The following is a 72,089-nucleotide window of genomic DNA, read 5'->3' as shown; positions in this document are numbered from 1 at the left end:
GCTAAACATACATTAAAAACATGCTAATTGTAACTTGTCTTTAACATATTAAGCTATCATGATAAACATTAGCATAATCCCACTCCCATCTCGTTTTTCCAATAGTCAAATGCTCGCCCACTGACCAATCACAGCGCACGCTGCATCTCACTGCACGTAATGCTGACGTAGCTGTAGGCCTGCAAGCCACTCTGGCACGTCTAAGAATCTCAAACTAAAGATCTGATTGGTTGAACACTATGCCAATCAACAATATCGTCCCCATTCACTTAAACATGGAGGCACTGGTGAGTCTGCAGGCCTCGGGCCTCTCTTCTACCTAGAGACACAGAGGTGAAATCTGATTGGATAAAAGCTCTACTTAAAACAAGCTGCACTGGAAGCAGAGCAACTGAGGAACACAGTAGCTGTGCAATGAGAAAATAATATTTTTGTAAATTCTGATACATGTAGTGTATTTAAGAAAAATTATTAAATTATAAAATAGCTATAACTTTGTGATTCTGTTTAGGCCAGCAGAGAAGGCTTTTCAGGCCCTGACGGCCCACCACTGAGTTTAGCATGTGGCTATCATAGCGTTAATGTCAAATCCGAAGCGGATAGAAATCCAGTCCTATTTTTTTCCTGTCAATATGGAAGGAATCCATTTCAATCCTTTCAATAGTGTAGATTGTTGTTTAGATATTTTGGAACAAAGTCAGTCAAATGCCAAACCAATGGACAGACATTGTCACACACACTGCTAAAATGGCTAAAGTTGAGGTTTAGGCAGTCCTTCCCACCTGGTTAACAACAGCATTTTAAAGAAAAACCCTGAGTACTTGGGTTTTTAACATGTAATTGTCCCCGACATGGAAGGAACTCCATCTTTCTTACAACGATGAGACTTAATATTGGGAGGAAGACAACAATCTCACAGTACGGTGCTCAGAGAATTACCTACTGCTCGACATCAACAAAACCAAAGAGGTGATTGTTGAGTTCAGAGAAAAAGGAGGTGAAGACACACAGCCGCTCCACTGGTGCAGACAAGGGTGTTTACAACACTGGAGTTAAACTGGAGCTAGTTTAGGTTCCTGGGAATCGGCATCACAGAAAACCTGAAAAATGTCATCTCACATCTCCACCCTGGTATAGAGTGCTCAAAAACAGCTGTATTTCTTATGGCAACTCGAGACAGACAAGTTGCAATAGAAAGCCTCCTGACTGGAAACATTACAACCTGCTGTGGTTTGGGCACGGCCCAGGAAAGGAGGGTTCTGCAGCGGGTGATTCAAACTCCCCAGAACAGCATTGGAACCCATTTACAGTCCATCACTGATATCAGTGAGGTGCCTGCGCAAAGCCCAAATAAAAGAACCCTGCACACACAAAGACAGTGAAAAAAACAGCACAAGATAACAGCAATTGGCAACTTCAGTCTAATAAAATCTATATTGGCCTTCAAGTACCCACATTAGTGAACGCCAAATACACTCTGCATAGCGGCAAAAACAACACACACTTAAAAATGATGTGTGATGAAGAATGTCTCCGACTTCAGAGCCAAGTCATTAAGTTTTTCCGGGGAAAAGCTGTCAACGACTGAAATATTCCTAATCCCGTATATCCTGATCGTTTTCTTGGCAGACAACAGGGGTGTGTGTGTGTGTTGGGGATATCTGATAGTGGGTGTTCTCCTGTGTGTGTGTGTGTGTGTGTGTTTACTGACAGCAGTGGCTGTTGGCGGGCAGATGGAAGTGTCTACCACACCGAGGTGACAGCACATGTCAGAGCGGCGGAGGAAATGCTCCCATAAAGCATTGCTGCTGACAGCTATGGCTCGGTCTGCCTGACACCCCTGACATGAAGCTCTGCGCCTGGCCCGGGTCATGTCTACCAACACACACACAGATCAAACCACTCCACCAGTAGTACCAACAAGCTCAGCTCAAAGTCTCTACAAATGCATCATGCTTGACATCAGCGGGCCAACAGTAACATCCTCATTTTCTCCGCTGACAACAAGAGGAGGCAGATTACACTTGCTGCTTGTTGTGCAAACAGCAGATCATTTCCAATAATGAAACCAATTTTCCGAGGCCAATCCGTCGCCGTGCACGCTCCACTTGAGCACAATTGCTCCGAAACAGAATGCGTGGGGCTAATCCATTTAAAATGAAATCACAAATTCTATGATAAATCTCAGGCGAACGTAATCAGAGCAGCCCAATTAGGTCCATTTGAAACCCCCCCCCGGCTAATCACCTCTCGGAGCAAACACAGAGCGGGTTTTGATTTCACTCGCAAGTTGTTATTAGGGGAAGGAATGCCCAGAGATAGCAAACCCAAAGCTGGACCCCCACCACCAGCAATTATGCTCACCCAAGCATACAAGTTGAAGCCCGCTGCCAAATGAGGTCGTTTTGCAGCAATTTCACTTCCTTGGGCAAATCTCCGAGGCACTTTTGAGAGAGGACAGACTGTTTACAAACAGTCTCTGATTGCATGTGTTAAGTCTATGAGGGAGAGGTGCAGCACACCTGTCAGACAGCTCTCACACACACACACAGAGAGAAACTGACCTGAAGGTATGCAGACTTTAATAAATGATCTCTACCGAGTGAATGACAGGGAATCTAGCCGTGTGACACTGAATGAAAAGGCAGCTTTATCCGCTCCGTCAGCTCCCTGGATGAAGGTGGTGGGTCCTTATTTGCTCCTGCCTCACATTGCTATTTGATGATTAACGTCTGCATAAATAATTAATCCCTGTTATAATATATGTGAAATAGGTAAATGAAGCCTCTTTTTTTCCCCCCAATTTGGCTAACATATTTATGTTAGGATTAAAGTGGTGGCGTTTAGCAGCGGCTGAAATACTGGCCCAGTGTGCTCTCCCTGCAGCTGCATGCTCCGGAGCCGGGCCCCGCTCGCTCTAATGCGCTCCGATAGTCCCACCAGAGGATTTCCTTACACCAACTCCCGGGCCGCCGCTCGCTTGATCAGGCCCAGGCCTCAGTGCGCTCATTCATCCCTGTGTGTGTGTGTGTGTGTGTGTGTGTGGGTCGGCGTGTGAGAGCTCACCTCGGTGGTAATGACAGCCCACTGAAAGGGGGACCTGTGGTGAGCCCGAGCCAGCCAGATCTTTTCAAGATGCCTGCAATCAGGGCGCTCGGGACCGTGTCATTGCTCTGCCTGCCGCCGTGCTCGGCACACACCGGCCGGTCCGGGGGCCCGCTGATGAGCGAGGTCTCCTCGGACTCCGAACTGTGTCCGTGGTGAAAAATATGCATGAGAGTGTGTGGCCTTGCTGACGGGGGATTCAAAGTGAACATGTCCTGGATGCTTTCTGGCCTCTTTGCAGAACTCCCACTTCGCTGTTCACATTCAGTTTAATCATAAGTGAGAGCTGCTGGATACTGCTTTTTCTTTTCTTTTTTTAAGCGTTCAAAGCTTCAAATACTAACAGTTGTAAACATCCAAACCGTTAAATGTGCTTTACATAATGCGACTCAGGGCAACGGTGAGGCATATGTCTCTGAAGTTTATTTCCTGTAACACATCATTTAAGACCGAGTGATCCCAACAGGTCATTAAAATCCCTATAAAGGGACAAAAGACTGCAAATGTTTGTGCCACGAGCTGGAAAACAGCGTCCAATCAAAGCACTTTAATTTTAATCATTCGTGTTTCCTTTGCAGTTTGGTGCCCACGCTTTGAAACCGAAGAAACAGAAAATAAACACGCCGCTCCTGGTAAAGAAAATACGGACGAATTTACCCCGCTTTGTCTTTCTGATCTGGGTTCGGCCCACGTTCAGCATAAACACAACACACACACACACGCATAGAGTTCAGGTGTGTATATCATTTACACATGTTTTTAAGATTGACATTTTAAATAAATAAGGTTACCTAAAAAGTAAAAAGTACCTTAATTACATTTGAACATTTTGTAAAACATATGTTAATAATATATGCACCATTTTCACTCTGTAGTCAGGTCTGCCATGGGAGGTGTTGCTGCCAGACTCTGGCCATGTGTGGACACTGTGCAGGCCGGTCTGTGGCCCCGGCCACTCTGCAGCCCGCTCTGTATTATTACAGCTGCAAGTGTGCCAGCCGGGGGAAATTTGTCTGCAATTCACCTGAATTAGAAGCGCTAACCCAGCTCTCCCGTGGCACGGCGTAATGGTTTGTTTATTTTTGAGGTTTTGCTTTTAGCAAATCATTCCTTATCTGTCATTTGCTTATTGTCGCATTGAGGAGCTCCAAAAACGGGTTGTGTGGAGGAGGAGGTTGCCGCCACATGGCTCTGGAAAGTCCCACCTTTACACTCTTTAAGTGAACCAAACCATTCAAAGAAAAATGTTAGCATTTTTTTTTCTGCAAACCACAAAGAATGGTGACGTTTCTCAACCCAAAATATGTTTCACTAATACGTTTCACAGCAGTCTTGTGACGCGCTTGCAGAAACTCACAACACGTGGTTAACAATGTGAAACCACTGGTTAGGTTAAGGCAACAAAACTACTTGATTGAGGTTTGAAAAAACCAACAAATCATGGTTTGTGTAGAGAGAATAATGTAACAAGGTATCCCTGTTAAGATAACTTGTTACACAGAAGGTAACCTAACAGGGTAGATTAACAAGGTAGATTAACAAGGTAGCCTAGCAAGGTAACTACTGTGAATAAATACCACCCGCCCTTAGCAGACTTTCTTACGTAATATTACGTACAAAGCCTAACAAGCATAACAACGTTACGTAACAAGCCTAAAGTCAACGTTTACTTTTGGTTTTACATGGTTGTCCCCGTCTCCTGGGTGAAGTCCCTCCCACCCACTTTCTCACTATTTATACTCTTCACTTTACTACACAACTCTCAATAAAGGCCTCTCCATATATTACGTCCCTTGCTCTGCAGGAATGCAAAAAGTCCACATTAACAAAAATACAAAATGTCCACACTGACTGTACCTGGTTTGCAGGAACATACAATGCGACAACTTTTGTTCTGCGAATGGGCTGGTTAAACCCAACTTTGTGCAGGTAACACATCCATCCAACTGCATGCATGATGTGTTCTCTGCTCCACTCGCTCACTGTCAATCTGTGTTGTTTAAGATTTCCAACAAAGACTTTGAACAAATGCCACAATTACTCTAAGATTCAAAATGCCTAAAAATAGCCCTTGATTATAAAGAGTTTCTCAGTGCTTGCGCTGACTACAGTACATTGTTTTAGCAGCGCAACTCTCTCTGTAATCAGCGAGGCGGGCTCTGCAAATCCTGCTCAGTAAGCCACATGAATGAGGCCAACAACAAGATGTAAATCATCACATGATTGTCTATAAATCATGTCATATGGTGCACAAATATGGTAATGTGGGGAGCATCTTGAGTCACCCGAATGCTACATTTTCTTCAGACCTCTCAAATGAGCGCAGGATAATGTTATGCTTGTCAATTTTCCATTACGCATTTCATTTCTTTTGCGCAGTCAGTCAGAATTTGTTTCCGTAAACAATTTTAAAGAAAGCCAGCGGAGACGTGGGCGAAGAAAAGAAAAGTGGAAGATGTTAAAAAAAACGCCCCTAGGTCATTAACAGACAAACAAATAGCCTTTTTTGGGGGGGGGGGGGGGGCAGGAGTGGCACAGCGGCCGAGCGCTCCTTGATGTGCAGCTAAGTGAGTGTAATGGCCCTGCAGATGTCTTTAGCGTTCCTCCCCATTGACATGTGGTCAGTGTGGGATGTGGAGTGGGCTTTTACATTTCTTTTGCTGTTGTTGTTGCTGGGGTTGAGGGTTTACACAGAGCCGGGCCGCCTTAGCGTTCTAAATCAGCCAGTCACACACCACTGCCTCCCTGTCAGAGGCTTATCTGCTACCACTTACTTAGAAATGCAACAAATTTACTTATAATTACTTAACATTTTGTCGTGCTTGTGAATACTTGTGCTCTGACAGTTCATTTATTTTCTTTGATTGCCGCCAACTATTTATAGTGGAGGGCCGCCTCTGTGCGTCCTCTCGATTCCGCAATGAGACAAAAGTGGCCGCGATGATTATCCACTAGTTTCGGGGTGTTTATTTACTCACTGAGGTTGGGGGAGAATGTGGCTGTAATTGTCGTGTGTTCAAGCTTAGGATGGCGGTCCCTCGGGCTCCGTATGGGAGCGTCCGGCGGCGGCGAGGGAGGCTCGTTATCTCACGTTCTCTGCAGAATGACTTCTTCCCTTTGTTTTCTGCTGCAGTTGGAATGTCTAATGTGTGCGAGGTGCATGAACCCAAACCAGTGGAACATTTCACACACACAGAGTAGGTGTTAATCGCTCGGCAGTGACCAACGGTGTCAAGATGGAAAGACTCTAGTCACGCTTTTGGAACCTGTCATCCTACGCTGTAGAAATATCTCAACAGCTCATCGAGTCCATTTGTTTCCATCATTTCTTTTCCTAGTAGAACCTTAGTACAAAGCCAGGTCTACAGCATAGACTGTGTGTTAGAAGTGGACGAAGTTGTGACATCACCCATTGGGAACGACGCTCTGGTAGGTCAAATACAAGGTAGGCCTGCCTTAAAGCATCCCCTGCTTTATGGTCTGTTTGACTCTAAATGGACCATCATTTACTAAATGAACATCATGCTGTATTGAAGAAGACTTGAAACTAGAGATTGAGACCATAAACTCATGTTTACAATGTTTACTGAGGTAATAAATCAAGAGAGAAGTAGAGTCATTTTCTCATAGACTTCTATACAACCAGAGGAGTCGCCCCCTGATGGACATTAGAGAGAATGCAGGTTGAAGGCACTTCAGCGTTGGCTTCACTTTTCAGAACCAGAGGTTGCTGTCTGGTCTACAGTAGACTTTCAACCAATTGTCACTTGTTGCATATGCATATCTATTCCGATACTAACAATGCGTCTAATGACTATGTATGATGTGATGGTTGTCCCTCGTAGTGATCAACCCTCAATTTCTCTCTAACTGACATTTGTGAGTTAAAAGAAAATAACTTCTTATCTTTTCGTCGGCTCTCCGACAACTTCTCATCCTCCCCTCACATGTCTCCTCCGGCAAACGGACGATTGAGCACAAAAGGGGCGACAATGTGGCTGCTGTCCGTCTCCATGAGAGCCTCGAGCGGCCGCCATGCTCCATTACAGCTCCACAAACACACAGCGATGTTTCACTGATTAAAGGCCTGATAGTGTGGCTGTGCGTGAACAGCTGGCAGTCAAACAGGACAGGATTGCCTCAGATAACTTCCAATTGAATAGCCACAATCAAACTATTAAAAGACGCTTCACTGATTGCAGGGACAATTTCCTTTTAACAAAGCATGCGTGTCCGAGAGGCTTCGACACCAGCTAGTTGTAATTTAGGCATGTGTACTCCAGTTTGGATCGCACGGGACCGCGCTGCCTTCTCTCACCACAATCTAATCATTTCCAGTTTCAACTCACGCAAACAATCTTTCAAAAATCATTTGAATATTTTATCGCTGATAGTTTTTGGAATACTTTGTGTGCGGAGGTTGCATGGTAAATGTAAATGTTTTCAACACGGTGGCCCTTTAAACTCCACCGTGTGTGCATTTGTCCCCCCATCAGGAGCCCATCTTAGCTGGGTTAAAGGAAAGCATTACAGCCAGCAGGCATGTGACCACATAATTTCAGCCAGAGAGGCCTACGCTTCCTCTGTTTGCTGTCATTATGCCCTCAGTAAGCCACATAAAGGCCCAGCCATCCTGTGGAGATCACTGCACTCCTCGCCGCTCCGCCTGATTGGCTATTATCTAAATGAACCAATGTTCTATATCAGGGCTTTTGACTACATAACTACCCTGTTAATATTCAGAGGAAGTACTGGGGGTCAGGGAGCTCTCAGCCGCTTGACCTCGGGGTCGCAGGAACCTGAGCCGCAGAGTGGCACATGGCAATGAATGAGCCCTAATGATTTAGGTGGTATCTGTTACACAGCCCGGAGAAAGGCAATCTCTCCGGGCAATCTGGCCGTGGAGAAAAGGCAGAGGCTCGAAAATAACCCCCCGCTTGTTTCAGAGAGGGGTAGCTCTGCCTCGCCAGCGCAGCACGTCATTGGAATTCCCATGCAGAACCAATAATCACACACAGATGACCGCGCGGCAGCTCTGGACGCGCCGCCGGGTAGATGCGTCGTGCGTGCAATTGTTTAGGGAACCGAGTCCAGGAAATGCAGCGAATGATTGTTTGTTTGTTTGCTCGGTGCTTTAAAGACTTCGGCACCTTGTTAAAGGGGCCTCGCTTGGTTCTCGGCGGCGGGACCCGCCACAGGAGCCTCTTCCAGAGGATTAGGTGAGCGTTTTTTGCCTCAGTCGGGCTGAAAACGGACCCTTTTGTGCAGCCATTTAAGACACTTGTTGATGCGTGGCGTGGCTTTCAGTTACCTTAAAACACTCGGGTAAACATTGGGCTTATATACAGCAACAAAAGCATGACCTTAAAGAGCGCTTTTAAAAGCAATTTCCCTCCCCTACTACTGCATGTAAACAGAGTAATTGTACTTGGGAGACTCCCAGTGCCAGCTGAGTGTCATTTATTTCCGCGTCATCCACAATGAAATCAGAGCCACAATGATAACTGTTATGACAGCAATACAAGAACCGTTTCTCACAAATATTCCTGCTAATATTACAACCCGACTGATGCTGAATTTGTAGACAAATATATTTTAACATTAAACATTTGATAATGATATATTTACAGTGATTTGTTTTTTGTTATTAGTAATACATAACATAAAACATTTTTGATAGGAATCCCTTGAATTTGGTTCTTAGAGTTTTGATGCAGCAAAATATTTTACAGTTGAAACATAGAAATACACAACACTGACCATGAATATAACAATAACTACACTAAAGTAAGATAATTGACAAACTATAGATGATAAAAAATATGACAATATCACAACTAAACTTTTGTGAAGTATAATAAACATTAAATGAAAGGATTTTTAAAAAAAGTTAAAGTAGTCTGGCTTGTAACAGTCACTGATTTACCAATCTACTGTATTCTGCTTGAGCTGGCTCTCATAAACAAAAATCCTCTAAAAATAACTGCTCAACTGTGCTAGCAGATGTTTGCGTTTGTGTGTTTGAAAGTTAAATGCATTGCATCTGTTGGTTGGCTCCTCTGTTTACAGAGCTCCAGCACAAAGTGCAGATCATAGATGTTTGTGTGACGAGGCCTCGGCACAATGACGGTGTACAACACTCCTGAGTAACACACGCTCGCTCAAAAGCTCTGAACACATTTATTTACGGCGTGCAGCTACATGTGTCCTGAGCTTGAGCCAGCGGTTGGAGTTGGATAGCAAAACACAAATAATGTGAAATGAAAAAATATGCAGGCGGTCCACTAATAAGAAAAGGAAATGAAGAGTCATTTGCAGCCGAGGTTCTGTAGAAAAAAGTTAATGTGCTGCAGCTATAAAAATATGTATTTCAAAACACATGCTGAGAGGAAGAAAACTGGACAATCTTCAGAGAATGCAATGTGCCTTTTGTACTAGTTTGTTTAACAAAATGTCATGTTGATTAAATGTATCTTTGTTTTGCTGTATCCGTCTGTCCATCTCCCATTTCTATTACGGACAATATACTGTGATAGATATAATAAAACAAGATTTATGTTAATAAGTTTAAATATGTAGTTTAAATTCCACAGGAGTCAAAAGATGAAGTGCAGTTCCTGCCACTGTGCTAAACTGATGTTTCGTTTTCCCTCCATCAAGATTGTATTTATTTAGCTACTAATTACATAGACTGTACATAAGAAGTGGACGTAGTCACGGTGACGTCACTCGTTGGTTTGTGGACTGCCGTTTTAAAGCCTCAAGCTCGGTGATTTCGCTGTCACCATCTTGGATTACGGCCGTCGCCATGTTGGTTCTTTTGCAGCCAAAGAACGGAAGTTACCATATTTGGAATGTGGAGGAGTGACATAGAGACGAGTAGCCCCGCCCTAAGGCATACCCTGCTTTATGGTCTGTTTGACTCTAAATGGACCATAATTTACTAAATGAACATCATGCTGTATTGAAGAAGACTTGAAACTAGAGATTGAGACCATAAACTCATGTTTACAATGTTTACTGAGGGAATAAATCAAGAGAGAAGTAGAGTCATTTTCTCATAGACTTCTATACAATCGCACTTCTTTTTTTAACCAGAGGAGTCGCCCCCTGCTGGTCAGTAGAGAGAACACAAGTTTTAAGATGTTTCTGCATTGGCTTCACTCGGCAGAACCGGTGACTGCCGTCTGACTAATTAGCCTAATTTAGCGGGGAAACCACACTGAATTAACAGCTCCGAAAAATACATGAAGTAACTTCAGCTAACGCTACCAGTCGGTATCTCGCAAGCCAGCTACCTTGCTGACTAGTCGGCTGTCTCCTAGTAGGGATTAGTAATTACATGCATGTGACTGGGGGAGAAAAAACTTTCATGTCCACCACTTGGTTGTCATTCCAAATTAAGTCTGCTCCCACAATAACCAGTCCACTCTGTCCGTCTGCTTCCACTATAACCAGTAGACTCTGTCCGTCTGCTTCCACTATAACCAGTCCACTCTGTCCGTCTGCTTCCACAATAACCAGTCCACTCTGTCCGTCTGCTTCCACTATAACCAGTAGACTCTGTCCGTCTGCTTCCACTATAACCAGTCCACTCTGTCCGTCTGCTTCCACTATAACCAGTCCACTCTGTCCGTCTGCTTCCACTATAACCAGTCCACTCTGTCCGTCTGCTCCCACTATAACCAGTCCACTCTGTCCGTCTGCTCCCACTATAACCAGTCCACTCTGTCCGTCTGCTCCCACTATAACCAGTCCACTCTGTCCGTCTGCTCCCACTATAACCAGTCCACTCTGTCCGTCTGCTTCCACTATAACCAGTCCACTCTGTCCATCTGCTCGCACTATAACCACTCCACTCTGTCCGTCTGCTTCCACTATAACCAGTCCACTCTGTCCGTCTGCTTCCACTATAACCAGTCCACTCTGTCCATCTGCTCGCACTATAACCACTCCACTCTGTCCGTCTGCTTCCACTATAACCAGTCCACTCTGTCCGTCTGCTTCCACTATAACCAGTCCACTCTGTCCGTCTGCTCCCACTATAACCACTCCACTCTGTCCGTCTGCTTCCACTATAACCAGTCCACTCTGTCCGTCTGCTTCCACTATAACCAGTCCACTCTGTCCGTCTGCTCCCACTATAACCAGTCCACTCTGTCCGTCTGCTCCCACTATAACCAGTCCACTCTGTCCGTCTGCTCCCACTATAACCAGTCCACTCTGTCCGTCTGCTCCCACTATAACCAGTCCACTCTGTCCGTCTGCTTCCACTATAACCAGTCCACTCTGTCCGTCTGCTTCCATTATAACCAGTCCACTCTGTCCGTCTGCTCCCACTATAACCACTCCACTCTGTCCCTCTGCTTCCACTATAACCAGTCCATTCTGTCCGTCTGCTTCCATTATAACCAGTCCACTCTGTCCGTCTGCTTCCATTATAACCAGTCCACTCTGTCCGTCTGCTTCCACTATAACCAGTCCACTCTGTCCGTCTGCTCCCACTATAACCAGTCCACTCTGTCCGTCTGCTCCCACTATAACCAGTCCACTAAGCTTCTCTTGTCCCACCCCGCTCCTCAAATTCAAAACATTGTGAGGTGAACGAGGATTATAAGTCTCAAAACCATCATGAACCTCACTTAAGGTAAGAGTTCTTCTTTTACCACCATCAGCACTTTAGCATTTATCATGTTAGCTAGACCCAACATGGCCCCACTAGCTAGCTAGGTCACAGGCATTGTCACTGTCACGCATTGTCAGCAGTTTGGTTTATAACAATATTTTTTCCTCAGAGGGAAGACTTTGAAATGTGTGCTTAGGAGATAATCCACATTGTTCACGGGTTACTATCTTCTTTAAAAGAAACGCTAGCTTCTGCCAGCTACGAGTAAAAATGACGACAACGGGACTTGGTAGATAGCCAATCAAATCGCAGCGGAGCAACAAGCAATCAGCCCCACCTGGCATCAAGTCTGCACTTGACATTGTGAGCGTGGGGCTTTGGCCTCTTGAGGCGGGAGCAGTCAAAACACCATTTTAAAAATATTCCATCCAATCACTGACCTTAAACTGTAGAATAATGATTAATAACAACACCATATGTGACACATTAATCCACAATTATATTCATTTCTAAAATACTCAGTACCACTAAAACTACACTTTCTTTCATGGTTTTCATGGAAATGATGCACCTCTATGGTTTGATATTTATTGTATGGTAAAAACAAATGTCAAATGTGCTTGGTCATGATCATGTATTTGAGTATGAATAAGTACACCATTCTAGTCTTTATTCCACCATAAAAACCACACGTGAACATCTAAACGTTTGATGAACACATAACAAAACCTTGTGCTGTTGGTTTATAAATGAATTCAAATATATACTGCTGTACTGTGACTGCTGCAGCTGTCCTTGTGAGCAGCCAGTGAATAAAACCACCTTTCCACGAGGCCTCGATCACGCTCACATCAGTAATACTCTCAGTTGGGTGGGCCCTCACTTCACTTGTGACACTCGTTTCCTTGACGGGCGTCAAAAAATTAACGGTGGAGTGTTGTTTTCCAGGTTCAAAAAAACTCGGGCCTGCCAAAGGTTAAGGAAACACGCCGCCATAAAAAACAGAGCCCCTGTGTTTGCCTTGAAACCGGGCAGCGTTCACTTGCACTCCTCAAGCTGTCGGACGTTCATTTTTACGCCGAGGCAACGCGGCGTTTTGTTTGACAACGCTATTTTTTAGCTCAAGCTTCCTCTCGCTCCATTACTGAAGGATCTTTAAGCCCTCAAAATGGAAAACTTACAGAAAATGAACCCTTGGTACACTCGTTGGAGCAGCAGTGTGTCTCGGAGGGCCAAACAGCCACCTGTCCCGTCCAGGCAACCTTTAAAATCCTACCTGCTGAATCAAATGTAAACGTGCACTATGATAACAACCTGCCAAGTTATATTATCAGTCATTTTAAGAGTGATTTCATTGATGCTTCTTTTTGGAAGCACACCAAAACACACAGCCAAACGTCCTCTCGGCACTGCAGCGTTCCCAGTGCAACACCAGCACAGGGGTTCCTGTTCATCCACGCAGAGCGGAGCAGCTCCAAAACAACTGCAGAGGGACAGCAGCTCCCGGGACGAGCCGCTTTTCAACAAGCGCCACACAAAAACAGGCAGCCTCTTTTTGAGGCCCGGCGCTCCCGGGGGCCGGCGCACAGTTTGCGGATCTCTGAAGCTTTACCGATCTGTTGGCAGAGGAATCACCGTGGCATTATTGCTAATGACAGCCCTGAACTCATGAGAATGGGATGGATAAAAGGCAGGGGGGGGGGGGGGGGGTCGTTGCATGGCCACACAAAGGCAAAGCTTAACCTGACATTCCTCTGTAATTAAGACATCTCTCACATGGCACGTTTCTCTTGACCACTGGGGACTCTCTCACACGGGACTGGGGGGGGGTTTCAAAGCAACCGAGGGCGGCCCGTTCACATCTGCCATCGCTACACCGGTGCAGCGTGGCCATGAATGCAGTTAGACTGTAACACTCCGCAGGCATTGTTTTTAATGCACTGACATTTAAATTGTGATCCCACTTGCCCTTTGGAGGGAACCAACTGCACAACTGACAAAGAAACGAGGACGGGGCGTTCAGGGACCAGACATTTGATAAGTAAAGAAGATTTGCAGTGCAATTTTTGGTTTTAGATGTGCTCCATTTTTCCAGTAAGAATGTTATTATTATTTTATTTGAACAGGGTTCTAACGCAATACAATTCGAATCAACTTGCTGCAGCAACGTTGCTGTGCAATTTTGTGAGAAAAAACTAATTTTTCATATTCATCCTCCAACCTCGAATGTTCTCTCAAATTAAAAGGGTAAATTTACAGAAAAGAAATTCACAAATTTACAAGAAAAAAAAGTGTATTCTCTGAGATTATAAAGTCGTACACAAATCTTAGACGTTCTCCAAATTAAAAAAAGGTTGCAAGGTTTGCAAGGTTGGATCACCACCGGCTTTGTTTATGCCTGCAGTGGATGACCTTAAACAATATACATTACATCACTGAAGAAAACAACATACTGATTTCAGGGTTTTCTCTTTTGAATTTGGGATTTTTTCTCTCCTAAATTTACCACTTAAATCTCAGAGAAAATCTGAGTTCTTTATATATATATTCATAAAGTTTACCATTTTAATCTCAGAGGATATCAGTTTTTTTAAATAATTTACCATTTTAATCTCAGAGATTGTCGGTTTATTCAATTTGTATTTACAACTTCAATCTTGGAAATTCTCAGTATTACCTGAATTAATTTTGTTCTACCTACAATCGTCCCAATAAGTATCAGTTTACTTCCTGCCAGTTTCAGATCTTTTGTTCCGAGGGAATCCGTCAGTGAGAGTCCGCTGGTAGAAGGATCCTGTAGGACGGGTGATGTGGTTGTTTCACGGAGCACTTCGCGTTCTTGTGTTAACAATTAGCGAACAATAACAGCTCACTCTGATGCTAACCAGGGTGGAAGCGGGGTCGCGACCTCTTGAACAGCCGCGCGCCTTCACCGCACGCCCACGTCTCATCACACACTCACGGATGCGACCTGAGGGATGAGAGGAGACGTGCATGCGGAGGAACGCGCACATTCCCATGAAGTTTCTTTTGTGTGTCCAGATGTGTCATTAGACCAAAACAAGCACGTGACTACCCTTTCTCTCTGTAATGACACACTTAATTGCCTTATTGTTGTTGAGGGCTCTCATTTAAAAACGTGTCTTATTGTCTCATGTATGTTCATAAAATGAGCCGTTCCTGTAATTATACATTGTGTTATATGAAGCTGATAGAGTCTAAACACACAGATACTGAAACACAGCTGAATAATTCAACATGAAGATGATTTGAAAACATGCATCTGTTTCTATATTCATATACTTATGGACTCCATCTAGTGGTGGAGACTTGCCATTGCCTCAGTATTTTATATATATATATAAATTGCAATATTCATATATATCTGGACTCCATGTAGTGACGTAGACTTGCCCTTGCTTAAGTGTATTTATTTAAAATAAATAATATAAATAATAATATATATATATATTATATATACTGTATATAAATCAAAATAAATAAATTGCTATATTCATATATTTCTGGACTCAATCTAGTGGCGTAGACTTGCCGTTGCTTCAGTAAAGATGTAAAACTAAATGACTTAATATGTGTAAATATATATATATATATATGTATTGAGCCACATGGCTCAGTAAAGAGTCCGACTACTTGAGAGCACTTTGAACGTTAATACATGTTGAATGCTGTTGACTTTGGCTTGGTTTTAATGAATGACTCGGCTGAAGCAGCTGCTTGAGAATCAAAGTCAAAGTGAGTCCAGTAGCAGAACGCTCGTGCTCATGTCTTTTGTAAATTAAAAACCTGTTTGTAATGAGTGTGATGGTGGATTAGATGCGACTTCAAAGCACGACACCATGTGAAACGGGAGGAAACAAGCAGACATGTTTAGTCGTCACACAGTGGGAGAGGAACACATTACACGGGAGGGCTGCTGTTTTCTCCACAGTCACTGTATTGCAAAAGTAAACAAGGCGGACAGTCATATCATCAACAATATGCTCGCTCCTCGGAATTTGACCATTTCTTCGATGTCTTTTAAAAAAAAGAAAAGGTGAGCCGTGACCTCGAACAGAATCGTCTAAATACAGAAAAATATAGATTCGGGTCAGAAAGGGTTTGTAAATACTTACTAGTACTGCGAATAACAGTGAGGGAAGACGGCTACGACAGGTCGCGTTCACTGCCCTGGCACAGGTCGGACATAGAAAAATAAACCACAACAAAGCAACACACGTATATTGTACAAAATAAAAACCTGAAAACTGACAGTTTGATCGGAGCGCATTTGACTGGGGAGAAGTGGACTAAATGTCCTGACCAAATAAAACGGTGTGATGGAGGCGTGAACGCAGCTGCTGGACTATAATATTAACAATAATAATAATAACACACTGGAAATGTTTCCCATGACATTGAGTGAACACAGAATGGAGATTAAAAAAAATAATTGCTAATGTCGATTCGAGTGTGTCAAATGTTCCAAACACACACACACACACACACATCCCAAGAAAAGAAAGAAAAAGGGTAATTTCACAAGTTGATGAAATATTCAAAAACAGAACAAAAAACTCTTTAAGAATTGTACAAGTATAAAAAAGCTACAAACATTAATAAATTACATCACTGACACATAAACACTTCACAAGGTGCTAGTAAAATAATTCCGAAAACCCTTCAGGATACTAGAGCTCGAACAAGAGGCTGGTCACAGAAACTTGAAGTGTTTTTTTTTTTCTTCTTTTTTCTTTTATATAATTTTTCCCCTCAAAGCTCCGTCTCTTGTTCAAACAGAATCACAATACAATTAGCTTTGCGTATGTAAGGCCATATGACAATAAAATGTATCATTTCTTCCGTTGTTTTCCAGGCAACACCGTTTAAATCTAACAGAAAATAAAAAGTTCTGAATGAATCTCTGCTGTCTGAAAAAAAAAAAACTAGAACAAAAGTTGAAAAATCAGGACTATACGGTAGATCCATATATATATTTGTATTAATTTGTTCATAATTATCAAAAAACGGTAAAAATGTAGAATTAAGCCTGAAGGAGAAAGGATAGAAAAAGGCTATGTACAAGCTACATTCTATATACTGTACTGTGTGAAGACGCGGAGACGCAGAGGTGAGTCGAGGTGGTCGGTGCTGCCTGTGAAAGCAAAGGAAGAGAGAAAGTATCCCCATGTAACTGCAGACCTGACATGGATGAGGCTTATCATTGGCCACAGGTCCCACGTAGTGTCACAAATCCTATGCTGTTTAAAACACACTCAGTCCCATGCTAGCCTATCTGCTGCGGTTCCATACGCAGCGCTACTACACTCCTCAGTCACTTTGTGCTTTACAGTTGTTCCTCCAAGTCTCACTTCCTATCTATGAACTGGACACGAATAAATAAACATGGCCGCTGATAGTGCTCTGAAACCCAAAGTGTTAACACAAAGAGAGAAAAGCTCAAGTTGACTCCAGTCAAAAAAAAAAAAGCGCGCCCAGCGACGCACAGATGATGTTGGCCGGAGTGGGAAGGAGTTTTTTTTAAATTTTTTTATTCCCATGTCAACTCGTTGATCATCCAGCGTGGCAATGATAAGCTGCATCCATATAGTAGGAACTAATGTGTAAAAATCCCCCCAACCCTGACCCAAGCGGAGCATGCAACTGAATACATGCAAGGGATACTTTCACAAATCTTGGAATGACTGCAACGTACTTCTACTTCATGTTTCAGCGACCCCTGATAAACTGACAGCTGTAGTAAAATGAGACATGTTCTCTTAAAAAATATTTATAGTAGGTTCTGTACACTTTAATATCTGAAAGTTATAAAGTATAAGTAGAGGCAAAAACCTATCTGAGTGATGTTCTTCTTAGAAATTGAAAAATGCATGATTTTCTTGATGTGTGTTTTTTTTTTTTTTTTTTCCATTGTTGGCTTTAATCAGTGAACAGGGGGTGAGGTTGGGATGGGACCCAGCTCATGAATTCCCAGTCCTACAGCGCTCTGCTGCATGCTACAGGAGGAGCTTTCCATTTCGATGGATCTTTAAAATCTTTCCAAGTCTCTGTTTGGCTGTCGCCATGCCTTTCTTTAGCCGCTTAGCTGCGAAGAGAACAAGAGAAGAGTGTTAGTGTTCCGCTGCAGTAGTAACTTACACCTTTTTATATTTGTTATATAAAGTCCTTCCTCCCTTATGAAGCCAAGTATTACATAAGTCAGCGTTGACCTTATGCGGGACATGAACAGCGGCCTCCTGGGTGAACGTCCTGTGTTTGTTTGCCCAACCCATCCACTCTGATCTCCTCCTGACACAGAGTATGATCAAACATGTGTTTGCGATACGTCCAAAACAAACGTGATCGGGGAGAAAATATGCTCCTTAAACGTCAATGACGGCGCTGTTTCGTTGAATGGGAATGTCATTTTGAGGAGCTTGCTAGCTCGGAGTCTTCTTCTTCCCCGCCTTCATACTGGAGCACGGGTTTGTTTATTAGCTCAAGAATGCAACCAACTGTCGGGTCAGTAGAATAACCTCAAAATTGGCAGGAATGCGTATGTGCTCTGAATAACATGGTTCCACAGCGCCTCTCCTGGTCAGAAAACACCACAGGGAACCTTTAAGCTAAAACACAACATTTGTGTTGCAATTGCTCTCTGTCGCCAGTAGAGGTCTGTCATTTTCAGATGAGTTCATGTTCCTTTTAATTAAGAGGAAGTTTGTTGTCATTTCATGTTTGATTATGAATACAGATGCATGTAATGTACAAATGCATTTATTAAACGCTTTAGCGGTCAGTCCATCAGGATCAGAGGCTGGAAAACAAGGTGCGTTTATCTGAAGGGTTGTGTTTCCTGCATCCAATCATTTACACATCTGCACTTCATATAGTAACTGTCTAACAAGATGAATTTGCTTTAGCAGCAGCTGTTTACTGAAATGGAATGAATAATAGTCTTTTACTGTACGAGCCTGTGATTCCCTGGAAGTTTCCTGAGAAGAATGTTCTATAGGGACAATAAGGGAAATAAATATTTTCCTTGAAAGAGCCGCTCCCTTTGATCCCAAGTAATACTTCATTATACTTTCGCAATAAATTTGAAACAAAACTAAATATTACATGTGGAAAAAGTGACGTAATGCTTTTGATTGTTCTGAACTTCAATAAAGCGCATGAAGGCATCAACCAATCATGTATTCAGAGCGTAGACCACAACTCAGAGGCTCCGCGGCTCGAAACCAAGACGACACGTTTGACTTCTCCTTTCAACCTCAGATCCAACCCGTCACAATAAAAGCCCTAGACCCAGGAGCAAATGCTCCTCGCTGCCGCTATGAGTATGTTTTGTCGTTTATTCGCCACGTCCCCGGTGTGTAAAGGTCTTGAGAGTCTACCGCCAAATATTTAACGATTAGTACTAAACACACAGTGTAGCTGAGGCTGATGGAAAAGCCATTAGTTACCAAAGACATTTGACCTAATGGTGGCCTAGATGACAAGTCAGGGCATCACCAGAGTTTTTACAAGTCATCATGTCGAGGACATTAACATCTAATGGCAACTCACCCAACAGGTGTTGAGATATTTCAGTCTGGACCAGAGTGGTGGGTCTACTGTCATAAGCATATCTGCCACTAGCGTTGTTAACGTGTCGCGTGTTGTTGTTGTTACTGCGTAGCGTAAATGAGCTGATGAATGCTATGATGACGTGGTATCGGCTCGACATGGACTCACGTACTCGCCAATACCCAATCCAGCATCGTCAGGCTGTATCGGAGGCATTTCCGACGCTGGTATTGGTACCAAAGCCACTCTAGTTAAGCATAAGTCTCCAGCTGATTGAAGGCAGTGGTTTAAAATTCTCTTCCGTCCCCAAAAAGGAAGCGGTCTAACCCGTTGCTTTCTTCACGACTCACCTTTGGCGTCTGCTGACACGGTGCGATCCCCCTTCGCCGCGCTGCTGCTGTTGGTGCTCGTTGTGTTGGTGCTGTTGTTGGGAGAAGACATCGACGGTCGCCTCGGGCTGAGAAAAACCCCCGGCGCCATGGGCTGCGGCCCCCCCGGCGACTTGACTGTTCCAGTGTTGAACTCGGGGTCCGTCAGGTTGCCATCTTGGGAGTCCAGATTGTGCTCCGGCGAGCTACTGTCCTGAGAGATTTTCGGGGGCTCCTCGACTACTATCGCCTTCTTTTTGGTGCTTTTCTTCTTCTTCTTAGATTTCTGCTGCTCCTCCTAAGGACATACACTTGTTTTAGTTGGGCACTGCTTACAGGTATACTCACTATTACGATGTGAAAATAGTGTCATGACATACCTGATGAGAGAGCTTTGCTGCGGCTGCAGCCAGACCCGTTTCTACGGAGGCCACTCGGGCTCCGTCTCTCGCCGGCCGCTCCTGTCGAGGAACCGAGGGTCCCACGCGAGCTGTGACGACATCCATATCGAAGGTTTAGAACACATTTACTCCCTAAAACTGAAAAGTGTAAAACTTACGGTACAAACCTGTCGGGCTGTACGGAGTGTCGTCATTGCTTTTCCGTTTTTTCGATCTGGATTTGAAAACGGGATTATCCTCTTCTGACTCCAGCGAGGGGTAAACTAAAACGAAAAGATGCAACCGATTACTAACACGTCCCGAGAAGAGGATGTAGGAAATTAAACATTACCGACCAATTACTGTCAGATATGTAAAGCATAGAATGTGACTCAAGTGCACTCCTTTCTAAAAGTTTCCAGTGACAGCATACGGGACAGCTGTGAGACAGCTGTGGACTGCTCACAGCCCAAATTCCCTCTAAGACGTTTAATATCGGATAATTGGATAATCCAAAAAAAAGAAGAAAAGAGTGCCATTGTGTGAGAAAAGCTCCACACTGGCCCAAAGATTTCAGCCCGGGAATGTTCGTGCTACGAACAACTAATTAGACGCTAATTAGAAGTTCTAAAAGCATGTACAATAACAATTCGCAACTCCTTAATAGCTTATTAACAAGCAGGGAGGAACCATTCAGCTGTGTTTGGACGGGGATCACAAAGAAAACGTTTGGAAGGGGAGTAGAAAAAAAATCTGAAATTGGAGCAACACGAAAGGGCAGATTTGGAAAAGGAGTCACGTAAAATAAGCACAAAGCCCATCGTCTCCTCCTGATGGAAAGTTCAAGGCCACATTTAGAGCTAAAGACCCGCATGTTGATCCATCAAGGGTCGGATCTGTTTTTAACTGCACCTGTTAGCAGCGGTGAGAATCGGGCGTGGCAGAATATTATTTTGTCATTCGTTCGCTTAAAGAAGTAACCCTGTGACACCGGCCTGATCCCAGCAAGCTCCAGTCATTTAAAACTCAAACAGAACCAAGAGGAAGGAGTGGGATTCTGGCGCTCACCGTAGTCGGAGTCCTTGAAGCACGCGTCCATGTGGTCCTGGTCGTCGTCGTAATCCAGACTCTCGATGCTGCTGCTCTTCTTGGGCTTCTTCGGGAGCCGCTTGGTGGGCCGCTTGCTGTTGCCGCCGCCGCCGCCCTTTTTGCCGGCCTGCGCGCCGTGCGAGTTGCTCTTGGACTGGCTATTGTTCTTGGACTGGCTGTTGCTCCACGGCTGCTGCAAGCTGTCTGAAGACGACAGGTTGGCCATGGACAGCATGCCCTGAATGGCCTCCTGTGTGCTGGGAGATGCAGGTGGCTGACTGTAAGTACGTCAATAAAGAATACACAACAACACAGCCATTACACAGCAGTCGGCACGCTGGCAAGAGGTGTAGAGAGAAAGAAAGGCTTTGAAGTCACCAGTTGTGCTATTGAGCGTCATTATTATTTGGAAATTGTAGAGCAAAGCTGTCAAATTGAAATGTCCTCCACGGACGCGTGATTATTTTAAGAGGCAGTTATGGAAATGTCTACACACCTATTAAGCTATTAGCTTCTGAGCTGCAACAAGGAGCAAAGCGCCTGTCAAACACCGCTATGATGAACCGCGGTTGCTTCACCACCACCGCTCCCTCTTCAAAGCCCCCCAAACAATTTGAGAAATGAGCATCATTTCAGCCGATGTTTCTGTCTTTCTTTCACTGCTCATTTGTAGCTTTCACTGTGGTGGAAACAGACCATCAAGAGCCGAACTTAACAACAAACAGCAGAAGGAGAAGGGAAGGGCCCGGGGCACCATAGCGGTTGATAGATTACGGCGTAATGAGACAAACGCTGACTTAACACAAACTGCTGACAGGACCTGCGTAAATTGTTGCGAGTTGATTTTTCGGCTCGAAGCGAAATTATGAAATTTAGCTTTTTCATCCAATTATATCGTCGTTGAGCGTGCCGCTTGTTTGTCAGTGGGCCGCGCCATTATGGACTCGAAAATGAATTTGCTGAGAGAGGGAAAAAAAAAAGGGGCCCCACGGGGGCCATTCAGAGAGTGACGCTGTGCATGTGGTGTGTGCTGAGGGAACAGAGTGACGTCATGGGGGGTCAGTCTACCTGTTGGCGCTGTAGTCAATCCCGCCCACTTGCTTGCTCGCCTGCAGCAGGTCCAGAATCCCTGCAGCGCTGCCGCTCTTCTTCTTGACCTTAGAGTTGCGACTCTTCGCCTCGGGCTTGGTCTCCGTGTCGATGTGCAGAGTCTCTTCGTCTGAGGAGTCCGCGCTCTGCTTTTGGGACAAAGTGGACAGAGTACAACAGAGTGGACATGAGGAGACATTTGCAGCCAACGTTCTTGTTTTGAATGGGATTTTGTCTAGATTGGATGGGATCTCTGTTGAAGGTCCGTGTGTATTAACGTCTAATGTTTTCCTCATAGACTGTATATAAGAAGTGGACGTAGTCACCGTGACGTCAACCACTGGTTTATGGACTTCGGTTTTGAAGCCTAGAGTTCGTCATTTTGGGTTAAAGGGTTAAAGTTCTAAGACAAAAACACGGATAACTCCCAGACCAGAAAACGTCGTGGTAGAGACCTGTCAATCACAGTAAGCATACCCTGCTTTATGGTCTGTTTGACTCTATATGGACCATCATTTACTAAATGAACATCATGCTGTATTGAAGAAGACTTGAAACTAGAGATTGAGACCATGAACTCATGTTTACAATGTTTACTGAGGGAATAAATCAAGAGAGAAGTAGAGTCACTTTCTCATAGACTTCTATGCAACCAGAGGAGTCGCCCCCTGATGGACATTAGAGAGAATGCAGGTTTAAATCATTTTTAAAGCCAAAATGACTCACTAGGGGGCCTCAGGGGCAAAACTTAGCAGTGGACCCCTACCGACCCCTTTTTAGTGGTTATTTAGTGTAACACCATTTCTTTTATTTGTACCATGTCAAATTTTTACAAATGTAGACAAAACAAGTCGAATTCCAGGTGCCACAGGACCTTGTGTCATTTGATATTCCCAAACTCATTCGCATTTAATAAAACGACCACAAAATATTAGATACACAATACATCTGGGGCTTCTGAGACCCCAGAGGATCTGAAGTGAACTATAAGACCGTTTTCAGTGACCTCTCACTAGTTAACACAATAGCATCTGGTCTGTTTCTTCTTCTTCCTCCGTAGATGCCACAGCTATTTCCTTCATCCGTGTGTGGTGGTCCACAGCTTCGGGAGCTTTTTATTCTGATTCACCTAGAATTCACTTTGTACAATCTTTTTTTTTCTTCTAAATCGGAGCTTTGAAGATGTATGTTCTTCTACATGAAATCCTCTGGGACACGATCGTTTATCACATAAGTTCAGATGTCAAATGTTCTTGATGGGCTCTTCATGTATAAAGAGTAGTATAATCGCAGTACACCTGCTCGAATATGAGCAACTTAGCGTCACAACGTTGGGTTGTATCATGTGGTACGTACCTTGGTCACCGAGGGTTGGAACTTTGGTTTCTTGGCTGGCTGAATGGGTTCTTTGATATCTGACAAAACTGCAAGAAAATGCATTCACCATTAAGCAATAGGTAAAACAAAAGTTGGTGATCAAAATGATATCTTTTCATTATTAATAGTCGGGCTGGGTATCAGTGTTAATACAATACCTGATCTTTGGTACTTATAACAAAGCAATACATAAAGGACCAGCGTGTAATTGGTTGCAGCCACACTACTCCATTAAAAGTTAGCCGTTTGGCAAAACCGGGGTGATGTTGTGTTTTTTTTTGGGGCCCTTCGCCTCGCTCAGGGGCCATCCTTTCCATAAAAACACTACTCCGGAAGCAATGAAATTCACCGCGGCTAGCGTTACCATGGTTTTACACTTTGTGGCTCATGTTACCACAGTTTGAGTTTGGCATTTTGGTCGCCACCATCTTGGTTTATAGCCGTCGCCATCTTGTTTATTTGCAACCAGAAGTGACACGAGAGGGTGGATCTAAGACATTTTTAGGTGACCAAAATGTTACAATTGTGAATAATGAAAACATAGTTATCATGTCATATTTCTGCTAATAGATCCCCCCAAATCTCACATTGGCCCTTTAAATCTACCAAAAATATATAGTAAATTTTTTTGTATTGCCCAATATCGCAAATCACATATATTTACAAATACATGTGTGTTGTGTGAAACTACGGTAGCTAATGCTAGGAGCTGCTTCATGCTGGTCAAGGATTCATGTTGATTTAGTTGCTGTTTCTATAACAACCTGTACGGCTGCAACGATCTTACACACACATCTTTCGTCTGCTATTTTTCTTGGGTGTAGCTACGTAGCTAGCTAGCTGTGTAGGAAGATGACGTCTCGACTCTTAATCCCGCCTACACAGCTTTGATTGGTCAATTTATTTATCTAACCAGGAAAATGAGCAATCAATAAGCACAACAGCAGACCTATTCAAATCACTGAACAGACTTTTAACCCTTTTTTAATATCCCAAATGTGCAAAAATGCTTGATACGACAGTAATAAAAAAATAAAATATACACTTAAGTTAAATAAATTCCCTAATTTAAAACAGGAAATATCAGATCAAAGAATGAATAAATCTATTAATCGGACCAATTATTTAATGCTGATATTTAACACTTTTCTAAACTCAATGCAACGGACACATTTCAGCCACCAATAATAAAAAGGGTTGAGGTTTCATACCCAGCCTGTACGATAGATTCAATAAACTGAAACACTACCCAGAATACTCACAGGACAGGTCTCTCTTGACGGTGTTTTTTTTCCGTCTGATGGGGAATTCGTCAATCTTCAGCTCCCCCTCATCGGAGACGTACTCGTACTCGTCTCTCACCGGCTTGGATTTGTCCTCTTTTAGGTTTTGTAATGATCCAAAAACACTTGAGTTGGTCTGAGGTTTCAGCGTCTTGGAGCTGAAAAGGAAAACCACAGGACAATGAGGGAGTTGATGCGAGGCTCAGCCGACCCGCTCGCCGTGAGAAGTCCTTGAATTGGTGCTGATAGCCACATAGCTCTATAATCACCATAACACACCACATGAGACGGTTAACAAGCTCTCCTCTCCAAAGACCTTTTTCGTGAAACGTTTATACGGCAAATCGCAGCCATTCCATACGTACCCGAGCGTTTTCTTGTGCGACATGGTGAAGCTGAATCGGTCTTTATTGCCTGACAGCGGTGTTCTGTCAAATTTGCTCTCTTCCTCCATTTTCAGCAGGGAATCTGGTTTACTATTCTGTAAATAGGAAGAGGAAATATATCAAATGGGCACATATGCAAATGAAATCGCAGAGGGGTTTGTTCACACATCATTCAGAGCCTATTTTACAAAACACTTTACTACTAAAAACATGGAGAATGGATTCATTTCTTAGTATAATTTGTCTAATGCCTCATTTCAAGAGCTAAACATACATTTTCAGAAAACGTATAGGACAACACATATTATCTTAATGAAAGTACTCGACTGGGGAAGTTTCATGGTGATATCTATTAGTTTTTACCCTATTCACTTTGTCCCTTTAACTGAAATAAGAAATTTAAGATATCAAGTAAACACACTAAGGTCATGTTAACGCCTGATATTTGACTCCAAAATGAAATGATCAAAAATGTATTATCAGTCACTTTCTAGTCAACTCATTTTAAAACACACAATACAAAGTAGGAGGGAGTCATTTAATCCAAATAAAATCATTTCTGTTAAAAAAGAAATCATCATGATGTAAACCTCCACGGGCGATATTCTCTCGTGACATTTTCTGACCCAGTTTAAACTGAACCAAATTCACGGAGAGGAATGCAACGCCGCTGCCATAAAAGAAAATCACCACTGAGCCGACTGTGTAATTAACTGAAACCCAAGAATATGCATTTTCAAATATTCACTCCCGCAACCAGTTTGACTCCCAAATTAAAGACATGTGACGACGCCGTGTAACCCGAAGCCAACAGTTCATTTTGTCTTGTGCGTTCTTTGTACCAGACGGTGACACGGGCCTTGAATGCCCTGCACACCACAGAGGAGCTGTGAACCTTTCACGAGAGATTCGACGGCGATCAGGAGCGACGATGTGGCCCCCGGTGACCTTGGTAAACACCTAACGGGGGTCTCTGGCTCCATCTGCGAATGCTTGGCCTGATGTGAAGGAGCATTCCACAGCAGTCTGGCATTTCCACAAAACCAAAGCCCTGCGATATCTTCTGTTTCACAGAAATTACACTTCTGCTCCGAAAAAGCCTCCCCTTGGTGTTCAGCAATACAACAAACCCTTTTTAAAAAAAATAAAGATGAGGGCATATGTAAATACTTAGCTGGAGGGCAGAGGATATGGACGTGGCCTAATTCCATTAGGTAAACTCTGGGATTGTGGATCTTTGTGGCGCAGCTCTTGATGAGCTGCAGGCCTCAAATGTGCCACTCGGGGGCCACATCATTATTTTTGCTGATTGCTTTGAAGTGAAGTGTGCAAATCACTTTTGGATGATCCAACCTTTTTTCTTCTTCTTTCTGCTCAGCCGCTGGGCTCGTAAGCTTCACCACTGTCTTCTTTACCAAAGGTTTATTTGAACATGTGAAGGATTGTGATATTATTTACTTCAGCCTGTAACAAGCAGCCATTCCACCGACTCGGCTGAAGCGCTCTTACCTTATACTTCCATTTAGCTTCAGTCTTGTTTTTATTCTGCTCTCTGATGTCAAACTTCTCCATGTTGTTCTGCTTTGACATTTCCTTCTCCGATATACTCAGGACGTTCTTCACCGCCTGAAGAAAGACACAGTTATGAACAAAATAAGAGCGACTTGTGGGCGGCATTTACAATTCTGCAAATGGTTGAATTTGACAAGCTGAAGGGGATGCAAAATGGCTCACGTAAAGTGATACAAATAACAAAATAAGAACGCTTTCATTTTCCGCTAACGTTGCCACCCTCACCTTTGTCTTCTTCGGCTGGTCCATTTTACTCAAGATGTCTTTCGCGTGGGACTCAAGTGCTGCGAAGCTGGAGGGTTTAGGAGGCGGCGACGACTCTTTCGCTTTCTTCGCTTTCTTCTTCCCCCCTTCCTTGACCTTGGGCACCTTCGGAGGCTTGGGGGCCTTCGGCATCTTTGGGGGTTTGGGAGGCTTGGGAGGCTTGGGGGGTTTGGAAGCTTTCTTTCTGGCCTTCTCTCTGCTGGGCGAGGGGACGTGGGCCGGGGAAACGGGCTCTTCAGGTTCGGAGTGGGTGGACGGGGGCTCCTCCACCGGCACCTTAATGCTGGGTTCACTCTTAATGGCTTTTGTTGCATTCTAGAAATAAAAGCACGGAATTGTGAAGTGAGCTGTAGTTTTATCGGCACTTAAACCCCAACTGAGACAATTGAAGCCCCATTGAACTACCACAGAAATTAGTAGTTAATTGATCAATTAGTTGAAAAATTAAAAATACATAAAAATAAAGGAGTAAATTAAGACATTATTTATTTATTATTTACAAGTAAATAATTAGATTAATCAATATTTAATTGACATCACAAAGACACCTGTTTTTATATATTTTTTGGTGTTAAATTGGTGTCCAGCAGCAGACCTCACGCCTGGCAACCTCGGCCTGTGAGCCGAGGCGCCCCGGTAGCTTGCGCCACTTTCGTGAACAACTTCATTGACTTGCAGAGGCGTTTGAAATAGTGAGGTTTAAGCAAAGATACATACAGTATATTTGGGAAGCAGTGAGCTCACAACTGGATAAATGAGACTTTATAGATCATACTGCACACGTTGTGTGAGCTTTTGTAAATGGACGCTTTCTTATAGTTTTGCTGTTTTTAAAACGCGGCCCCAATTTACTTCAATTCATCAAGACTCTTCTTGGTTTTTTTGATTCTTCATTCACAGTGACGGCATGCGGGAAGAAAGAATTCTCAGCGTGAGTAATTGACAACCAATCTTATTGTTTCACACCTTGCTAATGCTAAAATGCTAACGTTAGTTACAAGCATCTTTATTAAAGACTGATGATGAAGTTGTATTTGCCTCGTAGCACTTGAACTTTGCTCTTGCTGTGTGGCTTTCTTACCAAACGTTTTTTCATTTCACAGTAAACCTGATTGCTTTAATACTTGTTGCCTGTTGCCTGCGGACGCTACTCTGTTCCCATGGAACAAAATAAAGCTTGCAGTTTCTAAAGCTGCAAGCAAAGTGTCCTGTGGGTGACCAAAGATTAAAGCGATGGAGTCAGTCAAATAAAAAGGTTCATCCTCCGGGGAGCATGAATGTTCTTGCAAATTACATGGATTATGTGATATAAGTGACAAATCCTCCTTTAACTCCTGCAGGGACTAATATCAAGACATGTTTTTGACTTCACTTTGGTGCTACAACAAAAGGCAGGTGGACTCATCAGAATCATTAGGGACCATGAACATCCACAGTACATGGATGCAGTTATTGCAGTCTCAACAGTAGTGAGTGAGAAACTCTCACGTTGCACATCCGGACAACATCACCGCCTTGAAGTCAAAATTGAAACCGTCATCTCTTACTGCCACTCGGGGGTCCACCAAAGTGCGAAAACGACCTGGAACTTTTAGAGAGCAGTTGATCATGTTTACAAAAATGAAATCAGAATACCTCTGACAGTCTGATCTCTTTGGCAAGATCCTTGATGAGCTGTGATGGTTTCATGTTCTCTGGAAGCTCGTCTTCATGTTCCAAGAGGGCCTGTTACGAGAAAACAAACAAAACCGTCATTGCTTTTCACAGCAGCCTGGATGGACGACTGACACACACAAACACATCCCAACGTGTCCGTACCTGTTTTTTAGTCCAAGCTCTGAAGGCTCCATTGATGATTTTGGCACCATGTATCAGGTATGGGGCTGGCTGCTTATTTGCTTTGTGTAAACCTGCAGAAAAAGAAACGCAAACATTAACGTTGACTGAATCCATGACTGTTGAACTTTAAAAAAAGTCACAGCCATTAAGTTGTGTACATGCTCAGTGCACTCGAGAGATTTACAAGATGTAACTGAACGAGTCGCTGGCAAACACAAGAACAGAACAGCTGACGAAGAGACACCGTGTGAAGTTGTTGGATTCTGTCAGCTGGGTGACAAACTGTCCTGCTAGCAGAGTGAACCAGAGCTGAGCACCCAAACAGCCAAAGGACATGGAACAGTTCTAGAGGTACACAATCAACATCTCACTGCTCACTCTGGATCACTGTGCATCAGCACCGACACTAAAAGCTCAAATGGAACTACAATAAGTGAGTTTTCCTAAATAAAGCTTATCTAAAGGAATATACAGTCCTGTATACTCCTACTATAACAACACAATGATAATGTCACTTTGTTCATGTTCAGTGGGATGTATTGCACTGAAAGTGTAGGAAATATCTATTGGCTTAATGTTATCAATGTTATCAATAAATTGACTATTTTAACTGTAACTTTATGCAAATTAAGCTTTAATGCGGATGTGTATTTCCTCTTTAATTTCAGTTTAAAAGCACCAAACATCGAAGTAGCTCTTATCAACTGAAGTGGATTTACGACCAAAACAGGAAACTATTCATAACATCGAGGAACTAAGTGAGTATTTTTGTGTTCCTGCGCTGAAAGAGCTGACCTCGAAGCTAAAAGGAAATAACGTTATATTGTGGGTTCGTGTGCATCACACACAATAGCAATCTGGCTCTAACACGCACACACACACACACACACACACAGAAACTAGTGGAAACATAAACAGATTGGCCCGAGCCAGCCGAGGGGAGTTTAAACACAGGCCTGTAATGGAGCAAGTGATTCTAGCTGGGCCAAACCGTTTGAAGCTAATCATCTGTGAACTCGGCGATTTCACCGATTTAATGACTGAAATAATATTAAGAGCATCCAGCTCCTCATCTGTGCGGCAGACATGCAGCCGTGCTTCTAACGGGGATTTAGCTTTCTCTGCTTTCACGCATTCTTCTGGAGCAATGCGAGTTAAACAAGGATTTACGTTTACATTGAAATACCACAAATTAGAGCAAAAAGAGAAACAAATCTATAAATACAAGCAAGTGATTGAAGAGTTTACCTTTGAATCGCTCGAGGAGATGTCGTCCCACATACCAGCACGCCGTCTCGTAGTTGGGGAAGGGGGTGAGAGTTCTGACCTTTAGCCGCTTCTCGATTTCATACGCTCTGAGGAGGAATAAACCGAGATGTCTCAGCTAAACATCGTCATGCATTACCAACAGGTTTACAGCAACAGACGATGCAATTCACCAGCTATTTTCCAAACGCGGAGGATTCATAAACAGATCGGTGGAGTTTGGAGCTAAAGCTGAAGTCCTAAACGGAGAATCCAGCGGAAACTACTGTGTAAGATCAGCCGAGGACAAATACGCAACGTCTTCAAGTCACACTTCATCCCCCAAAACTAGGACACGGCTGTCTGCGGGAGGCATGGCGGATCACAGCAATACAGAGCAATCAAAAGAGCAACAGAAGGCAGCATAAAGGATGTGTGTGTGTTATCAGACAGGTGTCCAAACCTCATCTGCATCTCCACACTCAGGTTGTGGACGAAGTGTCCAGAGAACGCCAGGCAGTCGACCGGAGTCAGTATTGCATTTATCCAACCTGAGGAGACGAGCACAGTTCAACAACCACAATCAGCTCAAACCCAGTGACTGTGAATAACAGAGATATTCATTCATGCAACATTTTCTCATGAAATATGAAAGAAAGATCTGTATTATTAGCTTCTAGATGTTCTCTACCTTCACTTCCCTCCAGTGTTCTATACTCGCATTTATCATTTACCCGATCACTACTATTATACTATTATTATTGTACATATATTTATTGTTTTATACATTTAACATAATGTGCATAATTAACTGAACCTTCCCCCAAATTGAACATGAATAATATTAATAATAATATATATTATCACTTGGAAATAAGTAAATAGCCAAACATAAAGTTAAAAAGTAATTAAGTTAATAAATAATGAATTAAAAAACACAAACTCACGATCTGTTACTCAAGAGCCGAACTTGATGTTAAGTTGTTCAATCAGTGGCCAGAGAGGGGCAACCGACATTATGGAAGATTTGTATTCGCTGGTGTTTTGATTGATTCATTGATTTGTCATGATGTACATTATGGGATGGCTGCTCCCTCCAGCTCTCTCTTTAATACCTCTGGCTGTATTTATGGCGATGATGTCGCACTTTGATTCGTCAGACATTTCATTGGCCGCATGTTATTTGTTAGCGATATTTATTCGTCGTGCTATTTCATCCATAAACAAATCTCTCACTTCATTTTCACAACGTACAAGATATTATTACTGTGACATAAAATGACATATAATGTGATGGAGAATTACACCGTAACAGTTTCATAAATCTAAAAAGACAAGAAAAACCTGCATGTTATTTCCATTTTGTTAAGTATTAATAAATAATTGTAAAAATACACCATCTACACACTAGAGTAAAGTATTGGAATCTCTTTCACCCTGATTTCTCTTCACTTTAGCCGGTTTAAAGTAAAGGAATGTATCTGTCCGTACTGTTTTCAATGAATTGATTTGTCTCTAAAAGGTCAAAATATAGTGAATAAATGTCCAAAGTGGAGTCTTTAAAAATAATTAGCGTGCCTGAGCAGCAGATTTAAAGTGGATTAAAAAACTGAAAAGAAAGCTAGAAGTATGTTCAGCATTTTATTGCTAGAAAAACGACTTCAATGATGATTCAATTCTGAGAAATCAGCTTTTTTTCCCCAGAACTAAACATTCCCTCAAATCCAAAGGACATAATGTTAATGTTTTCTCTGCCATTTTATACACACATACCACACTATGTTTGGACTCTCTGGGATCTCTGCTACAATATCAAAGCGTCCCGATTGGTGGGTTATAACGGACGCAGCAGCATCGTCTACATTACTGGGTGTTCTCCTAAATCACGGGGCCGAGTGCAGCTCTGACCTGATGGGATGAACAGCGTCTGGCCTTGCTTCAGAGTGCATTTGTAACACTTGTCCACCTGGTCGGCGAAGAACATCTCGCTGTGATTGGACGATGACCTCCAGCGCTCGTACAGAGACAGGTTGGCGGAGGTGGGCTTGATGAGGAAGAAGATCTTTTCCCCCTATAAACACAGACACCGTCACGTTTTCTGACACCACCATCATCATCACCACCATCATCATCATCATCGTGATAGTATGAGAGATTCCACATTACGTCTTGAAATAAAACACTATTGATTTTTATTCAATAGTTTGTATTTACTTAATTTGTATACCTAAAGCACTTTTATTCTATTTCCTTTGATGGGCGATTGTTAATTGGGTTGTTGATGGTGCTATGATGATGGATGCTACAGGGACAGTAATACAATTTTTTGTAACTTCAGATTTCATGCTTCACATGGTGGCGTTTATACTATGACAGTTTTCCTAAATCAAATGTTTTTAAATCGCAACATATATGGCCTTGCTTACAGTATCGCGATGTATTGAATGGTAACCCTGGTATCATGATACGTATCGTATCGCCAGATTCTTCTCTACACATAGCTCTGATATGACCGGATGTTTCTCATCACGTCTAACAAGAAGTGTGACAGACCTTCAGGACGTGGTACCAGACCGAGGCGCCGCCGCACTCGATGTGGAAGTCTGTGTAGCTGTCTTTGACACAGATGAGACAGTATTTGGTGACCTTTGGCTTCCCGAGGAGAGCGTCGTCGGGCCAGTAGTTTTCAACCCAAGACAACCGCCGCACGATCTGCGGACTCTCCACGATGGAATTCATCCTGTCCCAGAGAAACAGAACAAGTAAATCAGTACCGGGGGATTCTCTCAGATTGCCATCTTCACACGGCAAAATCTGTCACCACCAGAGCGCCTACCTCGCGTCAGAGAACTCCAGGTTGATGACGTTTAACACTTTCTTTCTGTTTGTGCTGTAGTAATAGTCGACAAACTCCTTGAGCTTCATCTTGCCATCCGTCTGTTTGGGGACGTCCACGACGTCCACGCCGACGTCGGGCCCTGGGACAGAGACAGAGGGACACGGTTAAACACTAACCGCCTACAGGCTAAACACTTTCCTTCAGCAGGGAACTATGTCTGCAGCAGCAGTGTGCTGTTGATGTGTAACAGGTGATGTCATCACTGAGCACCAGTGCACAGGGAAAACATAGGACAGACGCGCCCCCTATTGATGAGACAATGGTATAGTTCATTTTTTTGTCTCGTGTTTATTTCCCTTCTTTCAAAGGTTTTTTTCATATTCTCAATCATGAATGAAACTGTAACTGTAGGAAAAGAAATGTTGGTCTGTCTGTGTCACAACACATCCATCTGCTCGGACAATCAAATCTAAATGATGGATTAATAATGTTAAAATTACAGAGAAAATATATAGTATACTTTATAGTAACAGAAAAAGTAGAAAACAGAAAATGAATAGTTCTGAATAGAATAAGATGATGTTCCCGCTTCTATTGCTCATGCTCTTATTTTGAAAGCACTGCCCAAATGAACTTTGACCTGCTTGTAAATGAAGACATTCTAATGGATATTTAGAGTAATAGTAGTATAGTAGCGATAGTTGTGTATTTATAGCAGTGATAGTTATACTGGAGGAGTAGTAAAGTAAAGTAGTACAAGTTGTTAATACATTAATACTGCACCTAATACTGTGACTACAGCAGTAATTGTAGTAGATGTAGAGTAATACTTCAGAAGACCAGTTGTAGTACTAGTACAGTGCTAGTACAACAGTTGTAGCAACAGTAGTAGTAGTAGTAGTAGTGTGATAGTACAGTAGTGTACAGCACTATTAGTGGCCACAGTAGTACTAGCTTCAGTGTTGCTGTACAAGTAACTCCAGCTTTAATAGCAGTGGCAGCAGCAGTAGTAGTAGTAGTAGAAATGGAATCCGTATTAGCAGTTATCACAGTATCAGTAGTATTGTTAGTAGTAGTATTAGTAGTAATAAAACCAATGATAGTTTTACTCATACCACTAGTTCCTGTAACATTAATAGTAACTGTTACTGTGGTAATAGTAGCAGTAGTAGCAGTGATAGTATTAGTGAACCCTCTGAACCCCACAACCAGCTGGCAGCTTTGAAAAGCATGTTGTTGTTTTTTTTAAATGCAAAAAAATGCATCATAGCCAGAGGCTGTAAATACAGAACCTATTGTCGAATATTCAAATTTCCAACGGCCCTTGAATGTATCATGTGTGACAAAACGCTTCATTCTGGAAAAGCAACCAAATATGAACTTAAAATAGTGATATTTCAATAAAGTGTCTAAAAATAAACCGTTTGCAAGAACCACATCCTGTAAAAAACATTTAGAGCTGAGCCCAACAGTCACGAGACCAACACTGTGAAATCTGACTGAACCGCAGGCTGTTGACCCCGAGTACAGACGACAAGAGAGTTCGTAAGTAAAGGAGTAAAATGTAAATAGTTCAGGTTTTTTAGTTTATAGTTTCTTTTTTTTCAAGTTTTGCTGAAGAAATTATCAAAGAAACTCAATTTGTGTTTTTTCTTTTTTTGTGCTATTATAACTGTGTTATACTGTATTAAAGACATGTTTGAGTTCTCTCTACTTCTAGCCATGTTTGTGACGCTTCCATAGAGGTACAGGACAGGAATACGAGGCCACAGGGAGTCAAATTACTCAATAAAGTAGTACCCCTAGTAGTAAACTAGAAAACTAGCTATTGGAAGTTTTTATTTTTATGGATATGTGGAGCCAAAACCAAGAGGAAGCAAGCGGACAGGCCGGGGTTAAATCACCTGGAGGTAGCTTGGTACAATTTGAACAAAAACACTTGATTTTCTTCTTTTTTATATTTCAGAAAACCGCTCAGAAGTGTGTCGTTGTTTTTTATTCATACTTCTGTGTGTTGTTTGTAAAGATGGACCACTAATCTTCTTTTTTTAAGTCGTTGCTGTGGCGTCCTCGGCGAGGATACAAGTTAGCTAGTTTGCTGCTTGTACACTAGCAGCAAAAGCGGAAACATTAGTGCTGATTACTGCAGTAACAGAGGCAGTAGAAGCAGTAGTTGAAGTAGTGCACTAGCAGCAGCAGCAGCAGTAGTAATAAAAGTAATAGCACTAGTAGTAGTTATAGTGCAGTAGTGGTAATACTGCAGTAATAGTAGTATCAGTCACAGCAGTGACAGTTGTTGTAGTAGCAGTAGTAGTACAAAGAAGAGTGATGGCAGCAGTAGGCGTGGTAACAGCAGTCCTTACCGACGTAGTTCTCCACGTCGCTGATGTAGAAGGTGGGAGCGGGCATGGACATGCCCAGCCCGTCCTTCTTCTGGATCAGGATCGGCTCGTTGAAGCCGCCCTCCTCCAGGTAGTCCATGGTCAGCTGACCGCCGCTCAGCTTCACCACCACATCGTCAGCGCTGGAACCCACAGAGGTGAGTGTGTTAAGTGTTTCCACCGGTGGAACCACTGGTTACAGCGCAACATGTGAGACTGCTGAAGGCACAACTTCAGAAGCTATCAGACAGTGCCCCCTAGTGGGATTATTAATAATGTGAGGAATAATGTTGACAGAGGCCAAATCATCAATGTGATTATAATTGGACCCATTAAAGGGGATCTTAATTAATTAAGTGTGACTATTTAAGGTTTACCACTTTATCTCACACGATTGATGGACAGTTCAACATAGAGTTGTACAAACACAGTGGCAGTGTCTTCATGTGTCTGGAGTGTCTCTACCTTGGAAAGGTCCGACTGCGCAGCTCCTTTATGAACACCTGACTGCCGTTCTGAACCGCTTTGATGTCCGTGCTCTGCCCCGTGTCATGTTTGTTCCAGTTCTTTTTCTTTTTCACTGAACAGCAGGAAAAAACAACAAACAAAATTAAAAAATTAGAAATCACTTAGAACGCAGTACGACACAGATAGAAAAAACAAACTAAACTAAAAACATCTCGTCGTCCTTAAAACGGTTTGATCTGTTCTGAGAGTTTTACATCACGTGACAGGAAGTTGAGAAACAGTGAAGTGTGTTTGTCTCCGTTGAGAGAAATAACATTTCAGTCACGACTCACGTGTGGATTTGCCGTGGGTCTTCTCGCAGTTTGGACAGTGATATACGTCAATATCTGGAGCGTCATCTTCATCCACCTCGACACAGCTGAAACAACAGGAGAAACACGCTTTAACGTCGAGGAATGTGACCTTAAGGAAGCATGAGGAGGTTTCCTTTGCTCTCCCTGCTCTCTCCTGCAGTGTGAGCTAGAAGTACCGCCTCGACCGTCCGGTCGAGTCTCCGTTCACACCCGTTCCTCACCGAGATGTCATCACCTCAGCATTTTATCCGATCAGATATTTGTGTGGAATCGTCGTAACTGTGCATTTGAATTTCTGAGTTATGGCCAACAAATGTGACCTTGACCTCAAAATTCCAAACACGTCATCCTTGCGTGGGTGTTTGTGCCAAATATGAAGAAGTTCACCCAAGGCGTTCTCGAGGCATCGAGGTATCAGTGACCTTTGACCTCCAACATCTGTCCAGGTGGAGGTTTGTGCCAAATTTGAGGAAATGAATATTCATCTGTGTGTTCCTGAGATAACGGACAGACGGATGCCTCTGAATAAAAATAAAAGATGCCTGAAAGAGACTTCAACAGTTCCATCAGTGACACCATGAATGCTTTTAATCTTGTTACAAAGTTACAGCGTCATCACTGCTTTATAAAATGAACTGTAAGCCAGAGACATGCACATAGACTGTAGGTGTAACCAGCAGAACGCCATAAACCAACCTCCACAATGCAGAGGAGGGATTGTAATGATCTGTAAACTCATTGTTTTTGTACAAGTCCTGTAAAGACTCAAGTCAAGTATTACATTAAGAAGAAACAAAGGTTGAATATCCTTTAAACTATTTCATTTGGCTGCAAAATATTTACTTGAATGAAGATATTTTACAAAAGTTACAAAAGTGTAGATGTGGAACCTTTGCAGACCATGCGCCAGCCGGGATTACCTCATATTCTGGCGCCAGCTTCACTTCACTGTGTGTCAACTAAACAGCGTTCAGCATCACTTCTACCTGGGGTGTGACGTTGTGACATCACACCTCACGGATGTCTTCACGGCTCCTTTAGAGGTTTCTGAACATGGGCTGTGTGTATTTCTCCATGGAATAAGCATAATCATACTTTCACAGTATTTATGGATCTGCTTTATAATGAATACATTAAAAAGACATGGAAATCTTTCTACAGTACGGGAACTTTAAGCGCTCCTAATTTGTACTAAAATGAGATATGGACTACGACAACACACAAGTCCTTTAAAATGAGTTCACAGCAGAAGGGCATCCGGTCCTCATATAGAGTGGGACAAAGGGGACAGCACAGTGGAGGACGGCACACAGCAGACTTCAAACAGCCCTCTTCACTGTGTATGCAGCATTCTATATCTGAACACCGTGTCACGGCTGCTGTGAAAGGAAGTGTCGGTTGAATTGGCGCGAGTCAGTTTGCCTCCGTCAGTGCCTGTGATGTAACAGTCCTCTCTACGTTTGACAGTTTACATCAGAAACATTTAATAAACGATTGATTTCTCACAAAGCTTTTTTTTGTAAAAGTCTCATTTTTTTTAAATGAAAACTGCACGAGAGATATAAAGTAAGGCAAACAGTCCAGTCGATTGACGTGAAATCAAGTGTTTGACGTGATGACAGTGAACGCACCGCTCGGTTCCAAACGGCAGCTGTCGTGCTCTTTTTTTTTGCACCAGCGAAGTCCTCCCATACGGAGCCGCTGCTCTCTGATGAGCTGGGAGTTTCCCCCTGAATGCTCCTCCCCACACGGCTTTACTTCAACCGCCTCCTGGCTTTCACTGTGCAAATACAGGAGTGGGCGGGGAGTGTGGAAATGCCTGCTCATGATCCTTGACTTGGTGGCCCCGAGGAGAACTACAACTCACACTAAATATGAAACGTACATAAAAACCAGATGTTGAGACTCTTTCAGTGACAGCTTCTTGTGGTATCAAAGAGAACACCACAAGAGAATTCAGAGAGGTGTGGTGACGTCACTGTTTCTGCTAAGTAGCAGGACAAAGTACATGTGTATTTTTAAGGAGTAAGTTTTGAGTTTGAGTAACACTGTGAGATCTATATAAACGTCTCACCTTGACTACAGTGGAGCTGTGGCTCAGCTCCAGACTCATTCTGCTGACACGTTTCTGGTTTGAGACCAGACGCACATCATAAGATCAGGTTACCTCCGCTTCACCTTCTCCACAGCGCTGCTGCTGCTGTGTTGGTTTCAGAATGGATTCATCGCTATAGGACTCATTTTTAAAACCGCATCTGAGTTCTTTCATCACTTCACTGCAGCGTCGTCCTTGAACACTTCTGAAACTGACTCTGACCTTTGACCTTCCTCTGTGGGGCGAAGAGAAATGACTTCTCCTCTGCAGAGACTGATGAAATGTCATATGATGCGTTTCTGCACTCTTTCAATGTGATCAAACATAATGTATGTGTATCACTGCTATGCCACTAATGTTGGTAGAGATCTACATGTGTTCACATACACTGCACTGAAGACTGTTTAAAGGGGCTCTTTACATTCTACACTAAGGACTCGTTAAGTCGTCGCGGTTAGTACTATTCAGTATGTGAAGATGGTTGTATAATAGCTTTCTAAAGTAGGAGAATACACACTGATGATGATGTCATCGGGGTTATGTGAATTTTGATTCTACATACAAACAAACCCAGGCGTATGGAATTCGAAAGATTTTAGTGTTTACCAGCCAGGGAGGGGATAAAAAAAACACACACACACAAATGAGATGCATTATGGGAAGTGTAGGTTTCAGTTGTTTTGGAGCTTGGTCCAAAGTAAAAGTCAGCAGCCTCTGCTGCTTTGATTTTGATCATTCTTTCAAAAAAGTCTGTCTCTCTCTCTCTCTCTCTCAAAGTGCAATACTAAGATAAACGAGGAGCCCTTTAACAGATTTACTGCCATATCTGCTGCTCAGGAAGTACTAAAGGTCAGGCTACATTACACACTGCAGGTCTGATCATAACGTGCTGGAGGAGGTGAAATCAAAGGCCTTCATCACACTGAGATGGACACGCTAGAAACGATAACACAAATCGAGCCATGGGGCCGTCATTACTACTGTCAAATCATTGCTGCTTCTGTACCTATAACCTATCCAATGAATCAAAGATCAATCAAATACTTTCGCTTCATTCTTGCTTTCAATTTTAATTCAATGCAAAATCTGATTCGGTCTCATGTTTTTGACTTTTGGTCAGACTAGGCAGGAGTTAAGAACTAGTCATGATGAATAATACATGCTATAAAATCCAAACATCATCGAACAAATTAAAGTCCAGGTAACACCAACTACAAACCATCAATACCATGATACCATCAATCAGGCAAGTGTTTTTGATTTGGGAGGCTTGTTTTACTAATAAACGCATATTTTGTGATTAATAATAATGCTATCACTATTAGTACTACTACTACTTCTACTAATATCACTGAGCCACAAACAAACAATGACTGTGTCCCACATGTACCCTTCATAATAGTTTGAAACGTATTTTGAGTATGCACCGTGTTTATACTCAAAAACACCAGCATGTCAAATCTAATTCAATGGAAGCTGATGCAAAACCCTGTGGACATCGGCTACTTGCCTGCTATTTGATTGTCAAATGTCTGACTACAAGTAAACACAATACAGGTAAATAGTGTGCAATTTGATTTTCTCTGGTAAATGACTGCACCGCTACGAGGTACAAGGTGAGGTTTATGTGACCAACGCAGGCAACCAAAGGCATTGGTTGGCTAGTTTTTGGTAGCCGTGCTAGCTCGTGAATCAGTAGAGAAACAAACAACACAATTGTTCATGTTTGTCTAACAGCCTGAGGTGTTTCTGTCCTTCTTCCTCTATATTGTTTTCTAAATCGTCAATCTAATTCTAAGCCACCTATTGAAATGTTGCAAGAAATAAATGTGACTGAACGTGCTTTCACACCAAAAGCGGCGTGAATTTGGTGTGAACGCGGCATTGGGCGTGTTTCCATCAACAAGTCGCCATGGCCTTCTAACTCATTTAGAAACATAGAGAGAGGTCTCCGGGAATCTGTTTCAGTTGGACAAGTTTTAATTGTTCTTTCATGTCAGCAAGTATCGGCCATGTTTCAAGCTGTCCAAAGACGAAGGCTAGCATTAGCATGTCGGCTAAATATTCGCTACATCAGAATTTATTCAGCAAAGGCACTTCCACGTCCCATTTAGTGCACCAAATCTATTTTGTAGGGTTGTTTGCTAGTGTTAGCCGCCTGTGCTGTTACAGAACAGCGTATGTTTCATGAGTGTGAATCCATGTAGTCATGTCCACGTCCATAAAGGAGATGCTGTTCAAAACTAGTCGTCTCCTTATCCTCCTTAGAGAGAAGCCAGATAGTAGTGCGACAATGCTGTCATTTGAGGCCCACCAGGTAATGTCTGCTATTATGCATTTTAGTCCGGTGGGCTCTAGACATGTCTGTACAAGAATAGGATCACTATTATCAGGACTGATATGTACAAGACACAGCTGACCTGTGATGTCCAATATGGAGAGCGCATCACACCACCCGGATCGTTCCCATTAAAGCTTGTTACTTGAAGCTGAAAGAATGACTGTTTTAAGGATGAGGAGAGAGAGTTATAGACAGCAGCTCCAATGGAGATCTGTTAACAGTGTTTCCACTTTTTCTGGAAAGATATATTAAACAGAAATGCTGTGAATGTAACCATTTACCTCCATTGTATTGATGTGGCAAGAGAAATCTAGCTTGTCTCCGAAAAGATATCAGATATAATGCAAATAAAAGAAAAACTAAGTAGCCTGACACCACTAAGCTGTAACCATGAACACTGCACGCTATCAATACAGTAGCTGAATAACAGCCAGAACCAAAACACTGCGATGTCAGTGTGGTGAAAGCCCAGAGCTAATCCACTGACAGGCAGGCTTTGTGGACTCCAAGTCAAGTCGAGACAGATTCATAAGTGCTTTTGACAAACAGGAATTAGAGTATAGAGTATTTTTATTGTGTATTTCCAGTATCTAGCAATCTCCAAGATGGTCGACACAGGTGAGTCACAGAGCTGCAGTGATGGGTGCAGGCTACTGTGTTTCCATATTGACTGATGTTGATGCAATTAGGGCTCCTCGTTTAGATTAAATTATTTGATTTGAATAAAACCTGGGAATTTATTGGTGTGTTTTTTTTTAATGGTTGAACATTTATATTTGAAAATGTGTATCTTCTTACTGTAGGTAACTTTTGGATGCATAGGGGACAAAAACCGTAACATATTAGAGCTATGTGTTATTATAGATCAATCTGGAAAAATGTATTTTTAAAAATGTTCAAAATATGTTCATCAGAAAGATATTTTTAAAGGTACGAAATTCCAAATGCAGAGCATGCCTCCACACAGCTCTCAACATGGCGACGGCTGAGCCGGCGGCTAGATGCTAACAGCGTTAAAAGCACTAACAGTGCAAACCACAGCAACGGTGCTGACAGAGCTAACAGCGTTAACCTGAGAGGGAAATGTAGGGCGGGTGCTAGCTCCTATATACAACATAGCGATTAATGTTGGTTTGGAACTGGCTTTCCAGTTTTTCCCTTCACTCACGGTTTCTTGTTCAGCAGTTCTGTTCTGGTCTTTCAGAGCTACAATGAAGTCGTAATGTTCTGCAATTGCACGCTCAGCTCTTCCTGTGGTTCCCTTTTTCCGGTGAACTACCAAAAGGCTTTTATTTTGAAGCAGCTGCAGGAAGTGTTGACTTATTTTATGCTGGACAGCTCTTCACTCTTTGACAATTGTTTCTCAACTGAAGATACTACTTCTGTCTACTGTGCACTGTTATGCTGCGGTTATACCTTAGTGACAGTAAGTGAAATGAAATTAGACTGAGCTGCATTAATCAATATTCTATAATAAATTAAAAGGGTCGCTCATAGTAACAAAACCACAGAGAATACGCAGTTTTAGCTCATTCTTTTGTATTTACAGTACATTTACTGTCACTGTGTCCCACACAGCGGCTAAGAAGACATCCCAATGGGCTCCTGCAGACCGGAACAGAGATAAAAGTAATGTGAATAGGGAAATTGCCTTTGTCTGGTAGCCAGAAACACAACGTCAGTGGGAGGATAATCTTGCTCCGTGTCTGCTGGAGGTGTAAGTGGGCCACTCTTGGCTAACAGGTTAACCTCTGCAGCTTTATAAGATGGAAATATAGTCAAAGTGCCACTATAGCTTCTGTGACTCAATGCAACCTCTTAGTGAGCATTTCTTTAATCTGTGTTGGGTGGAACTGGAACATGATTCTTGGGTTTATTATCCATATTCTAGAAGAGTAGAGTGTTGACTGCTGCACATGCTATTCTGATTTTAGCCTTTGTGTTATTGTTTTAAAATCCTCATAGGTAAAGGTGTAACTCCTTCTATATCCATGTTCCACACAACGTGATTGGTTGATGCTTTTATTGGTGGTGCAAAAATTCAGGAAAATCCACCTTGTTATGGAAAAAAATCCGCCGCCTTTTGGCCGCATAATAATCAAGTTCTGTGTGAAAGTACACATGACAAAAACAACAGTTTGAAAAAAATATATTGATGTGCGAGTTAATTTTGTTGATGTATTTATGTTAAAACTAACATAAAAAAACATGTACTGTTCTGTTATTACAGAATTGTGAATAACATATATACTTCGCTGGACATGTCACCAAATAAAACGTAACCATGACAGTGGTCGCACGTGTCTTTTGTCAACCGATCACGCCAGGACGCATGTCCAGTCTGTACGCTCTGAGATTGGATCTCGCGCGCATTGGATTCCGATCAGCCAGACCACATATGTGTCCTGGCTCTCATTGAGTTCTCATCTCATTGAGATGTGGACGAGATGTGGACAACATGTGGGCACAATCCAGACAAATCATCAAACGAAGGTCTCCACCATCTCCCCCCCACATGGGAGTTCTTCTCCAGAGGAGAGCAAAGGGAATAGTTTAAGAAAAACAGGACTGGAGCCCAGCTGAGACCTGCTGTCTGAGCCCTGTTAAGTTACTGCTGATGAAAACCAAACATTTCCTGATTTTGTTCCTTCAAAATAAAAGCTTTTAAATGTCAAATTCACAAGGGGACTTTTATTGTGAAGAACCAATAGGAAAATGTGTTCATCACTCAACTAGCAGAACTTTGTTGGCACCTATTCCTCAATAAAACAAGTCTACTAATACGGCAGGGAGGAAGAACAAGCAGAAAAGAAATAACGAGACCTTTATTGTGAAGAACTTATAGTAAATGAAATGTGTTCATCCACCGTTTTACAGCCGCTCCTTTGAACCAGGTCTCATTGAAGTGTCCACAGGACAGACACATGCAGACACATGCTGGGTTCCGATCTGGAGCATCCCGATCACAGAAGTGTTGAAAACACAAGAGCCACCCCGGCTGGACTGCTCACTCAAGACAGAAACGTACAGTAAAAACAAGTCACTGCGGTTTGAGGAGCAGTTAGAGTTTGAACTATTTCCTGATCAACAACAGATGGGCACAACAACTGCAAGCAGAATCTCGAAAAGAACCGCTCCTGAACACTGTTGTGACTCAAACCTGGTAGAAACCAAGATGACTCGTGAAGTTGTGGGAAAGTCTCTTTTTCCCCAGATTTCCCCCCGCTGTGTCTCTGATACCAGTCTTCTCATCCAACTCTCATCCAAAATAATGGACTTTTACATAACTGCTACACGCTCACAACCAAATACCCGTGTGCTATTACATCTTGTCATATTTCCACATATTTTCTATAACTTGACAATGTTATTACCAGTTATTACGTCAGATAACGGTCTACAATAAAGTCCTACCCCCGTAGCAAATACGGGTGCTGTGTCTCCATTACATCATCTAATCTCATCTAAGAACATAGTATCATGTAGGTACAGCATGTTTGTTTTTCTTCACTCTAAACTTACACAGCTATTATAGTTTTTTTTATTTTTATTATGATCATTTGGAATTTGAGTTAAATTACTGAGTCCATCCGTTATCTTTAACAACTTATCTCCAGGCTATGCAGGGCCATCGCACATAGACAAACCATTCACACCTACGGGCAATTAACCCATTCATTAATTGAATTAAATATGAATGAATTAATCCAAGCTGCATGTCTTTGGACTGTGGGAGGAAGCCGAAGAACCCGGAGGGAACCCACAGGGAGAACGTGCAAACTCTACACAGAGGGCCCGTCCAGCCCTGGAAATCGAACCCGGGGCCCATCTGAGGCATGTGAGGCAACAGTGCAGCCCAACATGACTTAATTTAACCCTTAATAGAGGTCAAACTGAGGATCCTGAATGATTGGATTATATAATAAGCAGGGATATAAGTCAGATGCATTGTAACACTTTTCTTAACAAAACACAGTATTTCGCTATTTATCAGGGGACTACTGACCACTGTATATAATAACAGTATAGTAAGCAGCATTAAGCTGATTTAGGGTCTACATTTAAAGATGGGTATTTTCTTAATTATACTGGCATGTTTGGTTTATGCTGACGCGTGACTGGAGGTGATGGTTCATTCATTACACGCTGTAATGTGATAAAGCGACCTGAACAGCCCGAGCAGCTGGGGGTGGGGGGGGGGGGCGGCATTAAAGGGTTAATGTTCGGGCGCGTAAATACTGTTCATTGCTCTGAAGGGCTCGTTCGCCGAACGAAAAAAAAAACTCGATTAACAAAACGACCCCCCCCCCCCCCCACCACCACCACCACCACCACCAAAAAAAGGAATGCAGAGTGCAGCGGAACAGCGTGAAACATTACAAACACAAAGACTGAGACTTGTGTAGCAACTAAACTGCGACGGCGGGAGGCAGACGTAGCGCGGTGATAACAGGGATCCGAGATCATTGCAGCTTATGAGCGGCGGGGAAAGTGATGAGCGGCGGCGGACGTAGATACGTCCCCCGTTTAAATCGCAGTGAAATTTGTTTCACTGCGATTTAAAATAGCAACACGCCGAAGCTGAAAGTACGGACAAAGCACGACTGAATGTTCATATTTGTGTCGTTTCTCCCCGCCGCCGAAGCTCAAAGGGCTTCCAGTACGGGCTATTGTCAGCCATAGCTGCCGCCTGGCAGGAAGGCTGGGACGGGGGGCTGAGCTCAGACTCGGGTCGTGATTTCCAGCCTCGCTCTATAAAAATAAAAAAAACACTCGGCGAAAGCTCGGAGAACGGTTGGAATGTGACATTTTACAGACAATATACTAGAAATGTCGGCCCTGAAAGCGGCTATGGAGAGAGTAAACGGGAGACAAACGAGCGGCGAGTCCGCCGAGGCTTCCCGTGCTGCCTCTGCCGCCCGCCCGCTACAGCGCGAGAGGATTAGTTCGGGGCTATGCGGGGATGTTAAATACCCGCTAAGTGCAATTAATACACGAAACCCGGGCCGACATCTCTCAATAAACCACCGGAACTTTTTAAAAAGAGGAATATGTTTTGTGTTATTCGCGAAATAATGTCACAACCCCGGTCGGCTGTATTTTAACTCCGCCTTCTTCTTCTTCTTCTTCGAGCGGCCTCTCTTCAGATGTAGACGGGCGACCGAGAGCCACAAAGCTGTCAAACGCGCCCGAGACCTCGCCATTTTTGTTTGTTTAAAACAAATGCAAACCACCACACACACACAACAAACAGCACCGCCGCCACGGCGAGCAATCCCGGACTTACCTGCCGTGGAACCAGTCCTTGCAATTGTCGCACTCGATCATAAACTGGGTCACGTCGTAAGGTAATCTGCAGATGCAATATACTGGTACAGTCGCCATGTTCAATTCACAACTACGTCGGGATGGACTGGGGGGGCTGCAGGAGGAACCGCGTCCTGCAAACAATATGATCCAATATGATCTTCCCCAAGAAAAAAAAAGCCAGGGGCAGACCCGCCGGACACATGAAGCCTAACCGCACATCTCCATCACTCCACGGCCGTGTGGTGGGAACGATGGAGGCTCGTCGTAATAGCAGGCTTTCCTCAAATGCATTATTATTATTATTACTATGTGCATGCCCCCTGGTGACTGCACGGGACCGAGGCGGTCATATTACGGAGCCAGCAGAAAATGTAGCCTCGATGTCGCGCTGCGAAATAAATAAATAAAAACAACAAAAAAAATGTGAAAGTTACGTCAGGGAGCAGGTTTGAATTAGCGGATCTCAAATCAGATGAATGAATGTGCGGATTAATCTACACTGCGGATTGGTAGTTGTTTTTTCTTCACAGCTTCCATCGGACAAATACAGGCACAATAAAAAGCATTTTTATTAAAATGAATAGACATTTAAAAAAATAAATAAGTGGAGATTCTTTTCCTATTACGTAATTGAGTTTAGGTGATAAATAAATAATCAAATTAAATAACGATATTTTAAAAGAGTATAATAATTATACTGTTATAATTATGTATATACACTTGTGTATATATATTATTATTATATATAAATGTTGAATGTTTACTTATTTAAATGAACTTATTCCCTCTTTGTGCTGCTGTAACATGTGAATTACAATAAAGGCTTATATTGTTGAGCCCATTTGATGTATTAGATCAATAAACAAGTAAATACATTATATAATTACAGAGGCTTTTTATTGTTTCACAATTTTTTTTCAAATATGACATAATACATGTTTGAGGTGGTCTTAGCACTGTGAGAACAGGTCATGGATCAGCAATGTTTGGACATGTGAGGGTTATCCATAACACATATGTTATACACGTGTTTTTTAAGGCCGAGTATGAGGCTGGTTTTAAATTCACGGAGGGTATATATCTATGTTTTATATATCCAAATTAATAAATAAAATGTTGAGTTTTGGAGTTTTAAGTACTCGGCTAGTCACATGTTTTGTGATACCACATCAATTCTCAATAAACACTTATTTTAATTAGTAATATCTTAAAAAGATATATTCGGTCTGTTTAAATAGATGTTACACTGTCTGCTTACATTTTTTGTATATTTAATTTGTTTACCTTAAGAATCCTGCAAGCACTTTTTATTTTACCGATTTAGGCAAAAACTAATTCCATTCAGAATGGATACATAACGGTGGTGTGTTCTTTGTTCTCCTAAAGTAAATTCTAAAACTTGCAATACACCTTACAGTACTCATAACATCTGTATCATAAATATGTGTCACTAGATACTGTATAGGCACTAGGCATTACTGTCATTTCATTTAGTGACTGACTGATTTGTAGCCTTGTGTACTTTTATCATGTTTGTCTTGTTGTCTGTGTTGATTGTGTGTGGTTGTACCTACGGGTACAAATAAAAGTAACCTGATCTCTGGCTTCACAATAATATTTACAAATGAGTGGAACAGATCATTTTGCATGATTTGCAGCGGCATTACAGTATTAAAACAATTTGATAGATTTGATTTTTTTTCTCAATTAACTAATTGATTAGTCAAAGAAGAAGTGTGTGGATAGATTGTTCTCAGATATGTATTGCTGCAGGTCAAAGTTCACCCACACACACACGTCACTTTCTGACAACTCTTCTAATGCGGTGGAAAAGAAGATAGTTGGGATCGTTTTATCAACTGTTATCAGTAAAATCATTCATCACAGTGGATGTATTCTATCTTCTTCTGCCTGAACTGGTTAAGATCAGAGGATCAGCTTTCCACAAGGAAAAAAAAACCAACCTTACGAGCCATCAATTTGTATTTTGGCCCGTTTTGCATTTGGAGCAGATTTGCTCACTCTTAAAAAATGAATGCGGCGATTTAAATATGCAGAGAGTCAAGTCGGCGAGCGAGGGGAAAGGTGAAATATTAATGGCTACATGCTGTTGCAGTGTGATGAGGGATAAATAAACAAGCAACAACTTGTCCTAAAAGAATAGAGTTTTATTAAGCGTTGTAGCCAAGTAGCATTCAAACACACCGCGCCACAATCAACCCATCGATAATCAATCGGACCCGACAGCAGTTCATTCTTGTGACGATCCACGAGTTAGGAAGAAACCCATCGACTTACATAGAAGGTAACCTATTTAAAATCTGGCATGGGAGGGAGGGAGGGAGGGAGGGGGCATCTCTGAGATCACTAATGAAAGATGCAAAGTCAAAATGTTAAATGATGATTCTGGTGCAGAAGTGTGAAAACAACACTGAAGTCAATCTCATAAAGGATTACTGGTTCGACGGCTTGGGTCTGAATTAGAAGCACGAGTGGTGATCTTCATCAAAAGCCTTTCATGAGATTCTTTTTGGGTGTTTTTCTTCTCAAATATTTGACTGATGCAGAAAAACGACAACAGAGAACAACATCGTGTGAACACGCTACTTTCAAGTGGGTAGATAACTTCAAGGTCAGAACAAATCAAACGTGTTTTTTTTTTTTTACCGTTTACATCTCCGGTGTCAGCCAGCCGTTAGTTTGCTAATGGAGACACGGTGCTGTGTGAAGATAGAAGAAACAGGACGACATGCATAATAACGACACACCTCTGGCATTGTGAACCATGCATTGTGATAATCAAAGGAACCAAGTTGAGTGTCTTGTTCATCGGATTTTTAGGGTCTAGAAATGTTGCTGAATGACTGAAATTACACGGAGCTCATCCGAGCTACTGGACCGAGTTGCTTCGATTGGACCCGAACACAACACAAAATTGATAACGGATACTACGGCGACGTGGCGCCATGTAGAGTATCAACCTAGAAGAACTAAAATATTTCCAAATGAAAGCTTCTTTAATATTATAGTGAAAAGGAAAAGCATCGTTGTCGCAAACATGTAATGATCTCGGTGATGGAGTGACCAACTCCGTAAAACTAGCCGTGTGCCACATATCTCATGTGTTTTACTGAGCATTTCATCATTCGTTCTGACAGGAAAAGGTACATTGCCTGGAGGCTTTCGAAATGTGCAGATATCCTAATCCTGTTCCACCTTTCATCCTTCACCCTCTCTAGAAAAATAGGCTTACTCTTCTGTTTTTAAGATGGCGGCCTCCAGACCTTCGTCTTTGCGGCGGCCGCCGTCTACGTTTAGTGCATTTAAGTGAGGATTAGTATTGTGCGTCTTGGAGTCACTGCTAAAGGCACTTTCAGGTTGGATGAGGGCCCCGCGTTCCTCTCCGTCTCCGTTCAGCCGGTCTGGCTCGTCGTCGTCCTCCACACCGTTCTCCGTTGTCGAGCCGCCGCACGGCGCTGGGGAGGATGTCCTCTCCTCTAGCTTCTTTGGCTCCTTCACCGCATCGTGTCCGCACATAGGAGCAGGCTTATGAGCAGGCTTACTCTGTGGGACAAAGGCGGAAGGATTTTAAAACTGATGCCAAAGACAGTCGGGCTGTAACAGCGACTGCGAGGGTTCTTCTTTAAATCATGTGCAACGTGGAGAAAATCCAGATGTGGGCTGAAAGTCCTGGTGACAAACAAGACGTTAATTATGAGTCAAATAAAAGGGTGTTAAACAGAACAAAGACCGGCTGAGGGGCCGTTTAGTTCCCACGCGTCCTATGCTGAATGCTCAAACAATGGTTATGGGTTCTGTCGTTGCCCTGTGATTAAACAGTGAAAAGAGCAACAGCTGTATTTTGATCTTTGTGAAGCACATGCAGTCCATGTTGAGACCAAATCATATGATTATCTCACATTCCTAAAAAAAGCAAAGGGTACTAGAGGTCATTTCCCCAGTTGTTGAGGAATATACTGTATGTGTCACCTATCTCTGAATAAATCCATTCAATTTAAAACTGCACAGACGTTACGCTTAACGCCGTGGGTCGGAATCAAATAGTTTGTTTCCTGCTATATTGTTGCTTTGAATTTCTAACACACACACACACACACACACACACACACACACACACACACACACACACACACACACACACACACACACACACACACACACACACACACACACACACACACACACACACACACACACACGGTACGAGGCTCACCGAACAATACGTTTAAATAACACTAGAAGCTTAAAATGTAGGAAATATAATGTTCTCTCGGTGGAGCCACTGCGCTCAACCTGGCAACCCACCCAACGTAACAGACGTGCTGTCTGACACGCCCACCACGGAAGAACAACAATTCTACACACTATGCTAAGCTAGCTTAGCAGGAAAACCAACAGCGGCACACGCGCTACAAACTCTCCCCGGTAGCTACTCCCTACCGATTCAAACCGGGCTAAAGGTACATTCATAGCCGTGGATATGAGCCCCTGCTCTGTAGACGGAAACCAGGCTGTACGAACATGCTTATTGCTATTGAGCCCTGTGACACTACTCATTCACCAGCCCATTTCTCCAGACCATAACTCCTGCTTTGTAAAAGAAAACAAAATCCCAAATAGAGAATCAAATGTTGGTGCTCCCGCTGTTGCTCTGACAACAGACGGCCGGACGTCACGGACTAAACAAAGCAAACTGACTGTAACGACACAAACAGGCCGATGTCTTAATCCAGCATCTCAGAAAGCAGCAGCAGTGCAGCGGATCTCCGGCCTCCTCCAGAGACCAGAGAGTGTGACCTTGTTTCACAGAAGCACAACAGCAGACCACGTGTTAAAGACAAAACAGGAGTTGCTGCAGCTTCCTGTGCACAAATTCCCCTCCAATTATTCAAAGTAAAGAAAGAACATACTTTATGATGGCATTTCTGCTTTCTTGCTGTGTTGAAGCGTACCTAACCGTGGCACCACGGTATCGTATTGAACCGTTACACCCCTACTATACACACGTTTACAAACTCACGCAACTTGTGCGGTATAATGCAAGTCATTTATCCAGTCGTATGCTCTCTGCTTCCCAAACAGGCACAACTTTACTAAAACATTACTATTTAAAACACTCGGGAGATGCAGAAGTGTTTGAAAGGCGAGAAGTTTTCTTCAGGAATTCAAGGTAACACGGGGCGAGTGATTGAGAACTGGTCATTTTGTGGGTGAAGTATTCCTTTAACGCAGGGGTCCCCAAACTTTTTCCTGTGAGGGCCACATCACTGAACATATCGTTTGACCTAGGGCCCGATTATGGGGGTGGGGGGGGGGGGGGGGGGGGGGGGGGGGTGCTACTCGCAGGTAAGCGACTGTTGCATCGTGCGCGCGGATCGGGGCGGAACACCGCCGTGCGCGATACAGAGAGCAGGGGAATTGAAAATGCGCGACCATGTATTGACAGACATGACATGCCGGCGTGTAAATAAATTAAGCACAAGTACTCGTCCTTCAAGCTCCCGTCTCTCGGCTCTTCTACTTCTTCTACTTCTACAGGGTGCGCGCATGACAGCTCTCATCTTGTTCGCCCCCTGGTGGTTGGCTGATTCAGGAAGTGTTTGATTTGATATGTAGCAGAGCACGTATTTTAAACGTTAATATCGCAGAAGATCATGCTCATTTAATCGTGGCAGCCAAAATCGTCATCGCGATTAAAATTCGATTAATTGTGCAGACTGAAAAAAAATCATAATGCGTCTCTGGTATTGTTCAGGGGGCCGGGCCAAATGTGGAGGCGGGCCGCATCCGGCCCGCGGGCCGTAGTTTGGCGACCACTGCTTTAACGTGACTTGTTGAGGGTCACTGAGCCCCCTCCGGTCCAGCAGGGCCTAAACAAGTCTGCCCTTCAAACCAATTTGGTCCAGAGCACAACTTTAGGTGAGACTGCTTTGACATTAGAAATGGACATTGATGAGAACTCCTAAAGATTTCAGACACTTACGTGAGCCTTTCACACATGAACATCAACAGCGTCTATGGATTCCATATTTGCAGAGTGAGGTTATTCATTTAGAACGTCAGAGGTCTTCAATTGTCTGATTGCGGTTTCATGTTTTTTAGACTGCGGTGGTTGCACATCCATGTGTGTGTGATGGCTTTGTTCAGACTAGACAGGGCCGTTACAGAAAGAGCCACGATGCTCGAGTGATATTTGGGAGAACTGAACAGAGCTAAGTAGTGATATCAAGGAAAAAGACGTGTTCTAAGGTCACTAACAGGCGCAAAGGAAGCCAACAATGCGACACTATTACTCCTGCCTATTTCATGACGTTCCACAGGGCACAAGCATAGAATGACAACACATTTCGTGCTGTCATATGAAATATGAGGAGGTCGTGCCGGGCTGATGATTAGTGTAGTTAAAAATCAATCTAAACAACTTTAAATCAGCTCATCTACTGCATTTCCTGGTTTGTTGTATATTGAATGTTGCATTTAAAAGCGTAATAATTGATTTCGTTGATTCAAAGTTATGTAAAAGTGCTTATTCATTAATGCACTTACCATCTCAGGCTTATTTGTGACTGTATGCACATGGTCCTCTTGTGGTTGCAGTGATAACAATTTATATATTTTTTTTAAAACTTGTTTTATTGACTGTTTTATACCGTCATTGACTGCTGACCCGTCACTCCTCTTCACCGGCCATTAGGGGCTACAAGGTATCAACAACTGCTTCAGTAGCAAAAATAATTTCCGGTCATCGACTAGGCGGAAAACCAAGAGGCAACCTCCGGGTCTGAAGAGTGAAGCCAATGTTGAAGTGCCTTAAAGCTGCATTCTCTCTAATGTCCATCAGGGGGCGACTCCTCTGGTTGTATAGAAGTCTATGAGAAAATGACTCTACTTCTCTCTTGATTTATTACCTCAGTAAACATTGTAAACATGAGTTTATGGTCTCAATAGCAAATCATCTTCAATACAGCATGATGTTCATTTAGAGTCAAATAGAGCATAAAGCAGGGTGTCCTTTAGGGCGGGGCTACTTGTGATAACAGGTCTCTACCACGGGGTTGTCTGGTGTGGGAGTTGTCTGTGTTTTTGTCTTACAACTTTAACCCTTTGACAGTGTGGTTTTAAAATTGGCCAAAAGTTAAATTGGCGATGGCCAAAATGCCAAACTTGAAGCTTCAAATTTATAGTCCACAAACCAATGGGCAAAGTCACGGCGACTGTGTCCACTTCTTATATACAGTCTATACTAGAAACAAGCCATACCCAAGTCTAGCTCAAAAACTGATTTTGGTCTCATTTTGACCCGGAGCATCTGCAGATGTATTCCACCCCCCGTATGTTATGATCCACTAAAGTCAGGCACAATGCGAGATGAATAAATCTTTGTGGTATTCGCCACAAGTGAGAATAAACTCTTCTTTGTTTGGGAGGTGAGAGACACACCTGGTGGAGATCTACAGAGTGCTCTTTTCTGGAGACTGGCATGTTAAGTTGCCGTCACATTTATGTAAAGAAGTGCGTCTCTGAAAGGGGCTTAATTTAGTGTTGATGGGAAAACATCAGCTGCTAGTAGACAAGCATGAAGCCAAATCGGTCTTCGTAATGATGCAACAAGAAAACTCTTTTGAAACCATGGACCCATCTCTCTGCTTAATGAACAAACAATCTACACCAAACTGAAACTCAATGCATCTAGTGACAAGCTGTGAAATTCATAAAGACAGAATGACAAAAGGGAAAACGGACAGTCCCGATCTGTGTGACTCAACCCTCACTCACCAGATAAGCTATCTGACTCCTGAAGACCCGAGCGTGGTACCTGCCTCCCCGACCGAACGTCCTGATGACGGGCGTGGAAATCACTCCTCTGGGACGACTGCAGGAGACAGAAACGGGACTACATGGTTTACAAAAAAAAATCGTCACAAAGTACGTCTCGCCTTCTTTCTGTGCCTACCCTCTGTTTGGTCCACCGACAGACACCACCTGAACAGGGAAGCCTCCTCTTCCTCGGGGGCGTCGACTTCCAGCCCACTGGCCCACCACAGTGCCGGCTATCTCCAGCTTCCCACCCTGCGATGACATTTCTTCGAGTCCTTCGAGTCCTTGTAGGAGGGAGGAAAAAAACAATAATTCTGAGCAGGTGTGTCAGCTGCTGCGACATTCTCACCGGTTTAGTTCACGTCTCGGTACCTGGCCTAGCTCACTGTACTCACCAGGCACTACTCTGCCTCTCCCCTGAGGGGGCGGCGGGTAGAAGGAGCCCGCGAGGGGGTAGAAAGGCATCCCGTGAGGTGGAGGAGGCGGTGGGGGGAACGGAGGAGGATGAGGTGGCCGAGTGAAGTTGAGACCTTCCAGGATGCTCTGACGCATCTTCTCCACTTTGGCAGCCAGCATAACCTGAAGGGAAACAAACCAACACTTTTTAATCTCTCCTGTCAACATTTGGATGACTTCAGATACCCAGAAATTACGGCCATTAACAAGCGAGAATTCATTATTGTTGTGCCCAGTTTTCTTGCTTCATGCTTCTCCAACATATAACCCAGTGGCTTCCACACCAAAAACCAAGTTTGTAAAAATGGAGGCAACCTGTTGTGTTGGCGGCAGGTTTCATTTTCACCTTTATCGTTGCACAACCACGTTTTTCAAATACATTTTTTTGGCCAGTTTGAGCATCGCAAGTTGAGTGCCATGTAGTTCCATTCAAGCGGCCACCTCCGGTGCTGACGAGTGAAGCCAAAGCGGAAGTGCCAAAAACTGCAGCCGACCCCAAAAGTGACTGAATAGGCTCGTTGGAGATGATGCTGCGGCTCTCAGAGGTTAACAGCTGTTTTACTTGTACTGGTACTTGTTGTGCTGGTGTAAAGAGGATTCATGAGCTCGGTGACGACTGGAGCTCAGCAGAAAGAGTGGACGCACAGTGTGTATCATTGAGGCGTAACAAACGTTTGGAACGCATAAAACGTTTGGAACGCTGGCGGTTTGAATACGACCTTCCATTATTAACTTCATCAGCTGGCAATCTTCTTCCTCACCTTTTTGCTGGCACGTTTCCAAACAAGAAAACAAGTCGTATTTTCACATTTTGACTCTCCGACTTGTTTTCGTGTTTCTGCCTCTTTGGATTTAATCCAACAAACAAAGTATCAAAAAGTAGCTGCTTTAGGAAAAGCTCTGTTTTGTCTTTTAACTTTCTGGCTCAGTAACTCCTTGTGTACCACTATAGTACCTGTACAGAAGCAAATATCTGACCTTTTTCTTTCTTTTTTTTTCAATATATATTATATTTTGTGTTTGTTTATGCAAGCATTAGCATCATGACTAACGCTTGCTAACACCACCAAACATAGGGTTCATCCCAAGTCTCTTAATTGCATCCCCGTTTCCCTCACTTGCGTCCTTTCCTTGCATCCTAGTCCCTCCCACCAGGGATGCATGGAGAGACGCAAGGAAACCATGCGAGAAGAGAAGAAACGAGGAAATATGTTTTAAGACAAATGAGACGTCCTTTCCTCTGAAGTGTCTCGTGAAGCGACGTCTGTTTCTGATCACAGCTGGATCAGATCGTTAGTCGGCTTTAACAGCTGGAGAGACTTGTGAGAAGTTTGTGTCTGTTCACATGATCACTGTACTTAATAATAATAACTAATAATAATAACGAATAAAGACACGGATATCACTGCCAGAGTAGAGGTGTTTTATCTTTATGTAGTCTGTTACCTCTTTAACAAACTGCGCTGAGTATTTATACAGTCTGTGGTATTTATACTGTGGTCTGTGTTCGGTTTATAAGCGCAGGACCGATTTCTACCGAATTGTTCTTATTCATGAATTATTTGTTTCCATAATAAAAGTTATTAAGGGAAATATCACATCATGAAAAGACAAATCTTTCTAACAAGTGAAGAAAGTTGTTTGTGGTCCTTCTGTTCAGTCTACAATGAACATCTATTTAAACCAGACGGTGAATCAGAAAACGAATCAAATATAAAATTAGAGTTTAATCTCTGATCTTTCTTCACTCTGTATGAAACACAGCGATATTGACAATATTCAGATCAGTCCTATCGGCTGCATCGTCCAATCAAATAATAAGGGTGTGTCGGCCCTTACAACACTTCCTGGAAGGCTGCTCTCGTGCGTCCTCGCTCCTCAGAAAAGAAATAAGAGCTTTGGGACGCAGTCAAGATGGCGGCACAGAACAACTTCCGCTTCACGCGAGGAGCGAGGAAATGACAAATAAGAGACTTGGGATGTACCCACAGATGTTTGTTTCTGGCAGCTGGTACTAGCATTAGCATGATTGTCATGACTAACGCTAACTAACGCAAGCATTTATTTGTGTTCCTGGCTTTCGTGTAGCACTGGATTTGTTTTCTGATTGCTAGCAAAAAGCTAGCGGTAGCAACATGGTTAACCTCAGCAGCCTGGCTAATGTCCAATGCAAGAAACAGCCGTGAGAAACCCAATCTGAACTAGAAACCCAGACCTCAGTGCTGTGATAAAGGCAGTTTGACTGTGGCTGTGTCGACACGGTGCCCTCACACCCAGGCCTTTGGTCGGAGCACGTTTTGCTGATTTGTGGGCGGTGTGGATGAAGTTACCTGACCATCACAGAGGTCAATGAGCTGGGCCTTCTCCCGGTTGGCCCTGATGAGTTTACTCTGCAGCAGCTTGCCATCAAAGTACATCCAGGGACAGCAGTGCTCCCAAATAATAGGCTGTCCGCACGCGTCGTTGGCGAACAGGGCCATGTCCACTCCGCTCATGAACAGAGCGGCCAGCTGCACTCCTCGAGGGTCCAGGTTGTCGATCTGGAGAGGAGAAACATCCACATGTGAACTTTCCAGATGAAAGGGGAAAAAATAAACCCAGTATGTTCCTCTAACAGCCCAACTGAGCATTCACATTGACAGAGTGCAAAGCAAAGCACAGAGCAAGCGAAAGCAGCGGTGCACAACCTGGACGCTCTGGCACAGCGTAGAGCAGACGCGCCGACAGAGATGCACACAGACAGACCACAGGGACCAAAGCGCACGACTCGTGTGGATGGTTTACATTAACAAGAGGGCCAAATAGAAGGGAGCTCTGTCTGAGACATGGGAGTTGATGAACCATCCACACGTGACACGAGAACCCCTCCGAGTCACTCGGAGCATCTCTTTAGCAAAAAAAGCTACGGCTTCAGGAACAACGTGCTCGAACAAAACTTTGTTTTGCCCGCGGAGGTTGTTTATAGTCTGCAGAATATGAGGAGTGTCCAGAGAAACGGAACAAATGAACTCCAACAGAAGTCGGACAATTCTCCAAATGAGGCCGTGGTTACGTTTGTGTGTTCAACGCAACTTTTGAGATCCGATGTGCCGGATTGGACCGCAGCTGTTTTCACATGTGTGAAATGAGACCTGCCTGATCAGAGGCTGAAAGGAGCGGCTGTAAAACGGTGGATAAACACACTTCATTTCCTATGAATTTAATGAATTTTCATATTATTTTAGATATTTCTATTCTTTCCTGCAGTATTGATTGAAGAATCACCGCTAACAAAGTTCTGCTAATTTAGTGATAAACACATTTCCCTACTGATGCTTCATGCTAAAATACCACATTATTTTGTAATTCTAAAGCTTTTACTTTGAAGAAACAAAAATCTGGAAATGTTGCGTCATCATCAGCGGTAACTTAGCAGGTCTCAGCTGTGCTTCAGCCTTGGTTCTGGGGGGGGGGATATTGTAGACCTACGTTTGATAAACTGTCTGGATTGTGGCCACATGCTGTCCACACCTCACTGAGATCAGAACTCAAAGACTGCCAGGCCAGGCCATGTGGTCTGGGTGATCGGATGGTTCAGACTTGACAGGTAAAAGGTTCCTGGTGTGATCGGATGACAAAAGACAAGTGGAACCACGGCCTACCCGACAGCTACAGCTGTTAAATACATACAGACCAATTAGAAGCCGTTGACGGGACAGCTTATTACGGACAGGACGTTCATGACGCTGCTGCGTGCGTTTCTCAGACACTCCCCATACAATAAACGCTACACAATCACCTTCAGGTCCTGCAGCTGGTCAGGCTCATAAAGTTTAGGAGAAAGTGCTTGGGCTAGGAAAGCGTCAAGTTCGTTACGACGCAAAATTCGTACTCCTGGCCAATGTAACATAAACCTGAAGCAAAACACAGAAGGTTAACAGCATTACAAATACCAAAGGACTGTCTTCAGAACGCCTCGCTCCCTTCCATATTACTTCACACCGGAACAGTGAAACAGATGCACTTGGTCCGTCTACTCACCGCAGCACACAGCAGAGCACCAAGAGGGGCGTGGGGACGCTGGCGGGGTTCAGCATGGCCGGCGTGTCGGAGCGCATGCAGGCCAGGAAGGCTCTCATCCTGCGGTTCTTGTCCTCCACGGCCTTCCCCAACCACAGCTTCTTGAGGTTGGGACAGGTCCACTCCCTGAAGGGCAGCGCCTCCACCAGCTCTGGAGTGTGGGGAGACTTGCCTTTGTAGGCCGCCCACTCTTTGACCATGACATGTGTATCTGGGGGGATAACAAGAGATCAGGCAGGAACGCTCCATTATGGCAAAAGTCATTATCACTGTTATTACGGTCAATGTTAAGATCAGGATCTTTGGAAACATAATGTATAAGTTATTATACATAAAAATATAGAATTTGAACAATGGATCTTCTTGAAATTACTTTAAATATAATAATTATATTAATATAAAAAAAATTAGAGCTGCACTAAAAAGTCAATTAATCAATCAACATCAAATCAAATAGAAACAACTTTCAGAATGAATTGATGAGCGTATGTCGAGCTGAAATGAGGATGTGCTGCTTGTTGTTGGTTTATATGATTGTAAACTGAATATCTTGGCTTGATGACTGTTGGTCACATGATTTGAAGTCATAGTTTGGAAATGATGACAGACAATGTTTCCATAATAGAAATACAGGCCCAGAAACCTCCATGCTGCCGGACTCACATTCGGGGGGGCAGTGGTTCCTCATGGCGAGCCTCTCGGCCTTCTTCCTGGCCTCGGCCAGGCTGAAGAGCACCCCGTAAACATACTGGCGGATGGGCCGAAACAGCTGCACCGCTGAAGGCAGGTCTTTGTTGGCATCATCTTCGATGGTGACAGACAGCTTGATCTCTCCCTGCAAAGAAACGCCGTTACCTAAACGCTGCACAGTGTCTGCGTACGCGTAGCACCAATTTGACTAGAAAAGGTCAATACTTTCTCTGGTTGCCTGTTCCTTTAGTTTACTACAAAGAGATCAGTGTTACAAAATATAAGCTTACGTGCAGCTTCAAACCCAAAACATGAATCAGAGTGAGACCTGAGTCTGACCCCCCCTGACCTTGGTCAGAGCGTGGTAGATGTAGGGGTACATGAGGCCCTTCTGGTGTCTGTGCTCGGCCACCCGCAGGACCTCGGGGGCCACGGCGGGGAGGGCCGGGATGGTGACGTCCATGTGGTTCCTGGTGGGCATGGAGAGCAGCGAGGGGATCTGGGCTCTCAGGCCATGGAGACCCGCGGCGGGGGTCACGCAGAGGTCGGCCTGAGGACAGAGGGGACACAGTGATGTCACCTCAGTCGCCTGGTGACACTTGTAATCAGTCACGCTCCACTCACGTTAGTCAGGTCCCCCGGGTCTCCCTCTGGTCCGTTTGTCTCCCAGCCTCCCCTATGGTCACTGACATGACTGAAGACACAGCAAACGTGATCAGTACCACTGTTTCATATCAACAGAAAAGATTAGACAGTCTTTCATTTGAAAACAACAGCTGTTCTGTAGAGATCTACCTTTGTCTACAATCTAAAAAGACAAGAGAACATCCACTCATTATGACATCTAAGCAGGCAGGGACATGGTTCCAACATCCTAAACACAGGTGGGTAAACGCACCAGCCTCCACCCCATCAAGCTCTGAGCAGGAGATGTTTAGTGCAGTGTCGGGGTTAACAACCTGTTATGGATTTCAAATGTTGTGTTGCACATTATTTCAGATGAGGACGGGAGGAGAGAAATCGCAACGAAAAAGAAAATAAAAGAGCATTTAGAAGACTACACGCTTGAAAAGTAAAAACTAAATCTGGAGGTGTGGAGTTAGAAAGAAGTGAGTTTACCAGACCTCTGCTGCAGGCTACATTAGCTGCTACTAGCATAAAGGTGTGACAGATGTTTGACAGACATGTGACAGAGTGATTGCATCCAAAGTTACAAACTAAATGTGCTTCACGTAAGTGGTATTTGTGGAGGTGAGCCCCTCCTCCTGTCCAGTAAGAGCACTCCTATTGGCTGCAGAGGGAGAATATTCATAACGCAAGGTGAAATATCCACTACGCGTTTGGTCTGAACAGGACGGGTCCATTGTTATATCATTATGTGTCTTCCCAGTGGTGTTCCTTATGTATTCAAATGGAAACATTAGCGTTCTGTGTGAAAGTACTCATGACAAACAATAGAAGAATGTTTGACGTGGGAATGAATCGCACAAAAAAAACACGGGCAGTGTGTGAAGCCTTAAAAGCTGAAGAGTTTCAGCAACAGAGAGGAAAGTGTTGCGTCACACTCACTTTGTGCCCGAGCTCTCCTCCTCCTCGTCCTCCTCCTCGGAGAACGAGGAGGCGTTGAAGAGAGTGGTGTGGTCGTGGGGGTTGATGGGAGACGACCGCTCATACAGCGGCGTGTGCTTCCCTTCGGGAGGAATGTCGCCGAAGCCGTTCCGCCGCGGGGGGGGGGCCCTTCTCCACAGGGTCCGGAGCCAGGCCGCGCTCCACCACAGGGTCCGGGTGCTGGACCTGAAATGTGGAGCAACACTCTCTCGTGAAGCCGGACCACCTGCGGGATCGTAATGGCTGAGCTCAGAGTGTGTTTCACAGTCTTACCCCGGGTTTCACGGGCGGAGGCGCGTGTGGAATGGGGAGCATTTTAGGAAGAGGCCCTGCAGCGGAGACTCCCATTGGTTGAGGTCCGACTGTGACACAGGCACACAGGAAACATGTCAGCATACAGACTCTACAGGAAAAGGACCTTTCTGGAGTTTTTTTTATTTAAATAAATATAATTTACACACAACATATTTTAAATAGCCCAATGTTAAATCTGTAAATCTGATAATGCAATTTACATAAAAACTATCTTGATACGGATGCTTTCGATCTGTTTTACTGGACACATAATAAGGTACGAGGACTGAAACCTGCTGTTAAACGGGAATCGGTTCTAAACGATTAAAGACCTGAGTACTGATAAGCTCTGATGATATCTTTTTATTCATTAGTAGTTAACAGGTCCTCTGCTCTGTGTCGGGGCTGAGCTCCTCCAAATACAAACACGCACAAGAACAGATGAGCATCAATAATAGTGTTGATGGATCAACGATAGTGAGCTGGAAGCTTTCTTGTGACTTATCCGTCGTTATATACACAGAGCTGACACGCGCAAGCAATACATCATTCTGTAGTTTCACCAACACAACACTGGAGTCAGTCTACATATAAACCGCTCATTATGGTGACATGAGATGAACAACATGAATCTTTAATGAGCTGCTGAAACGTAAAACATCTTTACTCACAGTAGAATGTTAGAACATGTAATTAAATCATCACGACTTAAATGTGTAAAAAGAACACCAGGCCTGGTGTGAAATGAGTCTTACTGATCTGCAGTCAGTTTCACACAGACTACAGTGCAGACAGCCTGTGTCTCTACCTCTGGTGGGAAACGTGTTGTTCAGTGTTCCTGCTGCAGCGTGGACACTTTACTGAAAAAATAAATTAAATAAATAAGTCGCAGCTTTTTGCGATCTGAAAATTGCGCTCCGTCCCATCCCGATGTTTGAACGGGATTAAGCTGTTCACGGAGGCCCTTTTGTATCGGGATGACCAGCAGGTATCCGATGTATCATTCATCCAACTCCTGTATTAGCCAGGTCAACAAAGACCAACTCTGACAGCTACTCTGCATAAAAACAAACCCCTGCAACATCATTAGACAGAAACCCACCTAGCTGTGGAGGGAGGTGGGGGGGGCTGCTGGCCACAGAGTAGTACTCCACTGCCTTGTTGAAGCGGAGGACTTTGTCATCGGTGCACGACTGAAAGAAAAACAGCTCAGATGAACACACGCAGCAGCTGGAGGACACCACAGAAGAAGAAAACCTCTCCTTTAACGACTACTTCAGAAGGTGTAATGTGCGGCCACATGCTCTAAAGAGATCTCTACTACCGAGTCCATACCATCGAAAATAACCGTTATAAAAAGATAAAAATAAAAAAACCAACTACTAGGTAACAGCTGGTAAAGAATTCACAATACTGTGTTTAATGTGACAAGAACCGGAGGCTGTAGGTTTGGTGTAAATATTAATATATATGTATAATATGTTTAATGATAAAATAACTATATCTTTGTTCCGTCAGGAGACTACTCTGCCATAGAGCGATATGGACAGAATCTAATATGATGCTATAAATCACGATATAGCATGTTTAATGCAATAAATAGTCTTTATGAAATAACCTCATGGTTTTGTACACTCGTGTGTGAATTCAATTCTTGCTAAACAAAAAGTATCTCATCATTTCATTAGGAACTTGAGTGTTTGTGATTATCAACGGACCCCGTCCCTCTGCGTCTTCGTGCTCTCATGTTGGACTGAGGACAGACTGGACGCTGCAGAGACTCACCATCGTTCCAGTGGTAGAACAGGACCGGAGGCTAGCAGTACACATCTCTAAAGTCAACACTGTAATCGCTTCACATTCTGGTGATAATGTTTGTTCACTGTTTGAATGTCAACAACACACACTGCACATTTAACTTATGGACAGAGTTGCTATTTTCTGTTTCTGTCCATTCAAATCCTCTTTTTTTGGTTTTGGATGGCTTAGAAAGCAGAAGTGCTCTGAATCAGAATCAGAATCAGAATCAGAACCGTTTATTGCCATGGTATGTTGAACATACAAGGAATTTGACATGACGGGAAGGTGCTTAACATTTAACAATCAACAACAACAATCAGTGCAAGTAGAAACTAAATAATATTAATATTGGGATATAAAATAAAGTAAGATATAAAATAAAGTGAAACATAGAATAAGGATGAAATATAAAATAAAGTGCACAAACGAACCGATAACAGGACTATAAACAACGAACAGATAACAGGACTAAACGAGTAAGATGTGTAGTGTAAAAGTGTCGAGTGAAATACGGATCGAAGGGATGCAGGGGAGTGACCGGTAGGAATTTTTCCTGGGGATGACAGTCAGTCCCGGGCTCTGTTAATGAGCCCGACTGTGGAAGGGAAGAAGCTGTTCATGTGTCGGGAGGTCTTGGTCCTGATGGACCTCAGCCTCCTGCCAGATGGGAGTGGCACAAACAGTTTTTGTCCAGGGTGAGAGGGGTCGGCTACAATCTTTCTTGCTCGCTTCAGGGTCCTTGAAGCGAACAAGTCCTGGAGGGACGACAGATTGTAGCCAATCACCTTCTCAGCAGAGTGGATGATGCGCTGCAGTCTGCCCTTGTCCTTGGCTGTGGCCGCAGCGTACCAGACCGTGATGGAGGAGCAGAGGATGGACTCAATGATGGCTGTGTAGAAGTGCACCATCAATGTCTTTGGCAGGTTGAATTTCTTCAGCTGCCTCAGGAAGTACATCCTCTGCTGAGCCCTCTTGGTGATGGAGCTGATGTTCAGCTCCCACTTGAGGTCCTGGGATATGATGGAGCCCAGGAAGCGGAAGGACTTCACCGCGTCGACGGGGGAGTCACACAGGGTGATGGGGGCTGGTGAGGCTACGTTCTTCCGGAAATCCACAACCATCTCCACTGTCTTTAGAGCGTTGAGCTCCAAGTTATTCAGACCGCACCAGGTCACCAGATGATCAGTCTCCCACCTGTAGGCGGACTCATCCCCACCAGAGATGAGTCCAATGAGGGTGGTGTCATCCGCGAACTTAAGGAGCTTGACGGACTGGTGACTGGAGGTACAGCTGTTGGTAAACAGGGAGAAGAGCAGAGGGGAAAGAACGCAACCTTGGGGGGAACCGGTGCTGATGGTCCGGGAGGCTGAGACGTGTTTTCCCAGCTTGACGTGCTGCTTTCTGTCAGACAGGAAGTCTGTGATCCACTTGCAGGTGGAGTCGGGCACGTGCAGCTGGGAGAGCTTGTCATGCAGCAAAGACGGGATGATGGTATTGAAGGCAGAGCTGAAGTCCACAAACAGGATCCTGGCGTAGGTTCCTGGGGAGTCCAGATGCTGGAGGATGAAATGAAGGGCCAAGTTGACTGCGTCGTCTACAGACCTGTTGGCTCTGTAGGCGAACTGCAGGGGGTCCAGGAGTGGGTCGGTGAGGGTTTTTAGGTGGGACAGGACAAGGCGCTCAAAGGACTTCATGACCACAGAGGTCAGGGCGACGGGCCTGTAGTCATTAGGTCCTGTGGTCCTTGGTTTTTTGGGGACGGGGATGATGGTGGAGGCCTTGAAGCAGAATGTTTTATGATCAAATAGAAACTTAGGTTTTTCATACAATTCTTCAACCAAATGACCCTCACACCAGTCGGTACACAACCTTCCCCTGTTCTCATGTCTGCTGGTGATTGACTTTTGCTCCTTCTATTCCAGGGCACACTAATTACATTTACAGGATGTGTTGTCCAAACTGCTTTTAAGACAATGTGCTACGAAAGAGAAAACAAATCGAAGGTGGTTAAAAAACTAAACCGAGAAGAGGAAACGGTGACTGTGGTATAATGCACGATTGTATCCTGAACAGTGCGATCAGAACATTTCTCACTTCAACAATTCACTGAAATGACGGAGGGCGCAAAAATGCTGTTACTGAAAAAAATAAACCTTCTATTGTAGAATTAGTATTTCATACCACACAGTGTATATTATGAAGCAAGAACTAAAGCAAAGGGCAGAACACTTGAGTCACAGGAGCTTTGAAGGATAACAATTAAGTTTCACAGCAGTGCTTTAAAAAACAGAGAAACTATGTCAAATAAAAAAAAGATTTGAATCCAACCTTCTTTTCTTTCTCATTGTGTTACATAATTCTATATTCAGCTCATTAGGATCCTGCTCACAGCTTTGAACCAAAATCCCGTTTGATCGTGAATATTCATTTGACAACAAGTGCGCGATCGGCCCGCATTTTATCCATCCGTCCAAACGCGAGCGCCAACGCCACATCGGCTACCTTTCATACCTGGGAATGCTTGAAGATTTCCTTAGCAACGGCCTCCAGGTCGGCGATGTCCGGGATGTTGCGGACGTAGTCGGCCACAGCCTTGATTACGACATCGCAGGGTGGGAGCACCAGCTGGTGGGCACGCACCTGAGGAACCGTCACAAGTAGACTCAAGTCTTACAGGGAGAACTACAATTAGCTGCAGTTTACATCCATGTCTGTCCAAAATCACGTCATCATATTATCCTATTAAGACATTTGTGTGAAACTGTCGTAATTCGCATATGAATTCTTGAGTTATGGCCAAAAAAAAAAAAAAAAAGAGGGATTCTGCTAGATATTACCAGGCGGCAAGATCCTGTTCTGCCAAGTGAAGCTAATGAGGAAGTGTCTTAAAGCTGCATTCTCTCTAATGTCCATCAGGGGGCGACTCCTCTGATTGCATAGAAGTCTATGAGAAAATGACTCTACTTCTCTCTTGATTTATTACCTCAGTAAACATTGTAAACATGAGTTTATGGTCTCAATCTCTAGTTTCAAGTCTTCTTCAATACAGCATGATGTTCATTTAGTAAATGATGGTCCATTTAGAGTCAAACAGGCCATAAAGCAGGGTACCAAGTGTTGTGCCAGCGAGCCACTTTCCAGATATCACTGAGCATCCAAGTCCACACTTGTCGTCCACACGTGCGTTTGGCCAAATGACAGAAGTTGAACAGCGATAAATTCATTGCCTTGGCCCTTACACACTGAAGGAGATTGATGGGTAAACAACTGTCCAGGTGACAGCAGCTGCAGAACGAGACACTTCATTTCAGTGATATCAAGATGGCAGCAGTTTTGGTTACCAATATTTGCAGTGTCCATGTGATAAAAACTTATTTTTTGTAATGTAAATATGCATTTGTTTGGTTATCTTTTCAAATATATGTATACATATAGTGGTTCTTTTTTTTATTTCATGCTATTTTAAAGATAAAATGCACCATATTTGGGGAGAATTGCATACTACATTTTTTATCTTTATTACTTTCTGAAAGATTGACTGGGTGCCACTGATGGGAGCCAAGAAAAGAGTAGAAAGCAGTGAAGACATGCGAGTAGTCCGTCCTGTTGAGCGTCATGCAGCAGTGGACCCTCAGTATGCAGGGTAGTTAGCCTCAGTCGGGCTGCACACGTGAACCAGATGGCTTTCTGTTTAATCACAGCCAGTCAATGGAAAACTAACAGCTGAACCATTTACACACTGTGTGGCACTGCTGTCATGCAACTGTTTGAGTCAACCATTCACCAACCCATCACTATCCTATTTCTGTATCCTGTATTGCATCGGCCATGCACAAACACTGAGCCAAACCGCTACGTCCTGCTGGAAGCTGGAGGTTAAGCTAACAGCGTTCTCCGTATTTACAACTTCTGGCAATACAGTGGTGCTAAAATTCAGTCTTCTTTTCCAGAAAGATCCTTAACGGTTTCTGTGATTGATTTGCTGTCCAACCTGCAGAGGAGGCAACAAATCACTGTTTTGAAAGCTACACGTATTTCTCAAGTCTTTGTACTCAAGACCGTCAAGTCCCAAGTCAAGGCCGTCAAGTCAAAACAGGCAAGTCCCGAGTCCAGGCTGACATGTCCCAAGTCAAGTCCAAAGGCAAGACTGGCAAGACCCAAGTAAAGTCCCAAGTCCTTTTTTTTGTTTATAGAACAAGTCCTAATGCACTTTTCACCATATGTAATGCCATCAGTGTCTGTCTGGAATTTTGGACCAACACATTTTGCAGACTGCAATTTGTTTATGTTGAAAACCGCATATTTTTTGTATGTGAATCAAATTATCTTTGGTAATGCTCAGTAATATTACATTAGTTCTTTATGCTTCTCTACTGCAACTTCATTGGATGCTAATGGATTTGGTTCAAAGTGGATCTGGGGAATTAAGTGGTGACTTCTGGGAACCTAGCGTTAGCCTCGTGCTTCTTATTAGCCTGCCAATACAAATAATCTGGTTGGTTGGGTTTTCTGTACTTGTTGTGACATTTGTGACGATGTCTTCTGCATTTGCTTGTGTTTTGTCTATTTGTTTTCCTAATTCGTAGTGTGTTGAGCTCTCATGGCCACCGCAAAAAAGCCTATAACCTACACCTTATTTAAGGGTGCTCAATTTGAAGTTTAGAGCACATCTTTGTCTCCACACGGCTCTCAACGAGTTGGGGGTTGAGCTGGTGGCTAGCAGCTAATGGTGCTAGCAGCTAAGGGTGCTTACGGCGCTAACAACGCAAACAACAGCAACAGTGCTGACAGAGCTGCGCAACAACTCCGTGGGTCGGAACAGCTTTATGAGCCGTCATTTGGATGCAGTGGAGAGCGGCAGCCATTAGCTATAGTCTGTACGGCACCCTCACATGCGCCAACAGTCGCAGCTATGTAAACAAAGCACAGAGAACTTCAGATTACAACACACTCAAAGGGAGAGGGACATCATTCTCTGCTCAGATAACATTACTCCACAATATCTTTACATAGACAATGGATGTTTGATGCTATATTACTTCTCTGAATATTGTATATATATATAAATAACCTTTAAATACTGCAGTCAGATGGCATTTTAAGGGAAGAGTATGAGAGTTTGGTGACCTGGACGATGGTGGTGTGGTAGCGACCTGTCAATCACAAGGTAGACCCGCCCTAAAGCATACCCTGCTTTATGGTCTGTTTGACTCTAAATGGACCATCATTTACTAAATGAACATCATGCTGTATTGAAGAAGACTTTAAACTAGAGATTGAGACCATAAACTCATGTTTACAATGTTTACTGATAAACATACATAGACTTCTATACAACCAGAGGAGTCGCCCCCTGATGGACATTAGAGAGAATGCAGCTTTAAAGCACTTCTGCATTGGCTTCACTCTTCAGAACCGGGAGGATGCCGCCTGGCTGAAACACTGTCCCACTGTTACTGTCATTCACTTACAAAGCTCACAGTACAGTACAGTAACACACCAGATGACCAGCCCAGTGATGATGAAGAGAGAAATCCCCATTCAAATCTTTACCTTCAAAGATGCTAATGGATGCTCTGGGCCGAGTAAGCTCCAGTGAAAGGCAGCCAAGTCTTCATCAGGCAGTATGTGATTTCCTAGAAAAAAACATGCAGCAGCATAGTTGTGTTAGTCAGCCTGATTTTAAACTAGCACCTCCATGTATATTCTGTCCAGCAGTGTCACACCAACCTAGAAGCGATGCGAAGAGGACAAAGCGGTTTGGGTTGAGATCGAGCTGTCGGGCCACCTCGTGCATCAGGTACCGGCTGGTGGTGAGGCTCTTGCCGTTGCGGCTCAGCTTGAGGGCGTGGGCGCTAAAGTAGCACGGGATGTTGCACAGGGCGTAGTCCGAGTCGTAGGCTATCAGGCCGTGGAAGCCGCTCTCCCTGCATAAGGCCATCACTTCCAGGTGGTGGTCCTCCATGCTCTGGACAACCTGAGGAGTGGCCACAACAAGAATTGGGCCTGAAGATGATTAAGCCTCAAAATAAAACCTCTTACATAGACGTGGTGTATTAGCCACTTGAGAGAAGGCTACAGGAACAGGACCGCAAACCAGGGGCGGTTTGTGGTTGATGGATACCCAAAAGAAAGAGTCAATTAATAAGATATGCATCTAAAATGTTACCAAAGAACCTGTGCTTAAAACAGCATAATATGAATACTGACAGCAAATATAGAATTTAACACACAACACAATTTAAAACACTTCCGCATTAACAGTCTCAGCTTGTGTAGGTGCGCTACTTTCCGCATGAGTCCTTAGTGTAAACAAAAGTAAGGTTTTGGTGGAGATGCATGCGTTTGGTCAGTAGGGAGACACCCTGTTTATGTCAATGCATCAAGGCTTTTCTCCCTTTTTTCACCATGGAGGCAACAGAGAAAAACAAGGGTTTCTTCAAGAATTGAGGGGTGAGTAGTTGTTCTGCAAACCGTCACATTGTGAGTGAAGTAATGCTTTAATAAGGTCAGTATCGACCCTGTACCAACACGGTAAAACAGGAGCATCCCTGATCTCTTCCTATGCAAACTGTGCAACGGTGTGTGATAACAGCTCTATAATGCTCCGTGCAGAATGAGAGGCAGCGTTACTGTTCTATAGAGGTAATCCACCAAAAATAGAAATTCCTGTATTTTGTAGTGTTCCTGCATAGCTAACATTCAGCAGGGGGGGGTAACATGATTAGGTGGACTTGCTCTTTCTTTCAAACTCCCCTTCTGGCTCTCTGACACTGGTACAGGTCGGTGAGTCAGTAGTTTCCTGGCCTGTGATTAATGATCAAACCCATTACAATGTTGATCCCCTGCACTCACAGTCTGAGGTAAAGTCACTAAATGTATTCAAAAGCAGGCCACCGACTCCACTGCTAACACTTCATAGCTGCACACTGATTCACAGAGCCGGGGCTGGAAACTGCTCTTATCATGGGTGAAGTTGGCACTGATGACATGGTGGGTAAGCTAGCAGGCTAACAAGAAAGCCGGCTAACGTACGCCGGCGGCGGTCCGGAGCGGCTCCGCTCAACAGGCGTCGCCAGGCCGAGTTATCACTCACCCCGACGCGGAACCTGAGGAGCGCCAGTCGGATGCAGTGGGCCATGCAAACGGGAGGAAGGAACCAGACTTTGGGCGGCGGGGTGCCCTTGTTCTGGACGTGGCTGATGATCTGCTGGGCGGTCTGCCTCTCGTTCACCTGCCGCTTGACCCACTCGTGAAGGCGGCCTTTCTCCAGCGCGCCATTGAAGCACACCAGGAGCTCAATGTTGCCGTGGAAGCAGGCCTTGGAGAGGGCGGCCAGGTAGCCCAGCATGTGGTTCCACTGGCCGCCGCTGACCCAGTCAGTGTAGAAGCCTCCGTAGAGCCGGTGGAGGCAGTTCTCGGCGTCCACCAGCAGTCTCAGTGGACTGTGAGGTGGTCTCTGCTGGCCGCCTACAACAACACTCCCGCGGGCAAGCTTCTGGAGCTCCACCGGCACCACAGCACTGGGGCAGTGCTTTTCAATGTACTCTTGGAAACCCTGAACACCCATGCTGAGCGTCTGGTGGAGGAACACCTGGAAGTGAAATACCGGAGGAAATTAAACCGAAGTGGGTTGCAGTCAGTACGCCTCACCCCCCGACAGTGACTGACAGCCGGCTTGCAGCTGCGAATATTGCAGGAGTTGAAATAATTTCGAAAGAAACCAAGTAAGGGTGCTATTTAAGCATCGTCAGTTTTTTTGGGTGAGTTGTTTTGTTTTGGGTCCATGGCTGCTTGCTGCCATGTGTTGGTTCACGGAGCCATGGCAGAGATTGTGAGTCTGTCCGGAGAGAGGAACACATGACGACATGACGTACAGGCACGTACAGAGGCACACGAGGAACACAAGAGAGTTCACTGCTGCGTACTTCCGCAGTCAGTTCATTTCAAGGCAGAAGCCTTCGCTCAAAGCACTGCTTTGTCAGTTAAGAGACAATAATAATTTTCTAGAAAAATAAATCATATTATAATTGTCAATGGATATGACTTTGACGAAGAAAAAATGGTGAGATGTTTTGTTTTCTGATTTATACAACGGCGCTACGCAGACAACTTTAGCTAACTCCCGCTTTTAATTAAATGTTTTTACCATTACACATTCTGTATGATGACTATATGCACACAGTAGCAAGGATCACAAACGTGTACAATATGGACACGCACAAGGCTAAAACAAATAGACTAAAAGAAACAAAGTAGAAGGACACAGCTGGAACTTTTAGGGACATTTTAAATTTTTGATCAAAGTATCACAATAGCTTTTAATTTTTACACCTTTATGACATCACTTGTGGGTGCGGCTATAAATGCTAGGTACTGTAACTATTTAACAACGTTTAAGAAGCCAGCGGAACTGGGGTTTCTAAAGGCTGGATGTGAACTATCTTGACGTGTGTGTGTGTGTGTGTGTGTGTGTGTGTGTGTGTGTGTGTGTGTGTGTGTGTGTCCTGTTTCCTCACCAGCTGCTAACGAGATGATTGGTTTCCACCTGTGAGATCCAGTCATGCTGCTCATTGGTTCCCACAGACTTCCAGCTGGCCAATCATCAGTCAGGACCCTCAATTATAGGAGCAAACCTGAGGAGGTCCTTCTCTTTTCTTTTACAGGAAATGAACTCAGAGAACATATACTGTATGTAGTCAACAAATGTAAAAAAAAAAAGAATTGTTTCAAGGTGTCTTTCAGGATTGGAGTTGGGAGCTGATTTAGCCTCTTTATTATATTTATTATATGCATATTTAAGTGTTCTTAATAAGATCAAGATTTGACTTTGGGAGTGATTGTTACTGATGTGATTGTTACTGATGTGATTTGTTACTGATCAGCAGCTGTATGTTCTGTAAGCTCTGGCTCTAGGAGTACGTTTATAGAGCAGCTAGGACTTCCACTGTGTGCTCTCCAAGATGAGGCAGGTGAAATAACGTTGTGGTGACGGAGATAGCCGTCCATCAAAAAAAGATGGAGCAGACATGTTGGGAGAAGGAGAGGACACAAACGGGAAGCTTTAGCTGGACAGGACAGGAAATGGAGAGAGAGTTGGAAGTACATGATGAGGAGTTTAGTGCAACTGCTGTGTGGCCTCTTAGACCTGTCTGGGTATTAGAAAAACTGTGTGTAGATGTGGAGTCACTTAAATTCATGCACAGGAATTACACTGTTGACATTTGTACAGATGGATCAACGGGGTCTGATGTAGCCGAGCCACCAAGTGGGATTCAACAAGAGGACAGCTCATTGCTTTAACGTGTATACTATTGAATTGGAATCAGACCAGAGGGAGCAGCAGGTTAGTTGCAGCAATATT

The 72,089-nt window shown here is 43.6% G+C and overlaps 2 protein-coding genes across 4 annotated transcripts; both read right to left on the bottom strand.

Annotated features, from left to right (window-relative positions):
• Positions 1-15,605: 15,605 nt before the first annotated feature.
• On the bottom strand, positions 15,606-46,181 carry phf2 (PHD finger protein 2). 3 transcript variants are annotated; one of them, XM_079186613.1, is made up of 22 exons: positions 45,957-46,181; positions 36,213-36,298; positions 35,878-35,992; positions 35,395-35,555; positions 33,029-33,170; positions 32,746-32,932; positions 32,101-32,263; positions 30,656-30,743; positions 30,196-30,302; positions 28,927-29,018; positions 28,744-28,833; positions 27,070-27,423; positions 26,782-26,898; positions 25,252-25,367; positions 24,866-25,044; positions 23,583-23,650; positions 22,206-22,372; positions 21,117-21,415; positions 20,237-20,332; positions 20,049-20,158; positions 19,651-19,966; positions 15,606-17,837 (listed from the first exon to the last, which is right to left on the bottom strand). In XM_079186613.1, exons 1-22 carry the CDS (start codon positions 46,052-46,054, stop codon positions 17,749-17,751), a joined length of 3,240 nt encoding a protein of 1,079 aa, XP_079042739.1. In that variant the 5' UTR covers positions 46,055-46,181; the 3' UTR covers positions 15,606-17,748. The 3 variants fall into 3 exon arrangements, with proteins under 3 accessions (XP_079042739.1, XP_079042740.1, XP_079042741.1); XM_079186614.1 differs by having other exon boundaries at positions 21,117-21,394; positions 22,206-22,375; positions 45,957-46,179; XM_079186615.1 differs by having other exon boundaries at positions 22,206-22,375; positions 45,957-46,149.
• A 1,856-nt stretch (positions 46,182-48,037) lies between these two features.
• LOC306693915 (constitutive coactivator of PPAR-gamma-like protein 1) lies at positions 48,038-70,537 on the bottom strand. Its single transcript, XM_079156590.1, is given in 18 exon segments — positions 48,038-49,543; positions 53,777-53,873; positions 53,955-54,102; positions 54,214-54,397; positions 56,605-56,814; positions 58,053-58,167; positions 58,295-58,544; positions 58,997-59,168; positions 59,373-59,573; positions 59,648-59,717; positions 60,593-60,758; positions 60,760-60,817; positions 60,905-60,993; positions 62,028-62,118; positions 65,237-65,365; positions 68,279-68,361; positions 68,456-68,702; positions 69,822-70,537. Coding segments are annotated over 18 exon segments (3,099 nt in total). The 5' UTR covers positions 70,296-70,537; the 3' UTR covers positions 48,038-49,228.
• Positions 70,538-72,089: the final 1,552 nt, after the last annotated feature.

Source organism: Pholis gunnellus (genome assembly GCF_910591455.1).
Source record: "Pholis gunnellus genome assembly, chromosome: 3".
Lineage (NCBI taxonomy): Eukaryota > Metazoa > Chordata > Actinopteri > Perciformes > Pholidae > Pholis > Pholis gunnellus.
The sequence above is the reverse complement of the archived record's forward strand: the minus strand, read 5'-3'. Positions and strand labels throughout refer to the sequence as shown.

What these genes read in the sequence shown, in the direction of transcription:
- phf2 (XM_079186615.1), bottom strand. Translation starts at nt 46,054, where the DNA reads ATGGCGACTGTACCAGTATATTGCATCTGCAGATTACCTTACGACGTG. An exon ending in TCGCACAAGAAAACGCTCGG is followed by an intron (nt 25,045 to 25,251) that starts GTACGTATGGAA and finishes TTTCCTTTTCAG; the next exon opens with CTCCAAGACGCTGAAACCTC. An exon ending in CAGCAAAGCTCTCTCATCAG is followed by an intron (nt 19,967 to 20,048) that starts GTATGTCATGAC and finishes GTATGTCCTTAG; the next exon opens with GAGGAGCAGCAGAAATCTAA.